At 43.9% G+C, this 60,948-nt stretch overlaps 1 protein-coding gene across 1 annotated transcript; it reads left to right on the top strand.

The window, feature by feature from the left end:
* Nucleotides 1-3,703: 3,703 nt before the first annotated feature.
* LOC115082693 (probable E3 ubiquitin-protein ligase RNF217) lies at nucleotides 3,704-40,208 on the top strand. The gene is made up of 7 exons (XM_029586888.1): nucleotides 3,704-3,838; nucleotides 3,976-4,050; nucleotides 13,665-13,736; nucleotides 18,010-18,084; nucleotides 21,287-21,384; nucleotides 26,391-26,558; nucleotides 37,512-40,208. The coding sequence occupies exons 1-7, from the start codon at nucleotides 3,784-3,786 to the stop codon at nucleotides 37,971-37,973; spliced, it is 1,005 nt and encodes a 334-aa protein (XP_029442748.1). The 5' UTR covers nucleotides 3,704-3,783; the 3' UTR covers nucleotides 37,974-40,208.
* The last annotated feature ends 20,740 nt before the right edge of the window (nucleotides 40,209-60,948 follow it).

Raw genomic sequence — 60,948 nt, 5'->3', positions numbered from 1 at the left:
GCTCAACTCTTGCATCCTAGACAAGCCCAATGGGTGCTCTTCTTTGAACGATTCATTTTTGTCCTACATTATCACCCCGGTCCCAAGAACCTCTGTGCTGACACACTATTGAGATCCTTTGAACCAGAGGATGTTCCTGATGTTCCCAGACACATCATAGATCGTGCCTGCATATCCCTTGCCGTGACCACTACTGTTCCAGTGGGGGAAAACCGTCATTCCACGTAGATTACATGAACGAGTTCTGAAATGGGCCCATGATTCCAAGTTGGCAGGACACCCTGGTCGTACCAGGACCCTAGAGATGCTGCGGAGATACTACTGGTGGCCCACCATGGTGCAAGACTCTCGTAACTATGTGGACTCCTGTCCCATCTGCGCCCAACAGAAGCCGCCTACCAGACGGCCTTGGGGCCTACTCCAGCCGCTTCCAGCACCTACCGAGCCATGGTCCAGCATCTCAATGTACTTCATCACAGACCTGCCTCCGTCCCAGAACAATACCGTAATTTGGGTCATCATTGACCGTTTTTCGAAAATGAGTCACTTTATTCCCTTGCCGGGCCTCCCATCAGCCCCAGAACTAGCCAAGTTGTTCCTGAAACACATTTTCCATCTCCATGGACTCCCAAAGGAAATAATCTCTGATCGAGGACCACAGTTTGCTGCCAGATACTGGTGCTCCTTATGAAAGAAATGTAATATTACCTTGAATTTTATGTCGGCCTATCATCCTCAGGCCAATGGTCAAGCTTAAAGGACTAACCGGACCTTGAAAACATTCCTCCGTTCCTACATGAATGACCAGCAGGACAACTGAATTGCTACCCTGGGCTGAATTGTCATATAATACCCACATTGCTGCTGCCACCAATGTATCCCGTTCTCCGTGTATTCGGACAATAACCTCAGCTGCCACTTCCAGTTCCTCTGACTGTTCCTTCCCCAGCGGCACAGTTCACGGCCCACACCATTCGCCAGGTGTAGAATGAAGTCAAAGAACACCTTACCCAGGCCGCTGAACACTCCAAGCATACTTCTGATTCCCACAGATGTCCCACTCCACTCTTCCGTCCTGGCGAGAAGGTGTGGCTAAGCACCCGACACATAAGATTGAGACTTCCCTTTCATTGTCTGGCTCCTAAGTACATCAGTCCGTTTCCGGTACTTCAAAGAGTGGGAGCAGTGTCATATCAGCTATAGGTACCACGTGCCATGGGCATCCATAACACATTTCAAGTCTCACTATTGAAGCCTTTGGTCCTCTCCTGGCCCTCTCATAGAGATCCTTCTCCTCCACGGATCTCCACTGAACCGGACTCAACTCTTCAGGTAAGAGAGGTCCTCGATGTCCATCGGCGTCGAGATAGATGGGAGTACCTCTTAGCCTGGGAGGCTTATGAGGCCAAGGAGAATTCATGGGAACCCTCCCACAATATTCTCGACAAAGAACTCCTTAAAGCCTTCTATAGAACCCATCCAGACAAGCCACAGCCGCGTAGAGGGAGGCCTAGAAGGGGGGAACTGTTGTGCACCCCGTCTGTGCCCAGCCTGCACACAGGCCTGCTAACCTTACTAACTCCTCTCCATGTCCCGGGTCGGCCTCCCCAGCAGCAGCTGCGAGCTCCGCTAGGCCTCTGTGTCCCGCAGCGGCAGTTGCCGAGCCTTCCACTGTGCACCAGGCATCACACTGGAGTACAGAGTCTCCAGTGGCATTGTCCACGCCCCTACACACACATGCGCACGGACCACCTGGCCTCTTGTAGGGCATGGGGTGGGTCCTAGCTCCGCAGGGCGCCCTGATTGATGGAACAATATAAGGATGTCCCTGCCTGCACATCCTTGCCTTGGCAATCGGGTTGGCATTGTATTGTGTGCTAGGTTGCCTCCACGTTCACAGTCTTGTTCCAGTCTTGTTCCAGTCTTGCTCCAGCCTTGTTCCAGGATCCTACTGTTCCAGCCTTGATCCAGCGTTCTCCTGTTCCTGCATCTGTCTGTTCGTCTTTCCAGGTAGTACCTCGGACTGTCTCTCTGGTACTGACCTCGGCCTGTTCCTTGACCTTCCTGTCTGCTGCCTGCATCCTGACTTCTGCCTGCCTTGTGACCTCGTCTGGCCTCCGGAACCTGACCTCTGCCTTGTTGACTACTCCTCTGATTGATCCTTGGATTCTAACCTCGCTACCATTGACTATGTCTTCTGATTCTGGCTCTGTCCCTTGCCTTGTCATCGCCTACGCTGTTTGGGCCTTCCTTGCTTTTCCAGGCCAACAGCGTGAAGTCCGACCGCACTCCCTTGCTGATCGTGGGCACGCCTCTCTACTACCTCTCCGGGAGACCCTGCGAGGCCCACCTAAGTCCAAGCAGCCCGGGTCCCTACGGGCTCCACTCGGGGGGGGGGGGGACCTCAGGCTTCGAGTGGTGAAGCTCATCCAAGCCTCTGTCTCTTCCTGTGCTCCGCCCCCTGGGGGCAGGTGCTTCCTGGCCCCTACCAGGAAGCCGTTCTCCATTGCTCCAGGACAAGAGTCCACCTCCAAGCGCAACAAGTAGTTTGTAAAATGAATATGAAGAAATAAAGAAATAGTTCTTAAGGGCGTTATAAAAGCAAAGAATAAGACATAAAAGTAAAAGGATGTAGTGTATGAGTGTCTCATTGGGAATCATTAAAAGCCTTCATAAAAAGCCAGGTTTTGACCTCTTTTAACAAAAGACAGAACATTTCTATATTAGTTACATGGAAATAAAGGTTAACAAAAAAAGTATGTAAGGTAATACCTTTTTATTTAATTAATCTAATATATTTCTTGAGTAACTTTTGAGAGCTAATACTCTCTTCCTCAGAATAGAATAGAATGAGAAAAAGATGATATTTTACCAGAAAATATTAGTGAATCATAAAAGGCATTTTGATAATAGTGTGAAGGGGGAGTGAAGGAGGTTTGATGGGTGATCAGAAGGTGACAGGCAGTATAATTTTATGTCTCATAATGAGATAAGAAACCTAAGCCTTTGTTGAGTCTTTGTTAATTCCAAAGTGTCTGATCATTTTAACTTTAAAAGTCTTATGTTCTTGGATTGTTTTCAATTTTCCTTTAATTAATTATCCTGATCATGTCATTGATGCAATGGTTTAGTTCTGAAAAGTGCTCCCCCATGGAGGTGTCGCCTTGGTCATTTCTGTGGTGATCTATTTATTTATATCAATGAATTTGTAACCTGCTCCCTCCAAAGTTAGAGGCAAGGAACAAGTAGAAACATACATAAAACATAACAAAAACGTAAAAATGAAAAACATTTTTAGAGGGTCAGCAAGAGGCTACATGAGGTGACCGAATTGAAGCAATTAATCTGCCAGTTCAAAGGTATTTAAACTTCTTGTGATCAGCTACTTCAGAGTTGTCCCGGCAAGGCGCTCCAGGCTAACAGACTAGTAATTAAAAATGCCTTAGCCATGTCCCATGTGTCTCACTGGTCATACTCTGGTCTATGAGCCAAACACTAACCCATGCCCAAAGCACGCAAGTGAGCCTATAGAAACATTCCCTTTCGTTTTCCTTTTGGCTTTTCAAGTGACAGTGTTGCTTTAAATTACTGTTTTTTTCCAAACCAATAAAAGGAAGAAAATCCAACCCTCTCAAGCAATAAACTTCAGGCAGAGTGCCAGCAAAGTCAAAGTTAAATCGCTTGGTGGATATATTACAGAGCTCTGCAGTTAAACCTGTTTGGTTGATTGCCTTTCCCAGTGTTTGTTCTTACTGCACCTAACTACATCCTTCAGCCCCAACCATGTCTGACGCCACTGAAAACCTTGTCGATATCTACACAGATGAAGAAACGAAAGGTAAAATGTTTTCTATCTATTCAATATTTAGGCTTGGTTCAGAGCTCATGCAAACCTTATCTCTTGAAAATGATTTCAAAGTAACCATTTTAGATGTTGCTAACGTTTTTCGTCTCTCACATTTTCTGCTCATTCAGAACCTAATCAGAGCCCTGATGTTAAAGAGTTGAAAAAACAGATGGAGAATCTCATCAAACTCTCTGGAATGACAGGTATCATTTCTTTTATTAAGGAAAATAACTATGCAGTTGCAACGTTACATCACACAGAACATGTCTGAAAAGCAAAACAGTAAGGCATCACATCTGAAGTCTCAAATTTTCCAAGACAGTCCTCTGATATTCAGGATTGTCCCAGAAAAATAAATAGGTTGGTCGGTCACCTTAAGCATGTACAAACCAGATAATGACTTCACCAGAGCCCGCAGCACTGTGGTGAGAGCATATACATAGCCCAGGTCATTATCCAGAGCACATCTGGCCACTCGCAGGGGAGGAGGCAGTTATTTTAACTATAAAACCCTCCAAGTTTCTTTTTTAATAAATAGGGAAACAATATTCAGAAAATGAATAAATGCTGCGTGAACCTAAAAGGAGATTCATCAAGCATGCACCAGTGCGGTAATTCTATGAGATCACACTTATTCCCCTGATTTTAATACGTTTCTTAATAGGGAGGTCTTTGTTTTAGACCTGACATAAAGAGAATCATGCAATTTTAATCCGGAGCCAATAGAATTCGTACTGAATTCAGATTAAGAAGACGTGCACTGCCATAGATGGAATCTGCCTCCCCCTTTGTCTGCTGAACTTGGTGAAAGAGAGAGGGAGGGAACGGGAGTAAAAACCAGAAAAACCAGTCTGAGGTTTCTGGTTTCAGCTCCTAGATAGCAGTTATCAGCCGATATGGGCCTCATAGATCCTAGTTTGCCCAGATTTCCCCGGTCTTTAAATAGGAGGAACAGGTTCTTTTCTTATTTTATTACATTTATGCAACCACTCTCATGCAGGGCATTGAACAAGATCCATGTCTACATGACAAATACAGGTACAAAACTGATGAAAATGATGACTTTAAAAAAAACAACAGATTCAGAAGCGAATTGTAAAGATTAGTTATTAATTTGTGTCGCCTTGGTCTTTTCTGTGGTGATCTATTTATTTATATCAATGCATTTGTAACCTGCTCCCTCCAAAATTAGAGGCAAGGAACAAGTAGAAACATGCATAAAACGTAACAAAAACGTAAAAATGATCAACATTTTTAGAGGGTCAGCAAGAGGCTACATGAGTGAAGCTCCAGTATATGCTGGTCAAGATGGAACATATACCCCCAAAACTATTAGAACAAATTCATAATCCAACTACAAAAATCTCCAACAGGTCTCTTGATGTCTCTAGTACAAGAGACCAAAAAAAACTTCTTCTCACTCTTGATTCTTCTTCTGCTCAGGCAAAAACAATCTTTCTAAATTCAGTCCTTCAGGATCCCAGTGAAAGCCTTTCCATCCAGGCTGAACCAGTCTGTATCCAAAAATCTATGTACTTCCAAAAAACCCAAAGGCCCACCCATAGATTCTAACCTCTAGGGATAAGTAAAAACGAATTCTGCAGCTAAGCTCCAAACTCCTTCCTCCAATCTCAGTTTCTTGAGACCCAGGGATGATCTCTAGCTTCTGTCCTTCTTGTTAACTCCTAACCCACTGAAGACTGAGCATGCTCATGGGGATTTTTATATCCCACAAAAGCCTCCTCCCCAGAAAGGTGGGGTTATGGCAGAGGGAGGAATTCTGAATATCAAAAATTCCCTCTCACTGCCTGTTATGAATCGAAGAGTGGACCCCTGTTCCGAGGTAGAGTCAGTACTGCCGAGAAGGAAGTTAACCCTCGTCATTCTCTACCGTTGGATGGCAAGGCCTGTTGAAGATGTTGAGATGAAGGCTTCACCCTGGAAGCTCGTGATCCCCCCAGGAGGAGCCCATAGAGACACGGCTGCTGGGACTTAGGAGACTCCCTGAAGAATGAAGATGGTCTGGATGCAGGCTTCTCCTGCAGGTCGTGGGTTCCAGACGGCTGGTGCCTCCAGCAGGTCGTGAGAAGTCCGGGAGTACCCGTTGGAGGATAGTCTCAATCCAGTCCAAGGGTCGAAGTCCAGAGAGAGGTCGAGAGCCGGTCCAGGAGCAGACGGGAGAATGGTCCGAAGCCAATCCAGGAGAAAAGAAGGAGAAGGATCCAGAGCCAATCCAAGTCAATACCAGAAGATCACCACCACCGGTCCGAGGGTCAGGAGCCAAAGAATCAGTCCAACGAGGAGAAGAGCAGAAGCGGGGCAAAGAGCGGATCCGAACACCGACACAGGAACCAAGCACAGAGCCTCAATACCAAGGCAAGGTCTGAGTATCAGACCTTGCCTTATATACCGGAATTGGAAGAAGGAGTCCCCGGGGGAGCCATGACAATTTCCTGTCATGGCTCCTTTAAATTCTCTCTTCAGCCGCACGCGTGGCTCCTAGGAGGCCGAGGGAGAGGAGCCAGACCACCGAACCCATGTGGTCGATTAGGCAGCAGCAGAAGCCACAAAGAAGTAATGACAGAGGTCTGCCTGCCGCTGCAAGAGCCCCCGATGCTCCCGGTGAGTTGGTTATTGCCGTGGCTGCCGGCCCGATCCCGGTCGTGGCCTGCCATGGCTGGCGGCCATAACACCCGGCTGTGGGTTGCTGCGGCCAGCATTTCTAACAGTACCCCCTCCTTTAGGCCTCCCCCGAGAAGGCTTGGGTTTTCCAGGGTGTGCAATATGATAGTTCGTGAGGAGAGACTTATCCAGTATATTCCTAGCAGGCTCCCAAGAATTCTCCTCAGTACCGAATCCTTCCCACGATAGAAGATACTCCCATGTTTTGCCTCTTTTCCGGATGTCCAGAACCTCATGTACCTAGTATATGGTCTCATCCTCAGCCCTATGCTGTGGTACTTCGGGAGTTTTCCGGGAAGGCCAAGTGAGGACCAACGGTTTCAGAAGGGACACATGGAAGGAGTTATGAATCCTCAAGGTGGTCGGTAAACGGAGTTGGTAAGTTACAGGACCAAGCTCACATAGTACAGGAAAAGGTCCAATATAACGTGGGGTCAACCACATGGAAGGAACTCGCAACCGGATATGGCATGTGCTAAGCCATACTTTCTCTCCTGGATGGAACCGTGGAGCTGTTCATCAATGCTTGTCAGCGAATGTCTTGGCAGAATGGAGAGCTTTCCGGAGCATGTGCTGGGTGTGAATCTAGAGCCGCCATAACTGTACTGCGGTAAGCTGAGCTGCTGGTGATGGTACCGTTAATGGCAACAGTAGAGGCAGCCTGGGGAGTCGTCCAAATATAATCTAGAATGGAGACATCCCTGTTGCGTAGCAGACATGCGAGTTATGAGAGAACTCAGCCCATGAAAGAAGCGCTGCCCAATCGTCCTGGCGGGAGTTGACGTACATCCGAAGAAATTGCTTTAACGCACGATTAGTGCGTTCCACCTGTCTGTTAGCCTGCGGATGAAATGCAGTGGTATAATCCAGGGAAATGTTAAATTTTTTGCAAAGATTGAGCCAGTAACGGGCCGTGAACTGAGGGCCACGATCAGATACGATATGCTGTGAGAGGCCATGGAGACAGAAAATATGAAGCATAAACAGTTGGGCCAGGTGAGGAGCTGATGGGAGGGAGGGAAGTGGGATAAAGTGGGCCATTTTGGAGAATCGATCCACAACCACCCAAATTACTGTATTGCCCTCAGATGGCGGAAGATCCACAATAAAATCCGTAGAAATATGTGTCCAGGGTTTCTGGGGAATAGGTAGCGGCTGTAAAAGTCCCCAATTCTTTCCGGTAGGACTCTTGTGTTGTGCACAAGTTGGGCAAGAATCCACATATTTACGAATATCCTTGTGCATGTCGGGCCACCAATAATATTGTTGCAAGAGCATTTGAGTCCGAGCTCTGCCCAATGTCCGGCTAACTGAGAATCGTGTCCCCATTGTAATACTTTAGTACGAAGTCTCTTAGGTACCATAGTCTTGCCCAGTGGGAGTGTGAAAGTAGCGGAGAGGATAATGAAAGCAGGGTCAATAATATTTTGAATTGGCTCCTCAATGTCCACATCGGAGAAAGATCGAGAGAGAGTGCATCAGCCTTGATGTTCTCTGTAGCTGGTCGATATCGAAGCTCGAAATCGAAACATGAGAAGAAAAGCACCCAGCGAGCTTGACGAGGGTTCAGGCATTGAGCTTGTTGGAGATACACCAAGTTTTTGTAGTCTGTGAAGCCGTGATATGGTGTTGTGCCCCCTCCAACCACTGTCGCCACTCCGAGTGCGAGCTTGATAGCAAGAAGTTCTTTGTTGCCAATAGAATAATTGCATTCTGCTGGAGAAAATTTTCTAGAGAAATAGGAGCACGGATGAAATTTTCCTGATGCATTGTTTTGGCTCAGGACAGCTCCTACTCCTTCAGTGGAGGCATCGACCTCCACTGTAAACGGATGTCTGGGATCCGGATGTCTAAGGCAAGGTTGTTGAAGAAAGGATTCTTTGAGAGTCTGAAAGGCTTCTACAGCCTCTATGGGCCAGGCCTTGATGTTTGCCCCCTTACGAGTGAGTGCCATAAGAGGCGCAGCCAGCTTGGAAAAGTTCTGTATAAAATTACGATAGTAGTTTGCAAATCCAAGGAATCGCTGGAGTGCCAGTAGACCGCTAGGCTGAGGCCATTTTTGGATGCATTTTAATTTAGCGGGGTCCATTTAAAATCCTTGCTTAGAAATGATATACCCCAAAAAAGATAAAGCTTCTCTTTCAAAGATACATTTTTCCAGTTTAGCATAGAGTTGATTTTCTCTCAGACATTCTAGCACTTGAACAACATGTTGACGATGCGTCTGTAAATCGCTGGAAAAAATCAAAATATCGTCTAGGTAGACTACCACGCAGACATAGAGCAGGTCTCTAAATATTTCATTAACAAAGTGCTGGAAGACGGCAGGAGCATTGGTCAATCCAAAAGGCATAACAAGATATTCATAATGTCCATCTCTGGTGTTAAAAGCCATCTTCCATTCATCCCCCTCACAAATCCTGACTAGATTATATGCTCCTCTGAGGTCTAACTTCGAAAATACCTTGGCCCCCTGTAGACGTTCGAAGAGTTCAGCTATAAGCAGCAATGGGTACCAGTCCTTGATGGCAATGGCATTTAGCCCACGGTAGTCTATACATGGACGCAAGGTCCCATCTTTTTTTTCCAACAAAGAAAAAGCCGGCCCCAGCTGGAGATTTAGAGCGCCTGATGAATCCTTTCTGTAAGTTGTCTTGAATATATTCTGACATAGCACGGGTCTCCAAGGCAGACAACGGATAGACCCTACCCCGTGGCGGGGTGGCACCAGGAATCAAATTGATGCTACAATCGAATTCTCAATGTGGAGGCAAAATGTCTGCAGCCTTTTTGGAAAAAACATCCGAAAACTGCTTGTACTGTGATGGCAGACCCTCAAGCCGAGAAGTACAGATGAAGCTACAGAGGAACTTGATCCGTGAATGCAGGTCTCCTGGCATTTTGATCCCCAGTGGATTAGTTTTAAAAATGTCCAGTCGAACTGTGGGTTGTGTTGCTGTAACCATGGAATGCCAAGAACTATAGGATGGATTGCTCTTTGGATGGTATAGAAGGAGATGCTTTCAGTGTGGTTCGGTGAAATGTGACATTCCATCAGAACTGTATGATGAGTTATCCTCCCCGGCAGGGGATCTCCATGAATGGAGGATATAATTAACGGCTTTGGACACAAGCAAGTGGGGATGTGTAGTTGCTCTACCACATCTTGTAGAATAAAATTTCCACCAGCTCCAGAATCTACTAAAGCCAGGGTGGAGAACCGATGATCTTTGAAATCTAGGGTGACATACAGAGTCAGTGGGGGAGCCGGAGAGGTGATGCCTAGGGTTACTCCCCCAATGGAGCCTAGGCTTTGGAGTTTCCCAGATGAGTAGGACAACGGGCAATGAGATGACCCACTCCTCCACAATAGAGACAGAGGCCTGCCTTGCGGCATCTTTGCCGTTCTTCTGGAGAAAGGGGGCCCCGTCCCAATTGCATAGGTTCCTCCATAGTTCCTTCGGATTTAGGTGCCGTTTGGGAGGTGGGAACCGAAAGAGAAGAAATGGCACCCACTATGTGCCTTCTCGTGCTTGATCCCTCCCGCGCTCTTTCCTGTAGTCGTGGATCGATTCGGGTTACCAAATCCACGATGAAATCCAAGGATTGAGGTAACTCTCGGGCTGCCATTTCATCTTTTATTCTGGGTGACAGACCCTCTAAGAATATGGACCAGAGACAGTTCTCCTCCCAATGGAGTTTGGATGCCAGAGTCCTGAATTCAATGGTATAATCCGCCAGCGATTGGCCTCCTTGCCGGAGTTGTAAAAGCTTGGAACCAGCAACCACTTGTTTCCCGGGATCGTCAAATACCGCTTGAAACAATTCCAAGAATTTAGGCAGATTTTGTAGGACTGGATCTGACCGTTGCCAGAAAGGGGAAGCCCAGGCCAGGGACTTACCCTCCAACAACGACAGGATATATGTTGTTTTGGTAAGATCATCTGGAAAGAGGGAGGCTTGAAGATGAAAGTGCATGCTGCACTGGTCGAGAAATCCTTGACATAAGCGAGGGTCTCCGGCGTAGCGTGGAGGAGTCAGTAATGGAATCACTGACCGGGTATTACTCTGCACCACCGAGGGTGCAGAGTAATAGAAGTGTTGGCGGGATGGCCTGAGTTGCAGCTATAGAATCCAGACGGGCGTTAAGTTATTCCAAGGAAGCCGCCATGGATTCTAGTATACATTGCTGCTCCATGACCTTCTGGGCTAATCCAGGAATGGCCTGGCGAGCTGAGGCCTCTGCCGGGTCCATGGCCTTGGTATTCAGTTATGAATCGGAGAGTGGACCCCTGTTCCGAGGTTGAGTCAGCACTGCCAAGAAGGAAGTTAACTCTCGTCGGTCTCTACCGTTGGATGGCAAGGCCTGTTGAAGATGTTGAGATGAAGGCTTCACCCTGGAAGCTCATGATCCCCCCAGGAAGAGCCCGTAGGGACACGGCCGTTGGGACTTAGGAGACTCCCTGAAGAATGAAGATGGTCTGGATGCAGGCGCCTCCTGCAGGTCGTGGGTTCCAGACGGATGGCGCCTCCAGCAGGTCGTGATCAGTCCGGGAGTACACGTTGGAGGATAGTCCCAATCCAGTCCAAGGGTCGAAGTCCAGAGAGAGGTCGAGAGCTGGTCCAGGAGCAGACGGGAGAATGGTCCGAAGCCAATCCAGGAGAAAAGAAGAAGGGTCCAGAGACAGCCAAAGAATCAGTCCAATGAGGAGAAGAGCATAAGCGGGGCAAAGAGCGGATCCGGAACACTGACACAGGAACCAAGCACAGAGCCTCAATACCAAGGCAAGGTCTGAGTATCAGATCTTGCCTTATATACCGGAACTGGAAGAAGGAGTCCCCGGGGGAGCCATGACAATTTCCTGTCATGGCTCCTTTAAATTCTCTTTTCAGCCGCGCGCATGGAGGGCTGAGGGGAAGGAGCCAGTCCGCCGAACCCATGCGGTCGATTAGGCAGCAGCAGAAGCCACAAAGAATCCACAAAGAAGTGCTTGTAGAAATGGCGCGGCGCTACCTTTGGTTTTTCCGTATGGAAAAACGATTCGCGGCAGGAGATCGCTCCTGGACCCCCAGGGACTTTTGGCCAGCTTGGGGGGCCTCCTGACCCCCACAAGACTTGCCAAAAGTCCAGCGGGGGTCCAGCGGGGGTCTACGGCCGGCGCCATTTTGCGCAAAATGGCGGCGCAAAATGGCGCCGGCCGTAGACAACACGATTCGACTGCAGGAGGTCGTTCCGGACCCCCGCTGGACTTTTGACAAGTCTTGTGGGGGTCAGGAGGCCCCCCCAAGCTGGCCAAAAGTTCCCGGGGGTCCAGCGGGGGTCCGGGAGCGATCTCCTACGCTCCTGACCTCGGGGGACAAAAAACAAAATGGCGCCGGCGCTCCCTTTGACCTGTCATATGACAAGGCAAAGGTAGCGCCGGCGCCATTTCTACAAGCACCAGAGGTCCGAGAGTAAAAGATCACACCGGGACCCTTCCTCTGGACCCCAGGTAATTTAAGGCATTTTGGGGGGGTTCGGGAGGGTGGGGATTTATTTTAAAGGGTCGGAGTGGGTTTTAGGGTTGTTTTAGTGTGCCGGTTTTCCCGCCCTCCCCCCCACTGGACCCCAGGTAATTTAAGGCATTGGGGGGGGGGGTTCAGGAGGGTGGGGGATTTATTTTAAAGGGTCGGGGTGGGTTTTAGGGATGTTTTAGTGTGCCGGTTTTCGATTTACACGATTTTCACGATATTTAAAAAACCCAAACGGCGACGATCCGATTCCCTCCCCCTCCCAGCCGAAATCGATCGTTAAGACGATCGATCACACGATTCACATCTCTACCAGGTACTTGTAGCCTGGATTGGCCACTGTTAGAAACAGGATGCTGGGCTTGATGGATCCTTGGTCTGTCCCAGCATGGAAATTTCTTATGTTCTTATATTCAAATGACTGGCATAGCCTTGTCACAGATAGAAGAAACAAGAAGCCTAAATGTATGATTAGGTATGAAAACTTGAATGTTCTTCTATCCAGAATCTCCTCTCCTGCATCAAGCTCCTAAGAAGAGGCAAGGTCGATCAACATGTAGCAGTGGCAGGGCTTTTGTACATTCTCAGAAACAATCCTCCTGATTGTTTCTGAGAGACAAATTTCCTAGCATGGGAAGCAGATTGACTTGGCAAAATTATCAGCTAGGGGCTAAAATAAATAGGAGCTAGGTACTTTACAGGGGCGGAGTTACTGGAGAGGACAGAGCAGGGGGAACTTCTCCTGGGCTATGCAGTGAAAGGGGGGCCCAGCCATATGCACCCCCAGCAGGAGATAAGAGGAAGAAAAATGCCATCAGGCTACCTCCTCTGCCCTCTCCTCTCTTGTTTTCTCTGGGCCCAGGGATGGGAAGCAGAGAGGAAGGCATGCCGAGCTGCTACTGTGGCCCTGCCTCCCGAGGCCGATTGGCTCATTCTGCTTATACGAAGCGATCAGCTTCAGGGCAAGTAGCCTCCTGCTTGGTAGAACTTCCTCCCACTCCTGGCATAGATCTTCAGCAGGTAAGAACACGGGGAGAATGGGTAGAGAACTGTGTTGGAACTCTTGGAGGGGGTGGACAAAGGGGGAAAGGGGGATGAAAGCACAGAGTGGAAGGAGAGCATTGTGGGGGGAAGGGTGAAAGCATGGAGTGGGAAAAGTGAGAGTACTTTGAGAGGAGATGAAAATATGGAGCAGAGGAGAGAACACAGCATAGGAAAGGAAAGAGCACTGGGCAAGGGGAAGCAAAGGGTGAGAGCACTGAGCAAGGGGGAAATGTATGGGGTGAGAGCACTGGATGGGAGGGGGAGGGAGTGTGAGGAGAAAGCACTGGGCATGGAAGATGGGAGTGTGGCATGAGAACATGAGGTATGGGGGGGGGGGGTGGCATGAGAATAATGGATGAGGGGAGTGTATGGTATGAGTGTGTTTTGTGTGACCCAAAATTATCAATACTCCACCACTGGTGCCACAGATGGTCAGAGTGGAAGAGCTGACCATTGGAAGATATCCTTAGCTAGAGCTAGGTAGGTAGGCAGGCTCACCTGGACATATTGGGTGGACTAAGTGGTCCTTATTTGTTGATATCTACTATGTTAATATATATGTTTGTTTCTGCTCTTACAGAATCTAAGACCATCCAGAGTCCCTCCACATCTAAACAAATTCTAGGAACCAATAAAACTGACAAAACCCCAGGTACAATTTCTTAATAATAAGTAACTCACATTGTATTTCCTGCTCTGGGGCTTAAGAATACATAATCTACAGGCAATGAGTTTCAGGTAGTGAATGATAAAGTAGCTGCCACTGATTAATATTAATTAATCAATCTATATAAATAAAAATGTAAATGTTCGTTTGTTCAAAATCTTAAATCTCCGAAAGTTCTTCACCGATTGCTTTGAAATTTTGACACAAAGTTGCATTCGAATACACGAGTGTTTCTATATACCTATATTATATAGATGTTACACCTGTGACAGGTAAAAACATGCTTTTTTTGAAAAACAGCACCATCTGTTGGACGTAAAAGCAACACACACTATCTACAATATAAATGGGCTCTGACTGACGGACCACAAATGCGCAGTAGAGAGCAGCTCTACGCCGCATGTGCAGACTATAGAGCTCTGCGCTACATACTGGGTGTCACAGAAGGGAGGAGGAAAGGGCAGACAAGTCGCCGCTCTGAGAAATGGCTCAGCCCATTCCTCCACCGCTGGGGAAGGGAGGAGGGAGTAGGGACTGCCGGACAGTTGCACACAGGAGGAGGAAAGGGTAGAAGAGTCGCCGACCTAGTCCATCCACCGCCAGGGAAGGGGGGGGAGGGAGTTGGGACGGCCAGAGCACAGCAAATGCAGTAGAAAGTGGCTGTGAAGAGATTACTAGCAGCTGCAGCCTGCAGCTGCCAAAGCGCAAAGAGCTGAACACAGAACAGCTCGCCCTGCTCCACCGCCCCCTGTGTCCTGCAGATAAGAAGAAGTCAAGTAAATTTCCCGCAACTGCAGGGGGTGGGGGGGGGGAGGGGGAAGTCAGTGCTGTCAAGCCGCCTGAGGGTCTCAGCCACCACGGGAAGAGTTTACATCGGCATCTCTCCACCTCCACTCCCAGCAAAGCTAGAGTCGGCAAACCAGACAATCTCTATATCTGCACAGACAATGGAACAACAAAAAATATTGTATACCCACAAGCATTGTGAAATTAAACATATTACAAACGTGCGCTTTCTCTTTTCTTTCTTTTCCATTTAACCAGACTGAGCCACAGCAACGTGTGGCCGGGTACAGCTAGTATTAAATAATATTAAATACTCAAACTGTTCAGAGATAGTTTTTACCCATTGGGTTTGCTGACATAATCAAAGCAAAACTTTGTGAGTAATTTTGCTTTGATTATTGTCCCATGTAAAATCCCTGCACAAATTTGTGCCTCCTTGATGTACAAGTACTTTAAGGCAAACTTGCGCAAATAGCTTGATTCTTCAAAACTACCTATGTACTAGAGATGTGAATCGTGTCCTCGATCGTCTTAACGATCGATTTCGGCTGGGAGGGGGAGGGAATCGTATCGTCGCCATTTGGGTGTTTAGAATATCGTGAAAATCGTTAAAATCGTGAACCGGCACACTAAAACCCCCTAAAACCCACCCCCGACCCTTTAAATGAAATCCCCCACCCTCCCGAACCCCCCCCCCAAATGCCTTAAATTACCTGGGGGTCCAGCGGCGGTCCGTAGCTAAATCGGGGGAAGGGGGAGGGCAGGAAAACCGGCACACTAAAACACCCTAAAACCCACCCCCGACCCTTTAAATTAAATCCCCCACCCTCTCGAACCCCCCCCCCAAATGCCTTAAATTACCTGGGGGTCCAGCGGCAGTCCGGAACGGTCTCCTGCAATTGAATCGTGTTGTCTTCAGCCGGCGCCATTCTGCGCCGCCATTTTGCAAAATGGCGGCGCAGAATGGCGCCGGCTGAAGACAACACGATTCAATTGCAGGAGACCGTTCCGGACTGCCGCTGGACCCCCAGGTAATTTAAGGCATTTGGGGGGGGGTTCGAGAGGGTGGGGGATTTAATTTAAAGGGTCGGGGGTGGGTTTTAGGGTGTTTTAGTGTGCCGGTTTTCCTGCCCTCCCCCTTCCCCCGATTTACGATTTTTTGACGATAAATCAGGGGAATTGGTATTGTATCGTGGCCCTAACGATTTTTGACGATTTAAAATATATCGGACGATATTTTAAATCGTCAAAAAACGATTCACATCCCTACTATGTACGTGTCTCTATTTCCCAGGGATTTCCTCTGAAGATACATGAATAAAAGTACATGCATCACTGATATATGCAGGTACTTTTACCCGCATATAAGATGGGCAATAATCTAAAAATATTACAGTAACTTTCAAACATCCACGCAGGCATATATGTATGCATGTATGCCGACTCGTGCAAATGGACACGGCCATTCGATAACATATTTGCGAATGGTATAAAATCAGCAGGGTGCGCATACATGTACACACAATTTTATATGGGCGCACACGTGTGCACACAAATGCCAGCTCTACTGCATAAGTGGGGGGATTTTATTACATATACACACTAACGCAATTACCATTTTCCCCAGTCTATTCCCAGTTTGCACAGATAAAGGCTAGGACTTCCTAATCCCCTTAATTAACCTACCTCCCTTTTTTTCACTTTTAGCCACAGCCCTTCAATCCTCACTAAGTAATCTCATTTTTTTTATTATACTAGTTACATGCCATCCATAACAGAAGTGGATAGGGACCATGACGTGGGCTTCTGTGCGTAAATAGTTACTCACTGTTTTAATAGTAAAATCCAGGAATGCCCATGCCCTGCCCCTTTTTTCCCCCAAAAAAATGTTTATGCGCATATCAGAAGATATGCGCGTACATGTGCATTTTTTAAAAATCTGTGCGGCATGCACCGGCTCGAGAGACACACACAGATCTCCCAGCTTTAGCGCACGCCGAGCTCTTCAATTTTACCCCATGTGTTGCGTTCAAGCGGAGTCGTGGACCCTTGGATCGGCCGGGAGGTTGGTAAGAGTGAGGCCGGTAGGCAGAGGGGGCTGAGGACTTCACCCGCGCGGTGCGGTGCCCCCCCAGCAGGCGCCCGTAGGGACCGACCGCGGGGACTTAGGCGTGAGACGTAGGAAGTAGCTGCCACGCAGTGGAACAAGAACCAGGTAACCAAGGACTGGAGCCCAGAGTCTGAAATAGTCCGTGGGCAGAAGCAGAGGCTGCAAGGAGAACCGGGCCTAGGCCGGCCAGAGTACTTAAGTCCTGAGGTCAGGGGCCCAGCAGGGCCACGGCCGAGGCCGAGGTCAGCCGGGAAGTCAGGAGCACACTGGGAGCGGGCCTCCAGAATCAGCAGCAAGACTGGAGTCCAAGGTCGAGGAACAGACCGGGGTCGAGGCAGCAGCAAGCGGGAACGTCAGGAACAAGCTGGAGTCAAGGCCAAGAATCAGCAGGCAGACCAGGGTCGAGGCAGGCGGCAAGCAGGAGTCGTCAGGAACAAGCAGAAGTCAAACCAAAGATCAGCAGGGAGACGGAAGATAAGCAGCAACTCAAGGCACAGAGGAACTGTGTGAACCTCGTTGCAAGGCAAAGTGAGGAAGTCCGGAGTCTGCTTATATACTTTAGCCGCAGCGTGACATCACCTCGGGGGCGGAGCAGCACTTCCGGGTACCGGGGCTGAAGTACCCAGCCCTCGCGCGCGGAGTCCAGAGAGGCTTTGGCGGCGTTTTCGTGAGGCAAGGCCGGAGCCATGCGACTGGGCCCGGTTGGGGACCGGCGTCCCTCTTTGTGGGGCGGAGGAAGGCAAGAGAGCCCCAGTTTGAGTGAAGCACGGTCAGGGCCTAGCGAGGAGTCCTCAGAGGGAAGCACGGGAACCACGCGGTCTGGCAGTCCAGGAGCAGGGGATCCTCCTCCGCGGTCCACGGGACGGTAAGAGACCCCGAGTCCGACGGGGAAGGAAGCAGTGGGGACCGCAACACCATGTTCTTCTCTCATCTTGATTAATAAGATAAGTTTTCTATTTTTTTTTTTTAATATTTGAACTTTGATAAGAACTGATTTTATTTGCATATAAAACAAAAAAATATTTGCAAATGATGATAGTGTTTCCCCGCAACATTTAGGCTGTTCAGGTGTCATTGTTTGAGGTCTCTTTGAAACTTCATATGCATTTGATCTTTACTATTGGGTTGTTTTTGTGACTAGTTTACAATAATCAAAAAAGTCATTTATATGGATAAACAGCATTTTACCTGCAAAAATGGTTTTCATTATATTGCCTACCCCATATACATGTGCACAAATGTATGTATTTTCAGTTGATTTCCTGTCTTATACTATATGCCTAAAAGTGGGAAACAAATATAACATTAAAATAATAGCAATATTCTTTAACCTAGCTAGCACTTTCATCACTGTTCTTTTAGAGTCTGTTTTTCAGCAGAACCGTAACAAACTGAAGCAAAAACTGGAGGCCATCTATGGACCTGATGGAATCACGGGTAATAATCCTTTTATTTACAATATCTGATGTTTTACAGAATACTGGTTCCTATGTGTACTGTACAGAAATTCAAAATATCTCCCTACACACTGGATCTGATTGGTCCAGTTTGGCTATGATGTCACAAATTCTAACATTGTGTGAACTAGTTAGATCCCCTTCCACATGAGGTAACTTTTGACATTCTTCTGATCATGGCTGCTGCGTGAGTTTAAGGAATTTGCAGAGGCAGCATAATAAATGAATAATAACTTAACAGATAGGTGAGGACACAGAGTGAACAGCTTCCATTAAACCTGTTCAAAGGATCAGGAAAACCATGGACAGTGTCTGTAAAATGCAGCTGTTTCAGGACTGCAGAAAAGAACAATTGAAATCTTCAGAAGTGAAGTTTTGCTTAGCAGGTCTTCCAACCAAAGAAAGGAAATGGTTGTGAAAGCAGTAGAACTAGCAAACCTATGCTAAAATTAAATGATTTGGCAGCTAAAACATACAACCCCGCTTTCTGCTCTGATTTTTGTTTTAATCCTGGGGAGATAAATTGTACTTCCTCCAAGCTGACACTAATTTTCATCAGCAGAATTCCTATCTCTTGGTCTCTCCTCCTTGCTTACTTCTTGATGTCTCATGTCTTTGCCTGTAGTTCATGCTCCAAAAGAGCACCTTTATGCTAAGAGAAATGAGCTGTGTTGTGATGAGACTCAACATGGGCTCGGCGCGCGCAGGGGGAGTTTGGGCCAGGTTTTTGGGGGGTATGCGCATATCTTACGCGCGTACCCCTTTGAAAATCTGGCCCTTGGTGTGCACTGTTCATCTAGCTTAAAATAAAACAAAATACAAAAAAACACATTCCTTAAAGAATTAGAAGTCTTCTAGGGAAAGATGTTATACAAAATATGAGTGAAGCCGCCCATTCTGGGATGGCAAATATCATCAACTTGACTTCTTTTCTCCCAGAATGGGCGGCTTCACTCATATTTTGTATAACAACTTTCCCTAGAAGACTTCTAATTCTTTAAGGACTGTGGTTGTCAAGGAGAGTTTTGTAAATAAGACATAATATACCACTATATGATATAGTATAATACATAATGAAGCACAAACACGAGCACTAAAGTTCAATTATTAAATTTAAAGTAAAAACTATATATACTAACATTGAGGCACTCCCTTTTGGGCGTTACCCTTAAAGATACCGGACATTAAAAGTCTATCCACAAAGATTTGCATTTCCCCCGTGTTTGTTTGTTTGTTCAAGAAGAGGGGAATTTATATTTTGAGGTGTGTATTTTTTGGTTGCTTGATTTTAGGCCAAATCAAACACAGACCACATTTCATCTCATAGCTGTTAAGCAGAATGGACAAGTTTTCAAATAGCCCCTCTGAATCCTGCAAGAAGTTCAAGACCAGGATGTCACAGACCACTTCCTAGACTTTTGGGTTAGTTTGAAGGTCATCTCTCACGATGAAAATGCTTCAGTCTCTGCCCAAAACATTCCACTTTGACTTCCATACACCCTATGTTACGGGCACGTCCACCACACCGCTGACGGGCCGAGGGTTGGAGGCCCTCGGGTACTATCGTAGGCGCGAGGAGCGCGGCCGTCTCTAGAGCAGGTGGTGTGAGCCCTTGGGCCACGGCGAGACCTAGGGAGGACCCAGCCATACCGTGGGAGGTGAGCCGGTGCATGCATGGTGAGCCATGCGGGTACTGAAGCAGGGGTTAAGGAGCGGAGTCTGACCCTCAGCCGGACCTGCAAGCCCGTGGCAACCAGCAACGCAATGTTGGTTGATGAACGGTCCTCCAACTGTTCCAAGCCCTTTCGGACCTGCCGCTGGGTAACAGCAAAGGGCGGCAGGCCGGACAGAGGACGAGGGCAGACAGAGTCCTTAGTACACGGAAGGCATCTTAGACGAGGGCTGGTGCAGACATCGTAGACAAGGGCTGGTACAGAGACATCAGAGATGAGGGCTGGAAGGAAGACATGGGCACTGTCCCTCAGGGCGCCCTACTCAGCCCACCCGCGGGACTGAGTCATGGACCACCCCGTCCCATACGCACCCTACACAGCCCAGGAAGGCTGGTCACGGACCACGCTGAGATCGGGAGAGCACTGGGAAGAAGAAGCGGTGGATTGCTGCACTCCAGGCAGCTCAAGGTAGGTTCGCTGCACTCCAGGCAGCTCAAGGCAAGAACATCTGGGACTGGATCAGGAACTGGATCAGGAACAGACATCAGGCAACATCAGGAATAGACATCAAGGCAACTTCAGGAACAGACATCAAGGCAGAGACAGGACAAGGAGCTATCAAAGCAGGCACGACCACGGAGGACCTGGATCAAGAGAGGTTACAAGCAACTGTAGAACCCAATCCAAAGGCAAGTAGGAAGTGAAATGAGAGTCCTTTTATACTGCAGGATGTAGGCAACTCCCTGGGAGGAGTTTGCCTGGACCGCCCCTCGCTGGCCCTATAACTGAGGTGGAGAGCCGCGGGCCGGCCCCTAGGGAGAAGGGCATGGAGGGAACCAGGAAGTCCAAGCAATGACAAGCAAGCCACAGGCAGGCCTCAGGAACAGCTAGGCCTCCCAGGCCCTGGAGCAAATCCGGGAAGATACACAGGCGAGGCCCTGGCTTCGGAGCGGCCTCCGGAGGAGAAGGTGAGATACCTCCTGTAGCACAGCAACAGGGGATTTCGTAACACCCTATTATGGGAAATTCCAAGCAATTGAAGATACTTTAATAAACTATCCTTTCTTTTTGGAGCACAATTTGGATGTGGACAGTGTTTTTTTGCTGCTTTTTTTTTTAAGTTCTTGTGTGTGTGTGTCCTGTGCCCAGTTTGGCCTTGCAGCTTGGCTGCTCCCCGCCCATGACCCAGTTGAGATTTATTTCCTCATTTTGGGAGAGTTACCCCCGGCTCCCCAAAGCAGAGATGGTGACCCTCAATGGTCAGGGGGTTACATATAAATTAAAGAATGCCTACCACAGCTTAGAAGCAATACCGAGACTGTCAGCAGCATACCAGAGACAAAACTGGAGAAAGAAATTAAAAGGGGAAAAGCATGCCAATGCCAAGGTCGGTAATCACATCCTGTCCGAACATAGTCAAAAGGCACTAAATAAGGGCCTCCCTGTCTGTAGGAGTTATAGAAAGGGTTAACAGCTACTAAAGAAATATAATTGAATGTTTTCCTTCAGGTGATGATTTTGAAGCATGTCCCAAAATCCTGATGTCGTGTGGCCATGCCGTGGACCCCAAGTCGCTGAACGATTATTGCAAATATAAAATAGAAAGTGTAAGTGCTATTTGCTTTTCTAATCATTCAGTGTTTTCCAGCATGTCTCAGGTTACATGGTATTACTTAGTCCTAGAAGGAAAGTTCTACTTTATATTTCCAAGATCAATCATGACTTTGAAGTGTTTATTCTATTTTGAGATGGGGAAAAGGGTGAAGAGTTTAAAAAAAAAAAAAAAAAAAGTACATTTTGTAAAAAAATGGTCATAGCTATAGGGAAAGTCCTCACTACAATGAAGCTTTGGCTTCTGCGGCAGGGTTGGCTATTGGAATGCTTTTCACTAGAGTAAAAGCACCTATTGTGGAGGATGTGTCCATTCGCATGTCTGTCCATTCGTCCATCCTCAGCAGTGTTTAGTTAAGAGGCTTTTGTCAAGTGGCTGTGCACACTGCATATAGGGCAACACGGGATCAGGAAAGAGAATAGGAGGAATAACGGGAGTCCATCCCACCGGTGCTCCCAATCTTTTTAGAGTGGGGCAGGATTGGTGAGCGAAGGGAAATGCATGTTTGTACCATGTGTTGGGCTGTTGGACCCTTGGACCGAGGGGCAGCTGACGCCACCTTGGGGAGGAGCCCCACAGGTCCCCACCGTAGGTAAGCGAGGCTGTTGACAAGCAGAGACCCCACTGGAGCTTCACCACTACCAGCCCACGTTCCCCTCAGGTTGAGCCCTCTGCGAAGATGGAAGTCCAGAAGAGAGGCAGGCAGTATAGCTCGTAGTCAGTATCCAGGCAAGGGTCGTGACAGGCAGCATAGCTCGTAGTCGGTATCCAGACAAGGGTCGTGGCAGGCAGCATAGCTTGTGGTCACACCCGGTCCGAATTCAAAGCCAAACATAAGCAGGAGCAATGAAGAAGGAACTCAGGAGCAACCCGCGGATCGCAGGAAGCGTGGAGACTTGTTGCCAAGGCATCGAAGGAAGGCAGGGACTGCCCTTAAGTAGTTCCTGGGAGATGATGTCATCTCTGAGACTCGTGGAACTATTTCCCGCCATGGGCCTTTTAAACCAGGCATGGAGGCGCGCGCGCGTGCGTGCCTAGGGGTTTGGAGGCAAAGCTGAGTGTTGGCGGCGTTCCAGCTGCGAGAACCAGGGATGGCATTGACTGGCATCTCAGAGCCACGAGGAGGACTATGAGGGGGGACCTTTGCGTCGGCAGCAGCTGCCTGTCACTGCCAGGGAGCCCAAGCCTGCTTCAGCCGCGGCAGCATGGTGAGGGGTGAGGCTGGCCGCAGGGCTCCACGGCCAACAAGCGTAAGACTATGCTTGTAGCATGCACTTTCAACTTGTGTTACCGTTGCTTGGATTGCCTGAACTGTTAAATATCCTTGATTCATTTCTAGGAAGATGGCCATATTGAACAGTGTTTTTTCACTCTCACAGACTTAGGAGTTAATTTTGAAAAGAGTTACACAAATAAAAGAAGCGTATTTCACAGGAATTTTCGAAAGCCCATTTACATGTGTAAAACCTTTTGATAATTCAGCCCTATGGAGTGACTTTTCAAAGGAGTTACAGGCGTAAAGTCGCAATTTTCAAAAACCCATTTATGCTCATAAGTGTTTTTTGAAAAATCTTTTTCACAGTATATGTGGTTGCTGATATATTTTTTGGACAAAGATGTTTCAGTTAAAGCTGTTGATGGTGCATGGTGGGTGGCCTTTAGTAGCCGATAAGCTGACCTATTTGCTAGTCATGGAGCCTTGTTTTCTTTCATGCTGTTTTTTTAATATGCTGGTGGTAGTTCTTTGGAGAACGAGCAGTGTAAGTTTGTGAGTGCTTGCCCCCACAATAGCGTGTTACCTGCCTGTACAGCTTAGAGGCGAGAGCTGGCATCACCTGCTTGCTTTCAGGGCCATGATGCTTCATGGATGCTAGAGAAGACTGAAGGTCACAGTCTCATTCACGGCTCAGAAAACAGGTGGAGCGTGGCCCAGGGCCGGTTCATGACCTGATTTTGGGTGGGGATAACAAACGCTGGTGGTATGAAAAAATTCATGGCTGTGTCCTTTTCCACCATTGTACAGTAACCACAAGTTTAGAGGCAAAATTGATCAAATATAAGAGTATTGGACCTAGCCAGAGCTAGAGCATGTCTCTGGTAAAATAAACCTCAGTTTTGCAAACCCATGGTTGGCACTGTGTCACTGCTTTCTGGTGGAGAGCTGAAATCCTTGGGAGCATCCTCTATTGTTTCCAGGTACCTGAAGAAGGTTTAGCTGTTGTGTTGAGAATGGATTTATCGTCTTTATAAGAAACTTAGAATTACTTGTCAACACCTCAATAATCACAAATATGAATTCTTTATTTCTAATAACTACATACAAACTGACAGTGAAAAGGTACAGTTACAATTTTACCACAATTATTATTAGATGTTCCAAGTATGTATGACATCAGTGGCCAGTTTGAGCCACACCTAGCCTGGGCATCTTTTTGCAGTTACATGAGGAAATCGAGCATTGTTTTGCAGCTGAACACATGTGAGAGAGAGAGAGAGAGAGAGAGGGAGCGAGCTATCTCCCCCCAGATGGGGCTTTTCCAGCAGTTCACTGTTTTACATATAATGGGCAATATCTGTAAGTAGTCCAGTATTTTTCCTAGTACTATCTTATCTGTCTGCATTCCTCAGGCGTATGTGCCAGGTCAGCACGTTGTCTCATGAGATCCTTTTCCAAGTTCATAAAATGGCTGCCACATCTTCCATTTTATATAGTTATTTCTGAGGTAGATATTCAAAAGCCAGCCAGCTAGGAAAGTTAGCCAGATAAACATATCCAGCTAACTTAGCCAGGATATTCAGAGATACACCTGAACCACTGAACATGCCCAGAGAGCTTAAGGTTAGCGGGAAAAGTTTATCTGGCTAACTTTAAACCTGCTCAATAGCAGGTCTAACTTATTCAGATAAGTTAGCTGGATAAAGCTGAATACCATCACTTGTTCGGTTAAGTTGGCTGGATAAATAGCTCCTTCTTGTTGTATCCCCATCCTGCTCACCACTTAGCTAGATAGTTATTTAGCCAGATAACTATTTATCCAGCTAAGTAGTAGTCACTGAACACAGCCAGATAGTCAGTGACTGTCACTTAGCCAGATAAGTCTACATTTATCTGGCTAAGTGGTGCTAAATATTAGCTTCTATGAGTCTTGATAACCCCATAATTATCAATATGCTGTTTCTGATAATACAATGCTTGGAAAGATCGATTAAAGCTTATTTTGACCTTGTGGAACGTAAGCTTAAATTTAATTCTGACACTGCAGATAAGGCCAGAGACAACAAGATTGAAAAGGTGTATTCAAGGATTATATAAAATTTTCCAAAATGTTTTTTAAACTCCAGCCCTTACTCACCAAATCTGTACTATATCTACCACAAAAATGGTTTCCTCACAATATATAGATATCAACATACAATAAATATATAAATAATTAAAATCTTTTATTTTGGCTGTTATACATTCTTAAGACTATTAAATGGTAAAAGACACCACCAACCGGTTGAAAAGCTTATATTACAGTGCTCTATTTCTATTGTGAGTACCAAATGCCATTCACTATCATCACTCGTACCACAAGCATCCCATCACCATCACTCTGCTCTATTTAAAACCAATGAGGATTGGCATACAGCATGTTGTAAACCAGACTGTGCTTGCAACTTAAAATACAATCCAATGTACAAACAATTAGCCAATAAATAAATTAATATTTGCAAAACTACAATCACTGCTATGTTCTCAAGTTTTCAATCACAGTTATGTTATTTTTAAGCATAATTTTTCAGTGGCAAACTGTCTATAATACTTATATAGTGTGTGTAGAACTCTTTGATGATGCAAAGCATGATAAACATTAAAGAAGTGGTTTAAATTGTTCAGTTTTCTTATCAATTGGGTTTTGATTTTGTGTGATAAAAAATATAATCAAAAATATAATGCAATGAACTCTATTGTAAAGATACCCATAGGCCCCTTGCCAGGTCTTCATCATGGAGATCATGTGACTAAATTTAGAGGAGATCATGTGACTAAGTTTAGAGGAGAAATGTAGTGTGATCTAGGTCAGGGCTGAGCAAACCTTCAGCCAAGGTTCCCTAAACTTAGTCAATTAAGTTTTAGCCAACTAGATTTAGGTTAATTTTTAGCCACAACCTAGAGGGGTATAGCTGAAAATTAGTTTAACTTAGCTGGCTAAGTCCATCATTAGCACTCACTTGAATATTTACCATTTCGAAAAGAATTACTCATTCACAAACTGCGTAACTGTTGCATGGCAAAAGTGGTTTCTGGCACATAATTGGTCATTCATCATAGATTAAGTATTTACAGCTTTCATCCCATTTTGTATATATCATTATGTGCTATATACATCATGGCCTCACTCTAACAAAATGGCTTCCTTCTGAATGGAGCTCACTTACTTTTACCTTTGTTGACCATTTTTCTTGTATCTGTAAAAGATTATGGTTCTCTGACCTCCCAGAATGACCTTTCAAGCCTGACACTCATGCCTTGACTATGTTGTTTCTCACTGGATAATAACTCTGGATTTCTCTTCCCTCTCACTTTATTACTGGCTTCCTAATCCCTCCAAGTAGCCATCTCCTTTTAATTACTCTTCTCTAACTATTTCATTCTATCTGCTGATGTAACAGACTTCTCTGCCCCTCTGTTCCCCTGTAAGATATGTAAATCCAATCACAATCTCTCTATTCTCTTTCTGGAATTCCTTCAGTCTTGTGAAAATTGTTATTCTTTGGATCCCTGATCAATGAACAAGTTTAATTTCTCTAGAGACTAATTCTGTACACCATGATGCATCATTTATTTTGTTCAATATTAATAGGGGCAAGTCCACTTAACCTTGTTAGCTTGTAGTCTAAGATGACCAAAAGTGTAGCTATTAAATACAGAGTAGGCTACACTTATTAAAATGTGCTGTTCCCATAGATGTTTCTGTAATTAGTAAATCATCACCTAACAATTTATTGCTTTTCCAGGAGGACTTCAGGTTTACTTGCCCCACTGTTACTGAAGATGGATCATGCAATAAAGAGTGGTCTTACGAAGAAATCCGAAGGAATGCTTTTCTCAGTACCAAGCAGAAGGAGATGTTCGAAGAAGTCATTGCTTTAAAGACCTTGGAAAAGTCATTTGAAATTAAACAGGTAAATATAGGGGTAGATTTTCAAAAGCTTAGCCAGGATATGCCCTTGTAACTTCAGGAGTTATGCAGGTATATTTGGCTATTTGAACATTTATCCCACATAGCAGGTAAGAAGTACACATAGTTCACAAACAGGGGCGGATTGACCTATCGGGGGATCGGGCATCCCCCGGTGGGCCGGTCTAGCTGGTCACGTGGTCTCGACCGCGTGGCTCTTCCTCAGCCCAGCCTCAGCACCTCCCAGCTAGCCCCCGCCATTAGACCAAGCCAGCGTGAGCCGAAGAAAAGAAGATTAGCCAGCTCCCGTGGAAGACCAAGCCGGCAGGGGGCCAACTAAATTAAAATCGAGGCCTGTGGTGGCGGCCACTGACGAAATGAAGATGGGGGCCGACTAAATTAAAATCGAGGCCGGCGGTGGCTGAAGAAATGATGGGGGCCGATTAAATTAAAATCAAGGCCGGCGGCAGCCGAAGAAATGAAGATGGGGCTGACTAAATTAAAATTGAGGCCAGCAGCGGCGGCGGTGGCTGAAGAAATGAAGATGGGGGCCGACTCAATTAAAATCGAGGCCGGCGGGGACCGAAGAAATTAAAATCGAGGCCCCCGCTGAACAGCTGATCTCCGCCAGCGGTTAGCAGCACCGGTGTTCACTTCTTCGGCCCCCACCGGCCTCGATTTTAATTTCTTCGGCCCCCGCCGGAGACCAGCGGGGGCCTTGGATCGGAAGGGTGCTTCTGTGTGTATTTTTGAGTTATGAGTGCTCATTAACTAGGGACTCAGTTAGTTGTTGCTTTAACATCAAATGGGAGAGATTCCCTTCAAGTAAGAGGAATCTATGTTATGAACCCTCCTGTAGCGGGGCTATGGGAGGCTCCTTACCTCTTCCTGGAGGCCGCTCCAAGCCAGAGTCTCGCCTGCGAACTGCCCAGGATTTGCTCCAGGGCCTGGGAGGCCTCGATGTCCATGGGGCCTGCCTGAGGCTGCTTGTGCTTGCATGGACTTCCTGGTTTGAGCCACGCCCTTCCCAAGGGGCCGGCCCTCAGCACTTCTCCGTAGTTATAGGGCCAGCTAGGTGTGGGCCTGCCAAACTCCTCCCAGGGAGTCGCCAGTCTGCAGCCCTATAAAAGGACTTCAACTTCAGTCTGTCTTTGCCTTGCATTGGAGTTGCTTCACTCAGGAGGCTCCCACCTGCCAGAGCTCCATCAGGTCTTCCTTGTCTTCTCCATGGAGTTCTTGTTGCTTTGTCTCATCATGCCAAGTCATGTTCATGCCTGAGGTCCCCGTCCAGGTGTCCTGGTGTCTCGTCTTGATCTTCTGTTCCTGTTGTTCCTGGTTCTTTGTTGTCCTGTTCCTGCGTCTTCATCTTCAGCGATCTTGAGCCTTCCGGTACCTGTTAGGCCGGGGGTCCCTCGGATGATGTGTGCCCGAGCGTGGACTTGCCTGCAGGTGGACTGTTGTCCTGTGCTCCTGAGCCGTCATGTCCTGCCAGCTGTGGGTGGAGCTTTGGACGACACCGGCTCCATCGTTGGAGTTCTGCTTCGACTGGATCCTTCCCTGCGCTTGTCCCATTCTCAGCGTGGTCCGTGACCAGCCTCCTCGGGCTGTGTAGGGTGCACAGTGGAACAGGGTGGTCCGCGACTCAGTCCCGCGGGTGGGCTGAGTAGGGCGCCCTGAGAGTCAGTGCAAATGTCCTTCCGCCCAGCTTCTCATCTCGTTTGGACTTCGTCAGTTCCTTGTCTTGTCCTGGATGCCGTTGCATCACTCTTGGTGCCATGTCTTGTTCCTGATGTTGTCGCATCGACCCTGGTCCGGAATGCCGTTGCATCGACCACTGGTCCGTGATGTCTTCGCATCAGCTTTGGTGTCATGTCTTCGTCCGCGATGCCGTAGCATCGATCCTGCTGTCATGATTTCGTCTGCGATGCCGTTGCAACGATCCTGCTGTCATGTCTACGTGTCAAGGCCTCCGTCTGCCCTCAACCTCAGGCCAGGCCTGCTGCTCCAATGCCGATCAAGCGGCAGGTCCGAAAGGGCTCGGAATGGTCGGAGGACCATTCAACTTCCAACATCCTTGGATGTTGGCCTTGGGAGCTTGCCGGCCTGGCAGAGGGTCAGCCCGATAGCCATGCAGAGCCCACCGTCAACCCTCGGCTCGGCCCTGAAGGCCTGGGCCCGGGCTGAGGCCCAAGGGCACACTAAACACCCCATATGTAACAATCTAAGATCATCAGAATCTGGGAGAAGGATGACTTCCAGCCATCCTAAGGAGGAGAAGGAGAAAGGGGAGAAAGGAGTTTGACTGGAACCACAGTAGGGCCCAGGAACATCTACCAGAGATTTTGAGAAGAGGAATTGCAGAAGTATCATCCTGATACTAAAATGGAGATGAGGAGGAAATTGGTGCCATTCAGGTACTATAAGGAGATTAATGCATTCAGAGGAGAGAACATCATGGAGATATAGGAGATAAATGACCCTATTAAAATGGATTTCACCTGGACACTTCACCAATTTTGGGAGGGAATTGCCCGTTGGGAGGGGAGAAACATTAACTTAATGACTAATGGGTGAATTATAAAAGCTCGGCGTGTGCCAAAGCCAGGAGATACATGTACAAGCTGGGCCAGTGTGCGCAGCGCAGATTTTAAAAAGTGTGCAAGTACGCGCGTATCTCCCGGTACGGGCACAAAAACATTTTTTTTGCAAAAAAAGGCAGGGCATGGGAAGAATATCTGTGTGGGGCATAGGCATTCCTAGATTTCTCAATGAAATCTGTGCATGCCAGGGTCCCTTACCACATAACGTTATTTCTGCTATAGATGGTGTGTAAGTCCAGGAACACAAAAAATAGGCTAATCAGCATGGTTTTAAGGGTAGGGGGTAACAGGGTAAAAGGGTGGCTAATTAACTAGGGGGTTAGGAAGTCCTATCCTTTAACTGGGCTAACTGGGAACAAACTGTGGAAACTGATAATTGCGTCAGTGCACGTCTACTATGTAGTAGAGGCGGCATTTGCACGAAGATGCACACAACTGTATAAAATTGTGCGCATATGTACGTGCATACAACCTATTTAATATCATGCACGCATATACATGTGGATGTTATAATATGGCCGTGTCTTTTGGCACGTAGATGGGCACCCCCGTGGCTGTTTCAAAGTTACCATCTATATGAATTAGCTTTAAAATTAAGATTTTAAGAATCACAAATTTATTTAAAAGCACTTGTACCATCAAAAAATAAATTGAACAGTTATAAAGACTCTAGTTCATCATTTTACAACCTATCAGCAAAAGTATTGTTGGACACCACCAAAGCCTCTAGTGTGTTTCCTTGTTTAATGGCTTTAACACTTTTCTGTGTTGTTATCATCACTGCTATATACAAGAACTTTGAACTAGGAATTAAGAGTAGCAATGTGAAGGGCCTTGAAAGTAATCTTTCCCCCCATGCAGGGAACCCTGAAACAAAACCTTTTAACATTATGGAAGTATACCATGTAAAACAACATGAAACAACACATCTCATTGAAAATAAAAGAAGGATATGCAAAACTAATGATCTTAAGAAGACTGAAACCTTTACTAACACTTAACAATTTCCGCACAGTCCTACAGGCATTGATATTCGCAAACACTGATTACTGTAACTCCCTACTGCTAGGACTACCACAATCCACAATGCGGCCACTGCAAATATTACAAAACTCAGATGCTAGAATTTTGACTGGCAAAAAAAAGAATGAACACATTACAGGAACACTAGCCGAATTACACTGGCTCCCAATTGAACAAAGAATACAATATAAGGCTTTATGTATAATTCATAAACTAAAAAACAAATCGGTAACCGATCCAGTGAGCTGTGTAGCAGTGACGACAATGAGAATCGGATAAAAGAAAGCCCTTTATTAAAACGCCCGACTCTGGCCAAGTTTCGCTCTTTTTGCACAGAGCTGCCTCAGGGGCAACTAGAAATGGACATATAAATAATTAATATACATATATATGAAATAAAACAATATTTAACATAAATGAATAAAAAACTAAATATAAAAATATATTAATTTGAATTATGTTATAAAATCATTGTATTATAAATAACATAAAATCAGAAAAATTAATACATATATATGTGTTTGGACTTATGGATACAATAACTTAAAAGACAACATGTATATATGAAAAAATAACTTAAAAGACAACATGTGTATATGAAAAAATAAATGAAATGCAGTATATCAAGGAGTAAAACATGTGACATTGTAAAAATGCAAGGAATTGAGAGGTGGTGATCCTGTGTCATATACAATGTATGAAACTATAAACAACATGGAGTCAATAATGGTTTTTGGATAATACAATCATTATATATTTCATGCTTACTTCATTCAAGCAGGACTTGGAAAGGTCAATAACGTATTAATTATCCTAAATATGAAAAAACAAACAAAACAAATGAATAAATACAAAAATCAAAAAAATTTTTAAAGTGAAAAAATGAAAATGACATGAATGTAAATGGCTGTCATGAAAAAAGGGAAAGTAAAAAAAATATAATAAATGAAAAAAATGAATGCAAAAAAATCAAAAGTGGATTGTTTGAAAGAAAATGTTGGAATAAAAAATGAATGATTAAGGAACCAAAATGACAATGGATGGATAATTGTTAATGTGACTAGAAAAATCTACCTGCAACGCAGATGGTTTCACTCTAAAGCAATTAAACTTTCTATATATATGAACTGTAATAAACGAATGATATAAAATGAATGTAGTATGCTGAAAAACATACAAACAGCTCATTCAACTACTACTGTATGAGCTGCGATAACTATAGTTAGAAAAGTGCTTAATTTTAAATTGCCAACTTAAGATTAATTAAGTGCTTACAGAATACGAGAAATGTATGTGTGGAAAAACTATATTATGCTTAGAGATGGCTTATTTACTGACAGAGGATCTTTGATATAAAGCATTATAAAATCTGATTGCTCCTGCAAGTACTGAATTTAACCTCAGTTGGTAATTTAAAATTAAGCACTTTTTTAACTATAGTTACCGCAGCTCATACAATAGTAGTTGAATAAGCCGTTTTTATGTTTTTTGCCGTTCTGAATACCACATTCATTTCGTACCATTTGTTTGTTACAGTCAATGCATTCAATTTCATTACTGACATCACACTGACATCACACAGCATCGCTACGTGAACAAATGAAAGTCTAACTGCTTTGGAGTGAAATCATCCGCGCTGTAGGTAGATTTTCCCAATTATCCATCCATTGTCATTTTGATTTTTCACTCATGTTTATCAAACATTTTTTTCATTTTAACATGTATTATTTCCAATTAACCTGACAAAGATGACAGTTAGATTTTCAATCAAAAGGTTTTTTAATATTTTTATTCCAGCTTATAGTACAATTTTTCAACATACATTATTTTACAATAATTTTACTACTTACTATGTTTAGCGTATTTCCCTGTAAGTATCATATTCAAGGTGGTTTAGACAGCATCCGAGCAATCAGATTTTATAATGCTTTATATCAAAGATCCTCTGTCAGTAAATAAGCCATCTCTAAGCATAATATAGTTTTTCCACACATACATTTCTCGTATTCTGTAAGCACTTAATTAATCTTAAGTTGGCAATTTAAAATTAAGCACTTTTCTAACTATAGTTATCGCAGCTCATACAGTAGTAGTTGAATGAGCTGTTTGTATGTTTTTCAGCATACTACATTCATTTTATATCATTCGTTTATTACAGTTCATATATATAGAAAGTTTAATTGCTTTAGAGTGAAACCATCTGCGTTGCAGGTAGATTTTTCTAGTCACATTAACAATTATCCATCCATTGTCATTTTGGTTCCTTAATCATTCATTTTTTATTCCAACATTTTCTTTCAAACAATCCACTTTTGATTTTTTTGCATTCATTTTTTTCATTTATTATATTTTTTTACTTTCCCTTTTTTCATGACAGCCATTTACATTCATGTCATTTTCATTTTTTCACTTTAAAAATTTTTTTGATTTTTGTATTTATTCATTTGTTTTGTTTGTTTTTTCATATTTAGGATAATTAATACGTTATTGACCTTTCCAAGTCCTGCTTGAATGAAGTAAGCATGAAATATATAATGATTGTATTATCCAAAAACCATTATTGACTCCATGTTGTTTATAGTTTCATACATTGTATATGACACAGGATCACCACCTCTCAATTCCTTGCATTTTTACAATGTCACATGTTTTACTCCTTGATATACTGCATTTCATTTATTTTTTCATATACACATGTTGTCTTTTAAGTTATTTTTTCATATATACATGTTGTCTTTTAAGTTATTGTATCCATAAGTCCAAACACATATATATGTATTAATTTTTCTGATTTTATGTTATTTATAATACAATGATTTTATAACATAATTCAAATTAATATATTTTTATATTTAGTTTTTTATTCATTTATGTTAAATATTGTTTTATTTCATATATATGTATATTAATTATTTATATGTCCATTTCTAGTTGCCCCTGAGGCAGCTCTGTGCAAAAAGAGCGAAACTCGGCCAGAGTCGGGCGTTTTAATAAAGGGCTTTCTTTTATCTAATTCATAAACTAATCCACGATGAAAAGCTGACTGGCTTAACACTGCACTTCGAGTACATGTTCCGCAACGAAACCTGAGATCTGCTAATAATGCTCTACTAACTGTCCCCTCTGTTAAAACAGCACGCCTCACGCAAGTTAGGGAGAGAGCACTGTCATTGGTTGGCCCCGTGCTATGGAACACCATGCCACTCGAATTACAGCTGCAGAGAAACTTAAAAATTTTCTAAACAAATCTGAAAACCGGGCTCTTTAAACAAGCTTTTTATAAAGATAAAGAGAAGGAGAAAAACAGTTGATTGATAAGGACACACCAAACTTGAATTTGTTAATTGTAACATACAAAACACATAGTAATGTTAAATACAAGCCGCTTGATATGTTCCTAATATACAAGATTAAATTATACACATAGTTATTATATTAAATTGTTACCGTACTATGATGGCACATGATTAAGGTGTAATCTATACCACTCATTGTTTCATTATTGTGCCCTACTGTAAACCGTTGTGATGGTTAACTAACTTAACAACGGTATAGAAGAGTTTTTAAATAAAATAAAATAAAAACTGTGAATTTTATTTATTTAAAATAATTTCTGACCCGCACATTACAGAAAGTTCATGGTGGTTCACAAAGTAATACAGCCATAAAAGTACAAATAAGAACAATACAAATTAAGGGATGGACACAGCAGAAAGAACAAAGTCAATAGACTTTTCTACGTTGCGAGGATTCATTCTTTGAAGGCAAGTGTAAAAAAAATGAATTTTTAAATCCTTCTTAAAAGAGGTGATGGTAGGAGCAGCATTAAGGGTTTCTTGTAGGCTATTCCATAGGTGTGGCCCAGCAATGGAGAATACCCAGATTCTAGTTATATCAAGTCTTGCAAGGTTGATAGTTAGAACATCAAGTAGGTTCTAATTTGTCAAGCTCAACTGTCTTGATGACTTGTAGAGTCGAAACTTAGATGTGAGCCAAATAGAAGAATAATAGTTTAATAAGTTGAAAATTAAATTTAGAATTTTATATTGAATTCTCCAAGTAATTGGAAGCCAGTGTAAATGAAAGAGTATGGGAGTGATGTGATCTCTGCGTTGTATACCAGTGAGAATTCTAGCAGCTGTATTTTGAATGTTCAATGGGTAGAAAGTGGAATGCCCAGATAAAGTGAATTACAATAATCTAGAGGGTTCAAAATGAGATATTGGCATATATTAGGACTGTTCCTAAATCATGATGGAGCAAAAGTTACTTACGATTCTTCAATAGGTTTAATTTATAAAAAGAGGATTTAACTGTTGTCAAACTGTGTTGCTTCATAAATTATGGTCGAAGATTATTCTCAAATTGTGAGCAGCTTTTTGAATGTTTAATTGTTGGCCATCGTGTCGATGGAGTTGCAATTGAGGATAAAATCAGAATTTCAGTTTTTTTGACATTAAGTTGCAGTCGATGATGTGAAAGCCAGTATTTTACAGCATTAATACACAGGATTAATAAATTGAGAGTATGGGTCCAAGAAACAGTATATTGTACATAGAATTGTATGTCATTGGCAAACACATTATAATTAATTCCCAAGCACGAAATAATTTGGCAAAGGAGAGCTAAATAGATATTAAATAGCAAAGATATGGCCTCTGGTACTACTATCTGGGTTCTACCAATACAGGGGTTACATTAATATTTACAATTGGCGGTGTCTTTTTATATTAGTATAACTATGGAAGTCAAATATGGAAGAAGAGATACTCTTTTATAAGAAAGGATACTGACAGCAGCCAACTTGTGTTTCAGGCTGAGTGCTGTAGCACAGCAGATTCATTTTCAATTCTACTATATATCGGAGCCAGGGGATTTAGGAATGCCACAGAGATGATGTGATCAGTCCCTAGAATGGGAAGGAATATGACAGCTGCTACCATGGTGGCTGTAGATCCACATTGAGGGATCCCTTTTTCACCCTCTATCTTTCATATGTCTTTGTGTCTCTCCTCTTTCTAACCCAACCTATCTTTTCCACTCTCCCAAACCATTCTACCTCTTGATGCATTATCCCTTTTATGGCAGTAAGTGTCTGTAGTTGGTTACACTCTTTACTAACAAAGTATCGCCAGTGACCATGATTGCTTGCCACCAGTCCTATGCACTGTAGGTACCTTTGCCCCCCTCCACATGCATCCCTTCCCCGCTAAGAAGGCCAGTCTATATTGAGTAGAAGACCTAAGGCACAGCTCCACAATTTTCTGTGGCAGAAATGAGAAAACTCTGAAATACATTGACAAATATTTGCATCTTTTATATACATAAAAATATTTTTCCAACCTTACTTGTGTCTGTAGAATTCATTCTGTTTTCACTGCATGAAGAAAAGGGATCTTAAGTATTAGCACAGGGAGAAGTGTGAAGGACAGTGAATGTGTGCGCCCTTTGTGCTATGGCGTAGTTGACTCAGCCTCGAGGGTGAACCCACGAAGCCTATGCCAGCAGCTGTGAACATGCCCTGTAGCGGGATAATCTAGTGCTCCACCTTTACAGGCTGCCTCCCCCACAGGTTGAGCTCTTGGGTTTTGGTGGCTGGCAGGACTTAGGCTGGTCCCTAGGGCAGTGAAGAGAACTAGAGTCCAAAGACACAGCAGGGTCAGGACAGGCAGCAGACTAAAGGAGACAGAGACAGACCAAGGTCAGGGTAGGCAGCTAGCAAGAGTGGTCAGGTCCAGGTGAGGGGTCAGGTCCAGGTGGCAAGCAATCATGGTCAGGTCCAGCCAAGAGGGCAAGATCCTGAGAGTAAAGCCAAAGTGGACGAAGACACACGTAAGACACTGGACAAGACAGACAGGAGAAGGCAAGGCTGGACAAGGAAATCTGGATGAAGCAAGGCTGGAAGACGAAGCTGGACAAGACAAGGTTGGAAGACAGGGCTGGACAAGTTAAGGCTGGATTCAGGAATGCAGGGGAACAGGAACTAGGAACATGCAAGCAACATACTGCATGGCAGGAAGCCCATTGCTGAGGCAAGGTAATGCTGTGAGGCCCTTGCTTAAATAGACAGGTCAGCCTGACAACATCAGAGGGCACCGCTCAGCGTTTCCCTCTGTGGGACCCATATAATGCCGGCATATGTGCACACGCCTGCCTAAGGATATTCCAGGACAAGTGCAGCATGGCGCCATGTGGGGCCACGCTTGGTAACGGTGAGGCAACAGTGGCATCCCAGCCACAGGAGCATGTTAACAGCTTCCTGGGCCGCTCTTAGCAGCATCGGGGTGAGTACAGTGGCTTGTGGGGTCATCTGTGTTTCTAACAAGGAGATCTCAGAGATGGAAATATGAGAAGGAGCGAGTAAGAGGACAAGGGATGGGAAAAGGAGAGATTGGACTGGGGATTGGGTAGAGAAGAAGAGAGTCTGGGGATGGGAGAACTGTGATTTTGGAGTGGGGGAAGAGAAAGCAGATAGAGAAAGGAGGGGATCAGAGGATGGAGAATCTGGGTTTTGGGCTTGGAGGAGGAGAAGGAGACTGGGAAGGAAAGGAGGTTCCAGAATCTGGAGGACAGAATCCAGATCAAGGATTGGATGATACGAATTCTAGAGGCGAAAGAGGAGGACAATATCCATACTGTGCTCCAATCCTATTCCCCATTTGAATCTCCTTTCTAACCTCCCACCCAATCTGGTATATATACACAGCACCAATCCCTTCTTCCTCACAACATGAACGCTTCTCCTTCCCCCTGTTCCCCTATCTCTCACACACATGCACCTCAGCCAATCTGCTTTTATCTCCCAGCCCCTCTCCTCACCCCTCTCTTCACCCCAATGATCCTCCACTCAGTCCCACCTAACCTCCCCAAAATGATCCCCTTTGCTGTCTGCTCCAGGCTCATCTCCTTCCTTCCTGATTCTTGCAGCTGGATAAGGAAGCAGAGAGTTGTTCTCTGTTGAGTGAAATTTAGCACAGCAAGAATGCATTAATTCTTCAGCCAGCTTTCTGCCCTCAGTGTTTTGCCAGCCTAGGCACAGGCCTAGCTAGGATGCCTATTGACAAATCCAGGTCTGGGGATCACTGATGCCAGTTTGTCCTTTTGCAGATGGGCAAAGACAGTGGAAAAATACTTAATGGTTTCCCTATTTCAGATAATGCAGAATTGAAGGGCCGATATCTTGTCTCAGAGACAAAGATACTTGACTTTTACCAAGAAATAGGCTTAATATTGTGTCACAGGTGAACAGTGAAATGTTTTCAGTCTTTACCCATAATTTTGTGTCATGCAGAAACACTGATCTTTTTCTGAATCTCTATGTGGTTTTTTTTCAGTGTCCAAGGTGCTATTCCTATGTGGAAAGAAGCAACCCAACTAATCTCAGTGTGAAGTGTATTGTGTGTTCAGCGGACGGAGGGACAGAGTACTTTTTCTGTTGGCAGTGTCTGCAGGAATGGAAAGGACCCTTCGATCTAGCCGACAAGTGTGAGAATAAAAACTGCAGGAATCAAGACTTGGAGATACTCCAGAAGTGTCCTCTCATTGCCTTGCTGGAGACTGAGATCAAAAACTGCCCGTCCATTCGAGCCTGCCCCACCTGCGGGAAACTCGTGTCGCATAATCAGAGGGGCTGTAAAAATGTAACGTGCAATGGGTGCCACAAGGAATTTTGTTTTGCTTGTCTGGAGCTGACTCCAGTCTGCCAAGCTAACAAACCAGGCTCGTGGTTTGAATTGTGTGCCAAACCTATTGCTCCCAGGCAAAGCTCTATCCCAAAGTGGAGCCATAATAAGTAGTATAGCAGTGTTCTCCAATGTGGATATAATGGTGGGCATAGCATACTTCTGCCCTTGTAACTGTAAATGATTCGACACCCCTTTCAGTAGAGGTGCGCATGAAGACTGCAATCTTGGATCACAATCTCAAGTTCATCCCTTATCCAGGAAAACTGGAGTTTAAATAAGTATATCCTGATTGTCTTAGGGACTAGGGTATTTACACCTACAATTTTCTGGGGCACTTTTATCATATTTTAGATTGTGATCTATCAAACCATGCCTCTCAGAAAATACAGATTAGGATCAAAGCTCTTTTTGTCCATTACTACCATCAGGATTATTGCTGTTGTATCTGAAAATGATTTCACCTCTGACATTGTTCTACATAGTGAATTATTCTAGTCATTGCACAATACCCCTTATGTGGGTCACCGTATTAACACTGTAGATATTTGTGACTTAAGTTTTTAAAGATCTATTTGTCTTGCCAACGCAGCAAGGTTCATGGGGATGTGATGTCCTAAATTACATTGGAGGAAGAGTTGCAATTAGTGAATGACAACAGAGGAAGGATTTCTCTGGTCAAATGATGTTGAAAAGAGTATCTAAGAACAAAAGAATGTAGGCAAAAAGAACCATTTTCACATTTGAAGTGACCAGAGCTTTGAGGCCACAAAAAAAGCTGAGTGCCTGACAAAGTTAAGAAATTTTCAAATGAATTCAGGGGGCTAAGTTTTGGGCAGAAAATAGATCCCTAAAACTGAAGTACCTAAATTTAGCCCTGCTTTTCAATCCCAGGGCATGTTTATGATTTAGCCTGGTAACTCTTATTAAGTTTATCTGCTTAATTATAGTAGTATGAATGGCATGACTAAATTTAGACAGTAGATTAAAGATCCTTCCAGCCCCCAAATGTTTCAAACCTGATCTTCCTATCCCTCTTCCTGTGTGTCCAATTTTTAGTTTAAAAAAAAAAAACCATGCCCCACATAACACCTTGACCCTCCCTCCCTCTCTCTCATCAGATGTTTAGTTTTTAAAGAAGTATCCCACACAACCCCTAACCCTTATCCCAACTGATGTCTTAAAAATAACCCATCCCTCTCAAGTACTGGCATATCCCGATTCTCCTTCCCTTGCTTAGCGACTGTCTTTAAAAACATCTCCTCCCCAGTACTGGCATCTTATGACCCTCACTTCAGAAGTCCCACAATTACCACCAAAGTCAAACAGGAAGGAGGATACAGGCTTGCTTCCTCCAGCCTCGACATCCTGTGTTGCTCCGGCCCCATCCTATATATCTCTAATGCTAAGCCTTGCCAGAGCAACACAAGATGCCAGGGCTGGAAGAGGTAAACCTGTATTCTCCTGGACTGGCTTCAGTGGCAGGGTTTGGGAGAGGCTTGCAGTATGTTGGCACTGAGAGGGGGATTCTACTAAAAAGACTGATGGGTGGGGGAATCGGGGAATGCAAGAACTGAATGGGACTGGGATTTCTTTTAAAGATATCCAGTGGGTCAGACACTATAAAACAAAATTAAGCATTGGATAGGCGGAGGGGGTACTTCAGGACTAGATTTAGTGAGGTAGTGCTGGTTTTCATCTCTATCCAATTCAATTTAAGCAGCTAATCCCAGCCACACAAATGGCAGACTTAAATTTAGCCAGTCAAAATTTGACAGGCTAGATTTAGATTTCAGCTAGAAACCAAGCTAGTTTGGTTCAGCTGAAAATTCACCTAACAAGAGCTAGTTAAAATTAACCGGCTATCTTAACCACTCAGCTTTTTGAAAATTGACTTGCTATTGACGTGAACAGTTCCCCTATGCAGACAGATGACTATGCTGAGGTTGTTTTCCTAATTTAAATTCTATTTTATATTAACTTTTTCGTTTTCCTACTCTCACCATTTTCTCTTTCTCTCTCTGTCTCCATTGTTCTTAGTTTTTTCTGTATTATTATTCTAAGTTTGTAAGCTAACATTCATTATTGATTATGTCAAATTGTCTTGTCTTGATTTTTTCCCTCTTATTTTTTAGACATATTTAGCCATAGATATTTTCGTCTGCCACTAATTAATCCAGGTTTGTCCCTCTCTAGCAGTGTCTGCCTCTTTTTCTCATATAACTTAGTGACTGCCAGGAGAGGGGATTACATGGGATGTGCATTTGTTGAAAACAACTAAGGAGTCCAAACCGAATCAGACAGACTATTTATTTTGATTTTGTAAAATGAATACAAATAAACAATGGTCAAAAAAAATCAACGAAAATGTTTATTTGCATATGTTTTTGTTTCACTTTAAAGGCATTGGAACAAGCAAAACAGCAAGGGTTTCTTTCTTGTCAAGGCAGCTAACACACTAATGCTTAGCAACCACTGATGTCATACTTGACCCTAGACTGATTGGAGCTGGAGCAGCAAGGGAAAGGGAAGGAACAAGCCAGGATGCAGGGCCAAGCAAGTTGAAGCATTTTTTTTTTTCACCAACGTATCCTAGCTAACATCTGCATGGATTGGCAATGACTTCCTCTCATTTATTTCAAGCTCAAAGTGAAAAGAAATTTGAACCAGATATCATTTTATCTCATTTGTCTCTGGCAAATGGGTGGGGGGGAGGATGGGATTTTGAGTTGTGAGAGCTGAAAAGAAATTGAGAAAAGACAAAAGATTGAGAAGACTAGGACTAGGAGAAGTTAAAAGTAAACGGGGCTCTAGCTTTGCAGATTCTTTTGCAGACACCCACAATGTTATTGGGCACATCATGCATCTTTTTTACAGTATAATGTTACACTGTGCAACGTGTAAAATGAGAACTCAGTAACTGCACTGAGCAGTGCTGCACTGTGAGCTATCTGTAGAAAGTGCAAGTCAGTGTATTACCAATCACACAGAACAACATTTTTAAACTATAGATACAGAAGTGCACTGCAGTGTGTGTGTACTGACCAAAGAACAGCATAGGAGCAGGGCTTTATTTATGCTTCTTTAAGTCTGTTACAAGATGCCCAAGTAAGAGATACACAGACTAGGGATGTGAATCGTTTTTTGACGATTTAAAATATCGTCCGATATATTTTAAATCATCAAAAATCGTTAGAGCCGCGATACAATAACAATTCCCCCGATTTATCGTCAAAAAATCGTAAATCGGGGGAAGGGGGAGGGGAAGGGGAGGGCGGGAAAACCGGCACACTAAAACAACCCTAAAACCCACCCGACACTTTAAAATAAATCCCCCACCCTCCTGAACCCCCCCAAAATGCCTTAAATTACCTGGGGTCCAGAGGAAGGGTCCCGGTGTGATCTTTTACTCTTGGACCTCCGTGCGTTGTAGAAATGGCGCCGGCGCTACCTTTGACCTGTCATATGACAGGTCAAAGGTAGCGCCTGTCATATGACAGGTCATATGTCATATGACAGGTCAAAGGTAGCGCCGGCGCCATTTCTACAACACACGGAGGTCTGAGAGTAAAAGATCACACCGGGACCCTTCCTCTGGACCCCAGGTAATTTAAGGCATTTTGGGGGGGTTCAGGAGGGTGGGGGATTTATTTTAAAGTGTCGGGTGGGTTTTAGGGTTGTTTTAGTGTGCCGGTTTTCCTGCCCTCCCCCTTCCCCTCCCCCCCACTGGACCCCAGGTAATTTAAGGCATTTTGAGGGGGTTCGGGAGGGTGGGGGATTTATTTTAAAGGGTCGGGGTGGGTTTTAGGGATGTTTTAGTGTGCCGGTTTTCGATTTACACGATTTACACGATATTTAAAAAACCCAAACTGCGACGATCCGATTCCCTCCCCCTCCCAGCCGAAATCGATCGTTAAGACGATCGATCACACGATTCACATCTCTAACACAGACCACACACACAGCACCCAACTCACATACACACGCATGCACACTAAATAATATACAATTTACTATAACTGAATAAAGCTTTATTTACAGCACATGCATGTCAGTTTCCCGTGATTTATATTACATACCAAATCAGCATCCTGCCGTTTCTCGATCAGGGGAACCCCAAGACGACTGCAAACAGGAGCACAGTTTCAACAGGAAAGACCCTGAGCCACTCATCAGTGCTACAGGCGAGGTTCTCATTGCTGCTGAAGAGCCCTGAACTCTTATAGGGCTAAGTAAACAAGTGCATGTGCAAAGACCAGCTACTGCCTGAGTCTGGGAACCTTCCTGTCCAGTGTAGGGCTGCTGGCCAGGCATTCCTCCTCCTGTAGAGTCAGGTCCCAGGCACAGACAAGCTACTCTCCCCCACAACCACCTGATTAAGCCCTGTTGATACTGTTTTTCACTTGATAAACAAGTTTCCAAAGTTCAACAAGAGGTTATACACAGTATTTGTCCTGAGAGCATTCTTTATCTCATCGTATTACAAAGTCATATGTCAGAGTGGAAAAGTTTGTAAACTCTGTATATGCAGTAGTTTGCTGTTTTTCCATAAACTATTTTCATCTGTGTAAAAAAACGCAGTATTATCACTATTATCACTTACAAGCAGTGGGCTGGATTTTAAATGCCCTGCGCGCGTAAATCCGGCCGGATTTACACGCGCGGGGCCCTCGCGCGCCGGCGCGCCTATTTTGCATAGGCCGCTGGCGCTCGCACAGCCCTGGGACGCGCGTAAGTCCCGGGGCTTCGTAAAAGGGGCGGGAAGGGGGTGTGTCCGGGGCTTGTCCGGGGTCAGGGCCGGTTTGGGACGGGACTGGGGGCGTGGCGCTGGCTCGGGGGTGTGGTCGAGGCCTCCGGACCAGCCCCCAGGTCGGGTGATGGCGCGCCAGCAGCCCGCTGGCGCGCGCAGATTTACATCTGCTTTCAGCAGGCGTAAATCTGCCAACAAAAGGTAGGGGGGGTTTAGATAGGGCCGGGGGGGTGGGTTAGGTAGGGGAAGGGAGGGGAAGGTGCGTGGGTGGAAAGAAAATTCCCTCCGAGGCCGCTCCAATTTCGGAGCGGCCTTGGAGGGAACAGGCAGCGTGCGCCGGGCTCGGCGCGCGCAGGTTGCACAAATGTGCACCCCCTTGCACGTGCCGACCCCGGATTTTATAAGATACGCGATGCTACGCGCATATCTTATAAAATCCAGTGTACTTTTGTTCGCACTGCGCAAAATTATAAAATCTACCCCCCAGTGTATGTAGGTGTGATTAGTAAAAAGCACATTACACACATTAACACTACACTACAATACTTATAAAAAGACAAACCCTGTCCACAGACCGTGGGTAGTGGACAGTTGGCATTCCTTGTGAATGTTTCAAATTTCCATCAAATGGTATAGGAGAAAGAGAAAGGTGTGGTGGAAACAATGGCAGAGAGAGAGAAAATATTTGCTTCCTTCTGGAAAGACGCCTTAAAGTAAAAATCCCAGTATATCTGGAAGCACTAGTAGTATTACTAGAACTCTTCCGCCCAAGCTACAGAGAAATGTTTTTCTCAGGGGGAAATCACAGGCACAGGCTGTTACGGCTATGGCTGCTGTGCAACCACCTCACCACCAGGGGTCCCTCTAGAGCTGGCTCTCCTGACAGGCCCAGTCCATCTCCCTCGTTCACTCTATGTTCTGGTCTTCCCTTTATAACCCTGCCTGACAGTTCCCTCGGTGCTTCGGCATCGAGCTCGCCTGTGCTCCCTGCTCTAGCCTTCCTTGCTTGCCTTGCGCCGTGTGTGGCCTTCGGGCCTTCTACCCTGCTTTGCTTTGCTTTGCCTTGCCTTGCCTTGCCTTGCCTTGCGCTGTGTATGCCTTCGGGCCTTCTACCCTGCTTTACCTTGTCTTGCGCTGTGTGTGCCTTCGGGCCTTCTACCCTGCTTTACCTTGCCTTGTGCTGTGTGTGCCTTCGGGCCTTCTACCTTGCTTTACCTTGCCTTGTGCTGTGTGTGCCTTCGGGCCTTCTACCCTGCTTTGCCTTGTCTTGCGCTGTGTGTGCCTTCGGGCCTTCTACCCTGCTTTGCCTTGCCTTACGCTGTGTGTGGCCTTTGGGCCTTCTACCCTGCTTTGCCTTACCTTGCGCTGTGTAGGCCTCCGGGCCCTCTGCCCTGTGTCCGTGTGTGGCCTACGGGCCCTCTGCCCTGCCGTGTGTGTGTGTGTGAGGCCTTCGGGCTCTCAGCCCTGGGTCTGTGTGTGGCCTACGGGCCCTCTGCCCTGCCGTGTGTGTGTGTGTGGCCTTCGGGCCCTCTGCCCTGTGTTCGTGTGTGCGTGTGTGGCCTTCGGGCTCTCTGCTCTGCCATACGTGTGTGTGTGGCCTTCGGGCTCTTTGCCTTACTACTACGTACCCTGACCCAGCCTGGACTCTGACACTGTTACCAGCCGCCTGCCCTGACTCAGTCTGGACTCTGACACTGTTACCTGCCGCCTGCCCTGACTCAGCCTGGACTCTGACACTGTTACCTGCCGCCTGCCCTGACCCAGCCTGGACTCTGACACTATTTCCAGCCATCCCTGTCTCTCTCCACCTGGAGCCACCCTTCTGGGTGGTGTTCACAACACCAGAACACAGCCCGAGCGTAACACAGGCAGCAGCATCAAGCAAGAAGAAGCTGAGGATGGAAGAACATATGCTACCTGCTGCCACTGTTTGTTCTATTCCTAAGGTTCTTGGACAGGAGAAAGCAGAGACAGTTGAGAGTGGCATTGATACTGGCAGTGACACTGGCAGTGACACTGGCAGTGGAGGGGCAAGGTCAAGGACAATACTAGGAGTAGAGCAGCCAAAAGCAGCACAATGCTCCTCCCTGATGCCTCCTGTCTGCAGCAGCTACTGCAAAAAACAACTGATTCAGAGGAATCCTGCAAGGCAGGGGTAGGCCATGTCAGTCTTTGAGTGTCACAAACAGGAATGGATTACAGGATACCGACAATGAATATGCATATTCATTGTGGATTTAATGAAAAACAGTATCTGTTTGTGACACTCAAGTACTGAAGTTGCCTACTCCCAATGCAAGGGCATCTCAGAATGAGAGGAGCTAGAAGAGCTAGTAGCTGTAGAGAACTAGGGAAGTCTAGTTACTAGCGTTCTATCTTTGAGCAGGCAGAGAAAGAAAAAAGCAATACTCCTGGGGCAAAGAACAAACTCCAGGAAGAGGACATAATGGAGGGCTTGATTGATGGCCCTGACCTTTTGCCTCATGGTCCACTCTCAATGCTATCCTAGAAGCAGTCTCCAAGCCTTCAGGGAAGGAGAGGAAGAGGAAATCCCATAAGAAATCCAAGGTGAGGAAGTAACATTACATGGAAGAATGGCTGTCTGATGTCCGAGCTCCTGACCCCAATAATTTGAATCCCTCCATCAGCATTGCAGTCCGGACCATTCAGAAGGTGGGAGTTTATTTATCTGAATCCAGAATGCTGAAGATGTCAGTGCGCAAAAAATCAGTAGATTTAAAGCACTTCTCTTTCAATGCAAATGTGGCGGAAAAATCTGATAACTCGGTGGAGGAAGAAGAAGGAGAAAATGGCAGCAGTTTGTCATGCCAACATTCGGTTGTGGTGACTCCCAGCACTGCAATTCAACAGCCTGAAACTTCACTATCCTGGGAAGATTTCCAAAATTGGTTCAGCGAATTGAGAGAAGAAATGGGCTCGCTGAAAAAGGAGATCAACTCTATCGTTGGTGAGTTGAGACATGAATGTGCTGAACTAGGAGATCGGGTGGATGCTGCTGAGCACAGATTGGATGATCAGGATAGTGCATGTGAGAGTAATCAGCAAAAACTGAAACAACTACAATGCTGTGCTTAAAGACTGGATCAAAGATCTGGAAAATTGATCTAGAAGAGGGAATCTGCAATTCAGGGACATCTCTGAAAAAGCTGCCTATTCTGACTGTGTACAGGTAGTCTCAGATATATGTGCCCTAATTTTGAAAAAAGCAGAGGGTTTAGAGGAGACACCTAAAATAATGCTGGATACAGCGGACGGATCTCTTGCCTGCCCAAGAGGAAATGTGCCCAGAGATATCAAGAATCTGTAAAAGAGAAGGTGATGAACCAGGTGAGAAAACTAAAAAAATTTCAATGGCAAGAACATAAAATGGAAGATTTCCAAGATCTCTCTTCGATCACAATCAAGAAGAGGAGAGATTTTAGAGAAGTATTCCAAGTATTGAGGAATGGAAATTATCGCTATAAATGGCTATTCCCTTTCAGATTACAATTTACTATAAATGGGGTGTCTTCTCGAGTCACATCTGTAGTGGAATCAATGAAGATACTTCAAGCAGCTGGATTAGTAAAGAAAATAGATCACGTCATGAGATTGTCCGCCTCTATGGTCAGCAGAGAGAACAGTTCAAAATGGCAGCGAGTACAATCTGGAGGGAAGCACCTGAGGAAGAATTTGGGAGGATCGTCATTTTCCAGAGATGCTGTGACCTGAGTGATGATCTGGAGCAGTATGATATCTGAAAGTTATGTGAGATCTAGTGTCTCCAGCAATTCTGAACTTTACAAACTTACTAGGTCTGAATATATTAATAGTGTTCTTAATTTGCAAATGAATCAGGTTGCTCTTGGAAGATTTTTTTAGATGGGGGGTAACTAAGGCAATTCTCTAGAAGAGGGTTGGTGGGAGGTTCGAGGGCAGCCATCATTCCTCGAGGAGGTGGCTGGAGTGATTTGCGAGAGGAAGGGGAGAGGGAAGGGGGATTGGAAAGGGGGATTGGGTAGTGGGACATGGGGACAGGGAGAAATGTGAAAAAGAGGCCCTGGGATGCACACCAGTGGGGTAAAGGAGTTGAGCTAGTGAAGAGAAAGATGTTTTTGTGGGGGAGGGGTATTGGTTGTAATTCTCATGAAGTTTGGTGGGTAGTAAGGAAAGTCTTATATGATCCTGAGCAATGAGGGCATTAAAGATTATGTCCTGGAATGTAAAGGGGCTAAATACATACACTAAGAGGAAAAGGCTGTTGCAAGATAGAATCAACATGAAGGTTGACATTTTGTTATGTCAGGAGACCCATTTGAGGAAAAAATATGAAAGGAGGTTGCTGGCATGTGATCATTTTCCACTACAATTGTTTGCATCGTCAATGGCAATTAACAAGTATAGTGGAGTAGGCATTCTTTTTTCAAAAAATATGATGGTAGATGTGATCTCTACTATGAAGGAATTGGAAGAAAGGTACATTATAGTCAAATTTAAGATGTGTAATGTTATTTATATGTTAGTGAATTTTTATGGCCCTAATACTCAACAAGGGAGGCTTTTAGAGGGGTTCTCCAAAATTTTACAGCAATGGGTGGAAGGCCACATTATAATTGGTGGAGATTTTAATATCACAATGTATCCATTCTTGGATAACAGTGGTGGGAGTTGGGGGACCTCACGGATTAATAGGAAGGGATTAAAATTATTTATGGCAGATTGGGAGTTGGGAGATGTATGGTACCTTTTTCACCCATCTGAGCGGAATTATACCTTTTTTTCAAAGGCTCATAAGGCCTATTCCAGAATTGACTTCTTTTTGGTTGACAAAGCCTTGGTGAATAAAATGAGGAAAACAGAGATTGAATCGATAACATGGTCGGATCATGCTGCTATCTGGTTGGCCTTAACGAGGTTGGGGGGACAACCGAGGAAAGATTTTGGAGACTTAATGAAAGTTTATTAGATGATCTCAATTTAAGGGAGCAACTAAGAAGCAAGATGAGAGATTATCTTGAAGAAAATGAGAATGGGGAGGTGCCAGCTGGTACAATCTGGGATTGTTTCAAAGCGGTAGTTAGGGCTAAACTAATTGCAAGGAGATCCCATCTGAAAAAGGAAAGGGAGAGGTTGAGAGTGGATTTACTAAAATGGCTTGATAAATTGGAAATTAGTCATAAAAGAACTGTTGACTTACAGATTGGGACTCAGTTGGAGAAACTGAGATCAGAATTGAGAAATCTGGATGTGGGGGAGATTGTTTTTCAATTGGATAAGGCCAAACAGGAATTTTTTGAAAGAGGTAACAAGACTAGTAGATTATTGCTGAGGAGGCGTAAAACTAGGGTGACACAGAATCAGATTTTAAAAATTAAAGATAGAACCAGAGAGATGGTGTCTCATAATGTAAGTATAAGAGCTCGGTTTTCCTAGTTTTATCAAGAATTATATTCCAAACAAAGATATTTGAAAGGTCAATATAGATGAATATTTAGAAGGTATACCTTTGCTAAGAGTAGATCATGCCAACAGGAATGACTTAAAAAGGAAATCTCAGAATTTGAATTAGCTCCAGTGATTAAAAGACTGAAAATGGGTAAGTCCTCAGGAAGTGATGGGTTTTTGGCAGGATTTTATAGGCAGTTGAGCTCAATCGTCGTGGGATCTTTGGCGGCAGCTTTCACCGATCTATTATTGGATAGCTCCATAGCAGAGGATGCCAATAGAGCTGGAATTACAGTGCTGGCAAAGCCAGGGAGAGATGCAACTTTTTGCGGGTTGTATTAACCCATCTCACTTATTAATCTGGATTTTAAAATATTGGCAAAAAATTTAGCTAAAAGACTGGGAGGGGTGGTGAGTGAGCTGATACATTCAGACTAAATGGGTTTTGTGCTAGGTAGACTTGCAGCTGATAATGTGAGGAGGGTAATAAACTTAATATGGTGGGCTCAAGAAAAACAGATTCCATTGACTTTGCTTACAGTTGATGCTGAAAAGGCATTTGATTTGGTGTATTGTGATTACTTGTTTTCAGTTCTAGAAAAATAGGGATTAGGAGGGAATTTTTCCAAGTGGATAAGGAAACTTTATAATAATCCCAGCACTTGCATAAAGGTCAATGGGAGTATTCAAGAGCTTTCCTCATAGAAAGAAGCATGAGTCAGGGTTGCTCACTTTCCTCACTACTCTTTGTGATATACCTGGAGCCATTGGCGGCTAAAATTAAGAATTCTACAGCCATACAAGGGATCAGAGTAAGAGATCAAGACTATAAGCTTTCCATGTTCATGGATGATGTCCTTTTTACAGTAGCTTATCCTGAGACTTCTTTTTCCTCTTTTGTAGAACAATTGGCAATATTTAGTGATGTATCTGGAAAAATCTGAGTTCTTGAATATTTCTATTCCTGTGGAGCAGGTGGAAGAGATTAAGCAGAGATTCTCTTTTAAAATAATGACATCAGAGGTGAAGTATTTAGGGGTGAAAATTGGTGCTAAACTGGATAGGATTTTTGCTATGAATTATGAAGGTGTTTGGAAGAAGATCATAGGGGACCTTCAGAGGTGGTAAAGGGACAACTTATCTTGGCTAGGTAGAATATCGGCTATAAAAATTAATATACTACCTAGAATTAGCTATTTATTTCAAACCTTGCCTGAATATGTTCCTGACGCATGTATTACTCTATGGCAGTGTAAACATTTTCATTTTATTTGGAAGAAAAGGCCCCCCGATGGAAAGCAGTAAGGTAATGTACTTGCCTAAAAATAGGCATGGTTTGGGATGTTGCAGGCTGGAGCAAATCTGGAATGGAAAGTGGCTGATAGATTTCCAAGAGGTAATGCATACCTTTAACCTGGTGTCCACAGACTATTATTTTTATCTGAAAGTGAGTCATTTTATAATACAGAGGGAAGTAGCAGAGGCCCTTGGTAAGGGGAAATCCCTTTTTGAAGGGCTTTGTGATAAGGCTAATTGTGTGACAAGGGGGATTTCAAGAATCTACAGTTTATTGAATAGGGATCTTTAATCGACCCCCCTCGCATATTGTGGGCTGGGAGAAGGATTTGCAATGTGTATTGGGAGAAAAGAGGTGGGATTTATGTTTCATACACACCAAGAGCTCAATTTCAGTCTTGAAGTTGAAAATGGCTGTAAAATGCTACATCGATGGTACCGTACTCCAGCCAGGTTGCATATGCAAACATGGGAGACTCTTGTTGGCAGAAGTGTGGTATGAAAGGCACCTTTATAATATGTGGTGGGATTGCCCAAAGATTATTATTTTCTGGAATACAGTGGTTCAGATGATATTTGATATAATAGGAAAGTGGATTCCCAAGGTCCCATTGTTTTTTTCCTTTAAATATACCTTTTTCAGTAACTGTTAACAATGATGTATTTTTATCTCAGCAAGTAATATTGGCAACAAGAGGGGAAATGGTATGCATACTTTTGGAGGAAAACCTCAATACCGCCCTTCAAAGAGTAATCCAAAGGTTGGATACGTTTTATTATATGAACGAGCTTACTGCGGTTAAGCTGAAACAAGTGGGTAAATTTGAGAAATTGTGGCACCGTTATATTCTCTGGAAGACAACAGTGTAAATACTGTTGTGGGGAGTTGGAGGATGATAGGGAATTCTTGGGGTTCAGGGGAAGGGAGGTAGGTAAGGTCAGGGGTTGGGGGAAAGGAGGAGTGACATAATGTTGTGATACAATTTTGTATTGTAATAAATGATTCACAGTTATGTTTAACTAATCTAGCTGATGTAATATGAAAGAATATTCAATATAGGAAGATGCTGTCTTAAGGGGAACAGGGGATTGTGGAGGGGAGGAAGAACTTACGGATAAAAGCTATGTGGAAGTGTGATTTTTTGGATTGTTCTGTTTGTAGATGTTCTTTACATGTTGCTTTTCCACAATAAAAATGTAAATATTAAAAAGAAGAAAAAAAATAAATCCAAGATATGGAGACACTTCAGAACAAAGAAGGATCCAAGTTGCAAAGTGCATTCACTGTTGTATCAGTAGAGGATAAGTATTAGGGAATTTTACAGTGGCATGTTCCACCATGTAAGAAGAGTACACCTGTTAGCATGGTCTTCCAGGGAAGCTGCCAGTACTAGCCTGCAGACCCTAGAAAGCTCTAGAACAGGGAAAGTCCATCTCCCAAGTTGAGCAGCGGCCTCTTCCTCCAGTGACATGGCAGGCAAGCAGCCCTCAACCCCATGGCCGAGGAAAGCCACCGTGGAGCAGGTGGGGTATGTCACTGTAAACCTTGCTCACTTCTCGATTGAAGCTCTCCAGGTGAAAAGAGGTAGTTGCAGGGAGGAAGGGAAAGGCAACAACTAGCAAGTCCTCACTTTTACCAGGGTTCTTCAGTTTGGAATTTGGCTGCAAATTTCTCCACTTTGAACAGGAGAACAAATTCAATCTATTTCCTGTGTTTGCTACTTCTGAGTTTGCAATGATTAGGGTTGCGGTAACAATAATTCAACACAGTAAAGTAATTGCAACAGATGAATTTTTACTGATGCAATCAGAAAGAAAAAGTAACTCTCACATTAGAAAATATACATGAATTAACACAACAATTTTCACAAAATATTATGGAGAACAGGGTTTCCCAAACTGAGGATCAGGACCCCAAATGGGGTAAAAAAAAAAACCTTCAGCTGTAGTCACAAGTGCCTCAAAGGACAGAATTCTTCAAGCACCAGCACAAGCATTAATAGTAGAAGTCAGCATGGGGCTTTTGAAGCAGCACACACTCACGCGCCCTGTGGTGGCCCTGCCCTTGCATGAGTTTCTGTGGTAACAGGAAGCCCTACATGAGGAGAGATCAGGATCACTGTGAGCTTGTACTGACTCACAGGCCTATTGCTAACTTTCATTCTAATGCTGCTGCCACTTGCAGACCACAGTTGGATTTGGGATCAGCCAGTCCGGATTTGGCCCATAGACACCAGAATTCTGAACGAATTGCCAGGTCTGTGGGCCAACATCTGAAAACTCCGGGTGCCCTGCTGCAGAAGTTCAAAAGAAAAAACAGCTGAAGCAGTGCAGGCCCGAAGGAGGAGGTTCAGTAGCCATGCTGCAGGAGGATTAGGAGAAGCGTGGGATCATGCAATAGGAGCAAGACAGAGCCAGCAGAGACCAGGCCGGCAAGACCAAAAACAAGAGCTGCTAGCCACCATGGGAGACCAAGCTGGCGGGGCTGAAGTCGGGAGATGCTGGCTGCTGTAGAGGCCACATCGGAGGAGCCGAAGACAGAAGCCGCTGGCTGCCGATGGAGACCATGCTGGTGGAGCCGAAGACTTGAGCTGCTGTGCTTCAAGCCTATGTGTGTGTGAGATCAGGAGGGTGCTTCTGTGTGTGGGTGTGTGAGTGTATGTGCATGTGCATGTATGTGAGATCGGGAGAGTTCTTCTGTGTAGGTATATGAATGAGAGAGAGTACTTCTGTCCGTGTATGTGTATATACATGAGATCTGGAGAGTGCTTGTGTGTGTGTGTGTGTGTGTGTGTGTATTATGTGAGATTTGGTAGGTGCTTTGTGTGTTGTGTGTGTATGTATGTAAGATTGGGAGGGTGCTTCTGTGTATGTATGTGAGACATGGAAGGAGCTTCTGTGTGTATATGAGAGAGGGAGGGTACTTCTGTGTGTGTATGGCGAGAGAGAGAAGGTTCTTCTGACTGCGTATGAAAGAGAGAGGGATTGTGCTCATTTCTTTGTGTGTGTTTGTGAGAAAAGGAGATTGTAGCCCCTCCCCCACATGTAACAAAGAACTACAGACACAGGAAGAGCAGCAGGTTGGGACCGCACACTGAAAATAAAACAAGGGCAGAGTGGGCCCGAAGCTGCAAAAGAAGGAAGAAGTGGAGTGCTAGTCCAGCGGAAATGGAGAAATGAGGAACACGGTGAGAGGACAGATTGAGAGTGCATATATGTATGGAAGAGGGCGAGAAGTGAATGTGTGTGTGCGTGGACAAGGGAGAGAAGTGAATACATGCATGTGTGTGGAAGGAGAGACGTGAGTGAGTGCATGTGTGTGTGAGAGTGCATGTATGTATATGGAGGAGAGAGAGACATGAGTATGTGTGAAAAAGGGAAAGGAGTGAGTGTATATATGTGTGTTAGATTGCATGTATCTGTATGATAGAGGAAGAAAAGTAAGTGTATATGTGAGAAAGTGCATGTGTGTGGACGAGAGAGAGAGAAGTGAGCATAAGAACATAACAAATTGCCATGCTAGGTTAGACCAAGCATCCTTCAAGCCCAGCCAGCATCCTGTTACCAACAGAGGTCAAACCAGGCCACAAGAACCTGGCAATTACCCAAACACTAAGTAGATCCCATGCTACTGATGCAATTAATAGCAGTGGCTATTCACTAAGTAAACTTGATTAATAGCCGTTAATGGACTTCTCCTTCAAGAACTTATCCAAACCTTTTTTGAACCCAGCTACACTAACTGCACTAACCACATCCTCTGGCAACAAATTCCAGAGCTTAATTGTGCGTTGAGTGAAAAAGAATTTTCTCCGATTAGTCTTACATGTGCTACGTGCTAACTTCATGGAATGCCCCCCTTGTCCTTCTATTATGCGAAAGTGTAAATAACCAATTCACCTCTACTCGTTCAAGACCTCTATCATATTCCCTCTAAGCCGTCTCTTCTCCAAGCTGAACAGCCCTAACCTCTTCAGCCTTTCCTCTTAGGGGAGCTGTTCCATCCCCTTTATCATTTTTTTTTAATTTTTTTATTTATGCATTTTCAAATACAAGGGTAAATTTAAGGAATACAGATATTTTGTAATCCCAACAATGATATAATTCTAACTACAAATCATTATTTATTATCCATTTTTCCAAGTAATTCCCAGGAAGAAAGAAAAATACATCAAAGCGGTTAAAGGTAAAGTGAGAAGGACAATCCCCCCTCCATAAACAATTGAAAAAAGAGATTTACACCTGGTTTATATCTTCTTTGCCTCTGCTCCTGAGGTTAAAGTTTCTCGGGTATGGGAATCGAGAAAAGTTCGCAATTGTGATATTTCGTAAAATACATATTTCTGATTTTGACACAGTATTTCGCACTTACACGGAAATTTTAATATCATCTTACCTCCCTTATTTTCTACTTCTGATTTTAAATCTAGAAATTTCCTTCTCCTCTCCTGTGTTATTCTTGAGAAATCGGGGTAAATCTATATTTTATCCCCATGAAAAGGTTCCATTCGATTCCACATGTAAAGGCGAAACACTGCGTCTCTTTCAGAGGCAAAAGGAAAAGAAACATGTAATGTAGATCTAGTTGAAATAGTTGTTGCCAAAGTAGCTTCAATTATTGCTGTCAGATTCAGTGAGGATTCCCCTGGTTTGCCAACTGATGGTATAGGGCCTCACTGGTATATAATAAAACTTTGAGATAGCTGGCATAGCTTGTTGTGGCATTTTTAGAATTTGACTTAAATATTCCTTGAACATGTCATGTGGTGTTATCAAAGCATGTTTAGGAAAATTCAATATCCTAAGATTTAAATACTTTAATGAATTTTCAATAGCTTCAAGCCTTTTATTCTACAATATCTCAGTTATTGTAAATCTTTGATGGCAACTTTCCACATTAACCATTTGCTTTTCCATCTGCTCCATTTCTTTATCAGACTTTAAGATAGAGGCCTCAATATTAATGAAGCGTTGATTTGAATCCATTGTAACTTTTGTTAAATTAATGATCGCTATCTCTAAAGATTTAACAACAGACCAAAGGGAATCTAATGTAATTTCTGTTGGTCTTTCAGATTGTAAAAGACTGTTGCATTCAAGTCCCAATTCCCATTTTCCCACTTTAGCCTGGTCTCCTTCTCTCTTCTCCTCTTTATCAACTTGTAAGTTCAGAAAATCTAGAGGTATTAACTGAGGTGGGGGAGGAGTGCTCGGGGCACCTGGGCTCAATGATATTTCAGCCTGTGGAACTGGTATCCACTCTACACCAGATTCTTCAACGGCCCTCCCCTCCGGTTTGTGACCAGGTGTGGGTGTGAAAATAGCAGGGATCTGAAGCTGGGAAGGCTCTGATAAGGGAGTTGATGTAACCATCTCCCTAACGTTTGCCTTCCTTTTAGTACGAGGCATCTTTATCCAGTGAATTAAATTTAACAAGGAAAAGCTTCAGATCAAAACACTCTTCACACAGTAATCTCTCATCACAGTCTACTGCCTTCCTGGGTGGAGATCTCTGATGATGGAAGCAGAAATATAACATGAATTTTTTACTCACATTTGAGAGAGGTGAAGTCTTTTTCCCAAGTAACTGTTTTTAGGCAAATTCCCCAACAAAGCCGCGCACCCTTTTGGCTATGCACCGGCGGCGTCAAAGCGCTGCAGGGGGCTGGCTTTTGATGGTCCTGCCGGTCGCACCCTGATGACGTCGGCGTTAGGTAATTGACTGCTGTGGCTTCATTGGGGGCTGGGAGAGCCCTCCTCATCCCTTCACTCCTTCAGCACAGATAACTTAGATCCAGCACTTCCACTCTCCTCCACTTCACTGGAAATGCCGCAGGGGGCCGGCTTTTGATGGTCCTGCTGGTCGCACCCTGATGACGTCGGCATTAAGTAATAAGAACATAAGAACATAAGAAAATGCCATACTGGGTCAGACCAAGGGTCCATCAAGCCCAGCATCCTGTTTCCAACAGTGGCCAATCCAGGCCATAAGAACCTGGCAAGTACCCAAAAATGTTACCATTGCTAATGGCAGTGGCTATTCTCTAAGTGAACTTAATAGCAGGTAATGAACTTCTCCTCCAAGAACTTGTCCAATCCTTTTTTAAACACAGCTATACTAACTGCACTAACCACATCCTCTGGCAACAAATTCCGATTAGTTTTAAATGTGCCCAATGCTAACTTCATGAAGTGCCCCCTAGACTTTCTATTATCCAAAAGAGTAAATAACCAATTCACATCTACCCGTTCTAGACCTCTCATGATTTTAAACATCTCTATCATATCCCCCCTCAGCCGTCTCTTCTCCAAGCTAAAAAGTCCTAACCTCTTTAGTCTTTCCTCATAGGGGAGCTGTTCCATTCCCCTTATCATTTTGGTAGCCCTTCTCTGTACCTTGTCCATCGCAATTATATTTTTTTTTTTGAGATGCGGCAACCAGAATTGTACACAGTATTCAAGGTGCGGTCTCACCATGGAGCGATACAGAGGCATTATGACATTTTCCATTTTATTAACCATTCCCTTTCTAATAATTCCCAATAATATTTGACCGCTGTGGCTTCGTTGGGGGCCAGGAGAGCCCTCCTCATCCCTTCACGCCTTCAGCACAGGTAATTTAGATCCGGCGCTTCCACTCTCCTCCACCCCTTTATCATTTTGGTTGCCCTTCTCTGTACATTCTCCATCGCAACTATATCTTTTTTGAGATACGGCGACCAGAACTGTATACAGTATTCAAGGTGCAGTCTCACCATGGAGCGATACAGAGGCATTATGACATTTTCCGTTTTTTTCACCATTCCCTTTCTAATAATTTCCAGCATTCTGTTTGTTTTTTTGATTGCTGCAGCAGACTGAGCCAGAGATTTTAAAGTATTATCCACTATGATGCCTAGATCTTTTTCCTGAGTGGTAGCTCCTAATATGGAACATTGTGTAACTACAGCAAGGGTTATTTTTCCCTATATGCAACACCTTGCACTTGTCCACATTAAATTTCATCTGTCATTCGGATGTCCAATCTTCCAGTCTTGCAAGGTCCTCCTGTAATGTATGACAATCCACTTGTGATTTAACTATTCTGAATAATTTTGTATCGTCCGCAAATATGATAACCTCACTCAACGTATTCCTTTCCAGATCATTTATATATATATATTGAAAAGCACCGGTCCAAGTACAGATCCCTAAGGCACTCCACTGTTTACCTTTTTCCACTGAGAAAATTGACCTTTTAATCCTACTCTCAGTTTCCTGTCTTTTAGCCAGTTTCTAATCCACAAAAGGACATCGCCTCCTATCCCATGGCTTTTTAGTTTTCTTAGAAGCCTCTCATGAAGGACTTTGTCAAACGCCTTCTGAAAATCCAAATACACAACATCTACTGGTTCACCTTTATCCACATGTTTATTAACCCCTTCAATAAAATGAAGCAGATTTGTTAGGCAAGACTTCCCTTGGGTAAATCCGTGTTGACTGTGTTCTATTAAATCATGTCTTTCTATATGCTCTACGATTTTGATCTTTAGAATAGTTTCCACTATTTTTCCAGGCACTGAAGTCAGGCTTACTGGTCTACAGTTACCCGGATCACCCCTGGAGCCCTTTTTAAATATTTGGGTTACATTGGCCACCCTCCAGTCTTCAGGTACAATGGATGATATTAATGATAGTTACAAATTTTAACTAATAGATCGGAAATTTCATTTTGAGTTCCTTCAGTATCCTAGGATGCATACCATCTGGTCCAGGTGATTTGCTACTCTTTAGTTTGTCAATCTGGCCTACTACATCTTCCAGGTTCACAGTGATTTAGTTCAGTTCACCTGACTCATCACTCCTGAAAACCATCTCTGAAACTGGTATCTCCCCAACATCCTCATTAGTAAACACGGAAGCAAAGAATTCATTTAGTCTTTCTGCAATGGCCTTATCTTCCCTAAGAGCCCCTTTGACACCTCGGTCATCTAATGGTCCAACCGACTCCCTCACAGGTTTCTTGTTTTGGATATATTTCTTAAAGTTTTTATTATGAGTTTTTGCTCTATGGCCAACTTCATTTCAAATTCACTCTTCACCTGTCTTATCAATGTTTTACACTTAACTTGACAATGCTTATGTTTTATCCTATTTTCTTCAGATGGATCCTTCTTCCAATTTTGAAGGATTTTTTTTGGCTAAAATAGCTACTTTCACCTCACCTTTTAACCATGAAAGTAATCATTTTGCCTTGCTTCCACCTTTCTTAATGCGTGGAATACATCTGTGCTACGCCTCTAGATTTGTATTTTTAAACAATGCCCATGCCTGTTGAACACTTTTAACCTTTGCAGCTGCACTTTCAGTTTTTTTCTATTTTCCTCATTTTATCAAAGTTTCCCTTTTGAAAGTTTAGTGTTAGAGCTGTAGATTTACTTATTGTCCTCCTTCCAGTTATTAGTTTAAATTTATTTATTTAATTATTTATTTAGACTCTTTTTTTATACCGAAGTATAGCAGGCTGCCTTCACTCCGGTTTATTTATTTATTTAAACATTTTTATATACCGGCATTCGTCGTGGACATCATGTCGGTTCACAGTAAACAGGTTAAGTTTGGAATTACATTTTAACAGGGAAGTCAAAACTGGGAGAGGTTTACAGTATAAACAACTTAATACATATAACACATTTATATTGCATATATTAAACCGTATACAGACAACTAGTTACATTTCAGCGTATAGCAAAAGTGTGAAAAACAGATATAATAGAGTACGACCTAAAATCGGTCTTACTTAGTGTGAACATGTAAAGCTAAGCATTTAGAGACATAACTAAATGTAATTTGATCATGTTATGATCCCTATTGCCAAATGGTCCCACCACCATTACCTCTCTCACCAAATCCTGCGTTCCACTAAGAATTCAATCTAAAAGAGCTCCCTCTCTTGGTTCCTGAACCAATTGCTCCATGAAGCAGTCATTTATTACATCCAGGAACTTTATGTCTCTAGCAAGTCCTGATGTTAAATTTACCCAGTCAATATTGGGGTAATTGAAATCTACAAAATTAATATCCAAGAGAGTCAATATGGCAACCCAAATGATAATCTTAGCATGAAGAGGGGCCAAAAAATTATGGTTATATATCAAAAACCTAAATGACGGTGTCAGCAAGCCTGTCGTTGTGGTTTTTAAAAGAAACCCAACCAGTCTTCTCAATCATTCACCATCATTATCAAAATCTTTATTTCAAAAAATCTTTTTGTTATGTGTTTTTCTTTTTTTCTTTAAAAATGTTTATAATCAACTCTCATCCGTGAGAAATATATAAACAGCAGTCTCTTTTATCAGAATGGTAAACACAGCCCTACACGGCCGGTGTTTCGCAGTACACTGCTTCCTCAGGGGCATATAAAGATAATAGTACAAGAGTCTTTGCCTGCAATAGTACCCTTTATTATAATCCTGTTCGTCCCGACTTAAGCATTCACTCCAGATGCAAAAAAAAAAAAAAATTTGCATCTAGGACACACATCTAGCACTCAGTAATTAATGCCTGCGTGGAGCAGGCATTAATTGTTGAGCGCTCCTTAAACCAGTACAGAAAAGCAGAAAAAACTGCTTTTCTGTACTGCCTCCTACTTAATATCGTTGCGATATTAAGTAGGAGGAAAAGTGAAACTAAATAAAGTTAAAAAATAGAAAAAAAAAAACTACTGGCAGTCGGGTGCAGGAAACAGATGCTCGAATGACAAGCGTCCGTTTCCTGAACCCCCCTGGCTATGTGGCGTTTAGGAAAACCGATGCCGATAAACTCGGTGTCCGTTTTCCTAACTGGTGGACCGCCAAAGCTGATCGGGTTCACGCTAGCAAGGAGACGCTAGGGGCGCACAAGCAACCCTAGCGCCTCCTTATTAACGCGACCCCCTAATTTAAATATTGCATGGCACCCCCCTTGGGGCACCTGGGGTGCATTAAGAAAGCAGGTGCTGACTGTTCAGCGCCCGCTTTCTACGCAAATTTATTGCATTGGCCCCTAGCTGTGTGGCAACCATGGGGGAAGTGGCTCAGAGCAGAGAATGGAGAAGCTTCTGTTGCCTGGCCCATATAAATTAATGAGATTAAAGATGCTTCATTATATGATCAGTTCATGGATTAGACAGTCAGTTGGTGATAGCAAAGCTGCCCTGTGTGGTCAGTTTATGGCTTAGGTCAGTGAGTTCCATCGAATGGGCTACTGCACTGTCCCTCTCCTGCCCTAAGCTCTCTGGCTGACTGCACTGGCACCATGTGGCTCTGATTATAAAAGCCTCACAGACCATGGTAGTAGTGGGGGGGTCCTAAGGCAGCAGCAATAGTGGGTCAGGCAGGATCTGAGCCACCACCAGCCAGGGTGAGAAGGAGGGGGCATTGGAGCAGAGAGCACCTAGCGTTCATGGCTGCAGAGAAGAAAACGTGCTGGGCAAACACAAGCAGCCCCTGTGTGTCCTGAAATTCTACAGCAAGGGCTGATGCTGCATCCAAGTGCTGCAGAATTATGGAAAACTGGGAGCCCTTCCTAGTCCTTAAAAAAAAACATTGGCTAAAAGTTTTCTATTACATTATCAATTATATTGCTTCCTGTTTTAAAATCTTTCTTGGAGAGACTGTGCCATATTACAGCAGGTACAGACTCTCCCATTAAAAAAAAAAAAATCTTCAAATAATATTCAGTTTATTTGTCTGCTTCTCATCAAATAAACTGTAATCTTCAAAAATACTTTCCTTTTTGTTTGAAATTTATTTTTGGCTTATGTGAAGTTTGATTTTATGATCTTTTATTCCCAATCATTGCTTATGGAATAAGTGTCCTGTGATCAAAGGAGTTCCCAGCTCGTATAGTCTTGGCTTATAAAATATATCCCTAACCCATAATCTAGGTATTTCCCATATTGCATCAGGTATGTATGTATTCAAATTTAGATTTAGATTCTCAAAAGTGCAGCCTCTGAGAAGCAAGAAACTCAACAGGAAATATCAAGCCTTTGAGTGAGGATATAGCTCACTGCTTTTATTCTTTCTTAATATCACCATGCCCAGATCCTTGAGAGGCACAAACTGATAAGATTTGAGACTCATCCTACCTATTAACATTTGCATGAAAGAGCCTGCTGTTGATTCCTCATCCAGTTGAAAAGGGATTTTTTTTGTTTCATATCTAGTACTCATTTTGTGTGCTTCTGTCAGTTTTATTCATCATAAATTCTTTCCTTGTTTGTACTTTTTTGTATTTTCATGTGCCATTTCCTTATTACTGTAAGTATTTATTCCATGCAGTTTCCTTGTTTCATTTTCACTATTTACATAAAGTGGTAAAGAAACAAAGTTTTAACTATTACAGACCAAAAACTAAATGAAATGTTATCTCCTAATTATATATATTGTAAAAAAAACTTTTTAAATTTGTTTAAGGCACTCATATGAATTATAAAGAAGTCCTTATTTATTTAAAATATTTAGGATTTGCTTATCTAATAACCTAAGTGAAATTAAGTTATGTTTGATTTTCTATTTTTAGCTTGAACATTAAAACATTTAAAACTCTCAAATACCAGCTAGAATATTAGTGACC

This window comes from Rhinatrema bivittatum, unplaced genomic scaffold, assembly GCF_901001135.1.
Source record: "Rhinatrema bivittatum unplaced genomic scaffold, aRhiBiv1.1, whole genome shotgun sequence".
Taxonomy (NCBI): domain Eukaryota; kingdom Metazoa; phylum Chordata; class Amphibia; order Gymnophiona; family Rhinatrematidae; genus Rhinatrema; species Rhinatrema bivittatum.
Note: the sequence above shows the minus strand (reverse complement) of the source record. Positions and strands in the feature narration are given on the sequence as shown.

Coding starts and splice junctions, on each gene's coding strand:
- LOC115082693 (XM_029586888.1), top strand. CDS start 3,784: ATGTCTGACGCCACTGAAAACCTTGTCGATATCTACACAGATGAAGAA. Junction 13,737..18,009: donor TAAAACTGACAAAACCCCAG/GTACAATTTCTT, acceptor CTGTTCTTTTAG/AGTCTGTTTTTCAGCAGAAC. Junction 21,385..26,390: donor GCAAATATAAAATAGAAAGT/GTAAGTGCTATT, acceptor TTGCTTTTCCAG/GAGGACTTCAGGTTTACTTG.